This window comes from Chiloscyllium punctatum, chromosome X (genome assembly GCF_047496795.1).
Source record: "Chiloscyllium punctatum isolate Juve2018m chromosome X, sChiPun1.3, whole genome shotgun sequence".
NCBI lineage: Eukaryota > Metazoa > Chordata > Chondrichthyes > Orectolobiformes > Hemiscylliidae > Chiloscyllium > Chiloscyllium punctatum.
Genome location: NC_092791.1, coordinates 31,455,139 through 31,526,973, shown reverse-complemented (window position 1 = coordinate 31,526,973; position 71,835 = coordinate 31,455,139). Strand labels below are relative to the sequence as shown.

The 71,835-nt window shown below is 43.2% G+C and overlaps 3 protein-coding genes across 5 annotated transcripts in view; all 3 read right to left on the bottom strand.

The window, feature by feature from the left end:
• tsfm (Ts translation elongation factor, mitochondrial) overlaps nt 1–4,870 on the bottom strand; it is a 12,222-nt gene extending 7,352 nt beyond the window's left edge. The window contains exons 1-2 of the mRNA XM_072566939.1: nt 4,700–4,870; nt 590–745 (exon numbers count right to left, since the gene is read on the bottom strand). Coding sequence (XP_072423040.1) covers nt 590–745; nt 4,700–4,747 — 204 coding nt within the window. The 5' untranslated portion in view covers nt 4,748–4,870. The remainder of the gene's footprint in view (nt 1–589; nt 746–4,699) is intronic.
• A 5,364-nt stretch (nt 4,871–10,234) lies between these two features.
• On the bottom strand, nt 10,235–22,237 carry LOC140471088 (EEF1A lysine methyltransferase 3-like). Of its 2 annotated transcripts, none has more exons than XM_072566940.1 (4): nt 21,800–22,237; nt 20,410–20,715; nt 17,904–18,015; nt 10,235–12,469 (listed from the first exon to the last, which is right to left on the bottom strand). In XM_072566940.1, exons 1-4 carry the CDS (start codon nt 21,815–21,817, stop codon nt 12,063–12,065), a joined length of 843 nt encoding a protein of 280 aa, XP_072423041.1. In that variant the 5' UTR covers nt 21,818–22,237; the 3' UTR covers nt 10,235–12,062. The 2 variants fall into 2 exon arrangements, with proteins under 2 accessions (XP_072423041.1, XP_072423042.1); XM_072566941.1 differs by having other exon boundaries at nt 20,443–20,715.
• Nucleotides 22,238–46,432: 24,195 nt separating this feature from the next.
• cyp27b1 (cytochrome P450, family 27, subfamily B, polypeptide 1) lies at nt 46,433–69,015 on the bottom strand. Of its 2 annotated transcripts, XM_072567366.1 has the most exons (10): nt 68,995–69,015; nt 68,756–68,906; nt 66,931–67,121; nt 63,781–63,977; nt 52,283–52,483; nt 50,408–50,571; nt 49,780–49,946; nt 49,126–49,207; nt 47,734–47,931; nt 46,433–47,341 (listed from the first exon to the last, which is right to left on the bottom strand). In XM_072567366.1, exons 2-10 carry the CDS (start codon nt 68,891–68,893, stop codon nt 47,228–47,230), a joined length of 1,452 nt encoding a protein of 483 aa, XP_072423467.1. In that variant the 5' UTR covers nt 68,894–68,906; nt 68,995–69,015; the 3' UTR covers nt 46,433–47,227. The 2 variants fall into 2 exon arrangements, with proteins under 2 accessions (XP_072423467.1, XP_072423466.1); XM_072567365.1 differs by lacking the exon at nt 68,995–69,015 and having other exon boundaries at nt 68,756–68,947.
• Nucleotides 69,016–71,835: the final 2,820 nt, after the last annotated feature.

The following is a 71,835-nucleotide window of genomic DNA, read 5'->3' as shown; positions in this document are numbered from 1 at the left end:
ATATTTCTACGCTCAGAGTTTAGCGAATCTGTGGAATCCTTTACTGCAGAGTGCATGTAGAGGCTTTATTGTTAAGTATATTCAAGGCTGAGACAGACAGATTTTTAATCAGTAAAGGAATCAAGGGTTCAAGGGAACAGAGAGGGAAGTGAATCAGCCATGATCTCACTGGTGGAGCAGACTTGATGAGCTGAATGGCCTACTTCTGCTCCTACATCTGATGGTCTGATGTGATCTATAGCCCAAGGAAGTCCCAGTTTAGTTTCTGGTCTGTGTTCAGTTCGCTGCTATAATCAAGGCAACTGTGGAATGCTGCAACATCTCAGGAATAGCAAAGAGGTGACAAAAATAATTAGCTTGAATTTCCTACTCACTATCCCAAACAACTTGGTTTGCTCATGATATCCCCAAATTCAAACGGTCAGCTAAAGCATACAATCAAGCTGTGGATTTGAAGAATGCCCTCGAAGTAAGGTATCAAAAGGCTGCCTTTACCTATGAAACCATATCATACCATCAGGTTGGGGCTTGAAGGGAAAAATACATTGGGGTATCCAGCAGCAACTTTCACATTATAATTTCCACCTACCTGCTGAAGGTCACTGCTAAACTTCTCTAAGGCCTTCTTACAATTTGTAAACGAGTATCCTGTCTTCTTCCGGAGTTTCAGGAGGAGTTCTTTATCAGCTGCCATTAATCTAACCCCAGGACAGTGCAGAAACTGGGTTGACCTTGCAGAAAAAACCTAACAAAAGCAAACAGAACTCTTACAGAACTTTGTAACACAATCTACATGTTGACACATTAGTTCCACAATGTTGCTTTACTAAGATTCTATCAAAAGGTCACAATGCTATCTCCCTTGAGGTGCACTCTCAGGATTGCTCCAACCCAATACTTTGTGATGGAGGAATATAGTTTCTGTGTTTGCTCTTCACCATATAGCAAGCCTGTCAGTTCAGTCACATTACAGTGGGCAGCTATCATGGGAGGCCAGGCATTTCACCACAAGGAGAAATAACTTGCAAGGGCAATGGTTGTGTTCCAAAGGATGGAATTTAAATGGGGCCCTTTCACCTGTATGGGAGCTGGAAGGCACCATGCAAAAAAAGGAAAAGAACTGAGTCATAGCTGTCAAAATCCCATAGTCAGGCAGGCTGCAAATTTAGGAGGCGAAAGTGAGTATTGCAAATGCTTAGAGTCAACAGTATAGTGCTGGAAAAGCACAGCAGGTCAGGCAGCATCCAAGGAGCAGGAAAATCAATGTTTTGGTCAAAAGCTCCTAATCAGGAATGACAAATCTAGGTCACAACCGATCAGCATGTGAGTAAAGCTATATCATAGCTATGAGTTTTAGAACGTGCACACATTTCCTTGTTGACATTTGGATTTGCTTGAATGGAGTCTTTATAGGAAGTGGGGTGTGAGCATATAGAGTTAAGGTAACTGTGGGAATCAGTGGGTTTGTCGTGGATATTGCTGGCCAGCCTATCCCCAGAAATGGGAACAGAGATATCAAGGAAGGAAAGGACAGAGTCAGAAATGAACCAGGTGAAGATGAGAGCAAGGTGGAAACTGGAAGGAAAATTGATCAGATTTCCAATTCTGGGTAGGAGAGGGAAGCAGCACTGATTAATCAATGTACCGGGAAAGAATTGTACGGAGGGACCCAAGTAGGACTGGAACAAGGAATGTTCCATGTAACCTACAAAGAGGGACATGTGCAGGTACCCATGGCCACGCCTTTGATTTGAGGAAAGTGAGAGGAGTTAAAGGAAAAGTTGTTCAAAGTCAGGACGAGCTCAGCCAGGCGGAGGAGGGTGATGGTGAATGAGGATGGTTCAGGCCTACTTTTAAAAAATTTGTTCATGCGATGTGGGCATTGCTGGCTAGACCAGTATTTATTGTCCATCCCTAATTGACCAGAGGGCATTCAAGCATCAACCACACTGCTGTGGCACATGTAGACCAGACCAGGTAATGATAGCAGTTTCCTTGCCTAAAGGACATGAGTGAACCAGATGGGTTTTTCTGATAATTGACAATGGTTTCGTGGTCATCATTAGACTCTTAATTCCGGATTTTTATTGAATTCAAACTTCACCATGTACTGTGGTGGGATTTGAACTCTGGTCCTCTGTTACCTAGGTTTCTGAATTAATAGTTTAACGTTAATACCATGAGGCCAGTGCCTCACCCTTGAGAAAGAGACAGATAACCCTCAGACCATCCTGATGGGGGGATGGATGTGTAGAGGGATTGCATGTCCATGGTGAAGAGGAGGTGGCAGGTGCTAGAAAACTGGAAATTCTGAAACTGACCATAAGATGTCAGAAGAATTGCGATGTAAGTGGAAAGCGATTGGACAAGGGGAGAGAAAATAGAGTTAAGGTTGAAAGAAAATTGTAATCTCGGGATTGCTAGTGGTGCCACAGGCTAGTAAGTTGAAAGCCAGAAGGGGGCATGAAAAAGCCATAGCAGGTAGGATTAGGGAAAACCCTAAGGCATTCTACACTTACGTGAGGAACAAGAGGGATGGTCAGAGTGAGGGGTAGGGCCAATCAGGGATAATGTAGGGAACTTGCGCCTGGAGTTGGAGGGGGGGGGGGGGGGGGGGGGAGTCCTTAATGAATACTTTGCTTCAGTATTCACTACTGAGAGGGACCTTGTCGTTTGTGAGGACAGCGTGAAACAGACTGATATGTTCGAACAGGTTGATCTTGAGGAGGAGGATGTGCTGAAAATTTTGAAAAACATAAGGATGGATAAACCCCCTAGGCCAGATGGGATATAGAGCTGAAAATGTGTTGCTGGAAAAGCGCAGCAGGTCAGGCAGCATCCAAGGAACAGGAGAATCGACGTTTCGGGCATCAGCCCTTCTTCAGATGGGATATACCCAAGGTTACTACAGGAAGTGAGGGAAGAGATTGCTGTGCCTTTGGCGATGACCTTTGTGTCCTCAATCTCCGCTGGAGTAGTGCCAGATGACTGGAGGGTGGCAAATGTTATTCCCTTGTTCAAGAAAGGGAATAGGGATAATCCTGGGAATAACAAACCAGTCAGTCTTACATCTATGGTGGGCAAATTATTGGTGAGGTTTCTGTGAGACAGGATTTATGATAACTTGGAAAACCATAGCTTATTAGAGATAGTCAGCATGGCTTTGAGAGGGGCAGGTCATGCCTCACAAGCCTGATTGAATTCTTTGAGGATGTGACAAAACATATTGATGAAGGTAGAGCAGTGGAATGTGGTGTACGTGGATTTTAGCAAGGCATTTGATAAGGTTCCCCATAGTAGACTCATTCAGAAGGAAAAAAGACATGGGATTACAGGGAAATTTGGTTGTTTGGATACTGAATTAGCTGGCTCACAGAAGACAGAGGGTGGTAGTAGATGGAAAGTATTCAGCCTGGAGCTCGTTGACTAGTGGTGTTCTGCAGGGATCTGTTCTAGGACCTCTGCTCTTTGTGATTTTTATAAATGACTTGGATCAGGAAGTGGAACAGTGGGTTTGTAAGTTTGTCAATGACATGAAGGTTGGAGGAGTGGTGGATAGTGTGGAGGGCTGTTGTAGATTACAACAGGACATTAACGGGATGCAGAACTGAGCTGATAAGTGGCAGATGGAGTTCAAACTGGAAAAAAGTGTGAAGAGATTCATTTTGGAAGGTCGAATTTGAATGCAGAATACAGGGTTAAAGGCAGAATTTTTGGCAGTGTGGAGGAACAGAGGGATCTTGGGGTCCATGTCCATTGATCCCTCAAAGTTGCCACCCAAGTTGATAGGGTCGTTAAGAAGGCATATTTTCATTAGCAGGGGGATTGAGTTTAAGAGCTGCGAGGTTATGCTGCAGGTCTCTAGAGCCCTGGTTAGACCACACTTGAAATATTGTGTTCAGTTCTGGTTGCCTCATTATAGGAAAGATGTGGAAGTTTTAGAGAGGGTACAGAGGAGATTTACCAGGATGCTGCCTGGATTGGAGGGCATGTCTTATGAAGAAAGGTTGAGAGCACTGGAGCTTTTCTCAATGGAACGAAGGTGATTTAGTGGAGGTCTATAAGATGGTGACAGGGTGAATAGCCAGAGACTTTTTCCCAGGGCAGAAATGGCTATCACAAAGGTGCATAATTTTAAGGTGATTGGAGGAAGGTTATGGGGAGATGTCAGAGGTAGATTCTTCAAACTTGAGTGTGATGGGTGCATGGAATGCACTGCCAGCAGTGGCAGTAGAGTTAGATACATTAGGGACAATGAGTCCCATCCCCCTATTCTCCCAATAAAAGCCCTGCAATTTCCTCTTTTGTAGATCCAATTCTATTTTTAAAGTTACAACTGAAACCAGCTGCCCTTGTCTGGTAGATTATTCAAGTTATAATTGCTGTTTATTTTCTAATCCTATTGGATTTTTTATTGTCAATGATCTGACTATTCTACCATCTTCTATTTTTATGTCGAAATAATAAAGTGCATATCTAAATGATACAAACAAAATTTCAGTGGTCAGAGGTTAGTTGTACATGCTGCTCATATTCAAATATCTTGCTGTGAAGGTTCAACCTAACTTGCTGGTCGAGAGTGAGCTGGCTTCCAGCAAATTAGTTACCTCGCACAGCCTGCGGCCTTCGAAAGATTATCCATCGATACTTTAAAACGCGAAAAGCTTATCAAGATCAGAATCATTAGGATTTGCTTTACCTTGGAAATATCGATCCGAATGCTCCGCAGAACAGAGAAGGCGGCCATGATGCTGTGCTTTCTGAGAGGGTCAACGCTACAGACAAAGTGTTACCATACCATTCAGCGGAAAGCCTACACGAGCTAACTCCAACAGCACCCGTTTAGATGAATGAAGCAAGAAAAGGCTACTCTGAAGGTTGCTCTGCAGCTGAAAGTTTCGGTTGGCGCCTACTGGTGGCCGAAGCAGGAGACGATGATACACTAGATTTATTGTCTGCCCAACTGCTCAAGGAATATTTTTGAAAAGCAGAAACATTATTTAACTGAATGCATGATTCATGTTTCCAAATTAGACTAGGGGGTGGAATCATAGAAACATAGAAAGTAGAGCAGGAGTAAGCTGTACAGCCCTTCGACCCTGTTTCACCTTTTATTATGCTCGTGGCTGAGTCTCTACCTCAATAGCCTTTTCCAATTTTCCTCCCATATCCTTTGATCCATATAACCTTAGTGATGAATCCAACTCCTTAAAATCATGTTTTGGTCTTGACTGCTTTCTATGAAATTCCACACACTCTGGGTGAAGAAATCTCTCATCTCAGTTATAAATGATCTACCCTGTATTCTTAGTCTGTGACCCTTGGTTCTGGATTCCTGCATCTACCCTGTTTAATCCTGTTAAAAATTTTATAGGTTCCTATGAGCTCACCCAGCAGAGACGTCAGCCCATAGTCTAGGCTGACACCTCCAGGTGATGTCTTTGTAGTTATGTTCCTGGACTTGAACAGTGCTAGCAGATATTTTGTATTTTATCCTGGCCAACATGTCTTTTTCAACCAACACCACCAAAATTAACTGATCATGTATCCACTGTGAGAGCTTTCTGTGCATAAATTAGCTGTTGTGTGCTTACATCAATTAGCTTTGAAAGAAGGAAAGAAAATTGTAGGCAATAAAGTAATCTGTTACATATGATAACAATGTAAAAGAAGGCTCCCACTCCTATTTCTAACAATCCATGATAGACCAAATCTTCAATCTTCAGTGAGAGATAGTTTATTCATCTAGGCCTCCTCCAGTGGGCCCCATCATTGCAGATACTAGTCGTTGAGCAATTTGATTCACTCCACATGATATCAAGAAATGGATGGAGGGACTGGATACTGCAAGGGCTGTGGGCCCTGATAATAGTACTGAAGACTTGTGCTTCAGAATTTGTTACTCCCCTATCTAAGCTCTTCCAGTACAGTTACAACACTGGCATCTACCTGACAATGTGAAAAATTGCCCAGGTATGTCCTGTACACAAAAGGCAGACCAAATCCAACCCTGCCAATTATCACGACAACAGTCTACTCTCAATCATCAGTAAAGTGATGGAAGGTGTCATCAACAGTGCTATCAAGCACACCTGCTCAATCATACCCAGTTTGGGGTCCTCCAGGGCCACTCCAAAAGAGCTGAATTCCAGAGGTGAGGTGAGAGTCACAGCCATTGACACCAATGCTACATTCGACTGAGTGTGGCATCAAACAGCCCTAGCAAAATTCAAATCAATGGATATCAGGGGTAAACGCTCCGCTGGTTGGAGTCATACTTGACGTAGTTATACCTCATGGTAGTGTTCAAAACCCAACCACCTACACCTGCTTCATCAATGACTTTCCCTAAATCATAAGGTCAGAAGTGTGGATGTTCACCATGTTTGCACAACATTCAGCACTATTTGTGACTCCTCAGATATTGAAGCAGTCCATGTTCAAATGCAACAAATTCTGGACACTATCCAGCCTTGGGAATGATAGGTAGCAAGTAACACTTGCACTACGCAAATACCAGGCAATGACCATCACCAGTAAGAGACAATCTCATCACTGACCCTTTGCATTCAACAGTATTACCATCAATGAATATCCTTGGGGTTACCATTAACCAGATACTTGACTTGCCACATAATCACTGTGACTACAAGAGCACATCAGAAGCTAGGAATGCTGTGGGTAATTCATCTCCTGACTCTCCAAAGCCTGTCCACCATCAACAAGACACAAGAATACTCCCCACTTGCCTGGATGGGCACAGCTGTAACAAGACTCAAGAAGCTTGACACTATCCAGGACAAAGCAGCCTGCTTGACTGGCACCACATTCATAAACATCCATTCCCTTCACTACTGATGCTTAGTAGCAGCAGTGTGCACTACTTACAAGATGCTCTGCAGAAATTCACCAAAGATCCTTAGACAGTGCTTCCCAAACAGACGACCACAGCTACCTAGAAGGACAAGGGCAGCAGATACATGGAAATACCACCACTTGCAAGTTCCCCTCCAAGCCACTCACCATTCTGACTTGGAAATATATTACTGTTCCTTCAGTGTTGCTGGGTCAAAAACCTGTAATTCCCCCCACTAAGGGCATTGTGGGTCAAACCACAGATGGACTGCAGCAATTCAAGAAGGCAGCTCACCACCATCTTCTCAAGGACAACTAGGAACTGGTAATAAAAATGTTGGCCAGCCAATTTTGCCCATGTCCCATAAGTGAATAAAAGAAAGCAGGACTTCCTTGTGATCAATTTGGAATTTAGTCACACAGATCAGATGGTCCAGGGCTTGATCATGAGACCCAGATGTATTAGCTATTCTTGGAGAGGATTGGCAAAATGATTCTGAGTAGGAGTGAAAGGAACAGGGTGGTCCTTATGGGGGACTTTAACTTCTCCAACATTGACTGGAAATGCTATAACTCTAGTAGACAAACTAGTAGGAAGAGAGTTAGCAGTAAGAAATGAAGTCATGTTGAATATTTCACAGAGGACAGTATTTCACACATACACTGGGAGTTTTTTTTATAGATCTCTGCAAAGTTCTAGGGATGTGGAAGAGAAGATTAGCAAAATAATTATGGACAGGAGTGAAAGGAACAGGGTGGTCATTATGGGGGACTTTAACTTCCCAACACTGACTGGAAATGCCATAACTCTAGTACGTTGGATGGATCAGTTTTTGTCCAATGTGTGCTGGAGGGTTTCCTGACACAGTGTGTCGAAGTGCCGACAAGAAGGGAGGCCACACTGGATCTGGTACTTGGTAATGAACCAGGCCAGATGTTTGATTTAGTGATAGGGGAGCACTTTGGAGAGAGTGATCATAATTCAGTTATGTTTAGTTTAGCAATGGAAAAGGATAGGTACATGCCACAGGGCAAGAGTTATAGATGGGTGAAGGGCAATTAAAATGCGATTAGGCAAGACTTAGGAGGCACAGAATGGGGTAGCAAAATGAAATGTGCGGCTGGTTTAAGGAACAGGTATTGCGTGTCCTTGATAGGTATGTCCCTGTCAGGCAGGGAGGAAGTGATAAGGTGAGGGAATCATGGTTTACTAAAGGTATGTCTTGTTAAGCGGAAGAAGGAGGCTTATGTGACATTGAGATGAGATAGTTCAGATGAGGCAGAGAGTTACAGATTAGCTGGGAAGGATTTAAAGAAAGAGTTAAGAAGAGCGAGGGGACATGAGCAGTAAGTAGAATAAAGGAGAACGCTAAAGCTTTCTACAGGTATGTGAGGAATAAAAGGATGACTAGGGTAGGAATAGGGCCAGTCAAAGACAGAAGTGGGAAGTTGTGTGTGGACCCTGTGGAGATCAGAGAGGTACTAAATGAATATTTCTCATCGCTTTTCACTCAGGAAAAGGAGAATATTGTAGAGGTGAAGAATGAGATATGAGATATTAGACTAGAAAGAATCGAGGTTAGTAAGGAAGAGGTGTCATCAATTCTAAAAGGAATGAAAGTAGACAAGTCCCCAGGCCGACAGGATTTATCCAAGGATTCTCTGGGAAGCTAGGGAGGAGTTGGCGGAGCCTTTGGCTTTGATCTTTGAGTCATCATTGTCTACAGGTTTAGTACCAGAGGACTGGAGGATTGCAAATGTGGTGCCCTTGTTCAAGAAGGGCAATAGAGATGACCCAGGTAATTATAGACCAGTGAGCCTTATGTCTGTTGTAGGAAAAGTTTTGGAAAGGATTATGATAGGATTAATAATCATCAAGCAAGCAACAATTTGATTTCACATAATCAACATGGTTTCGTCAAGGGCAGGTCATGTTTCACAAACTTAATTGAGTTTTTTGAGAAGGTGACCAAGCATGTGGATGAGGGTAGGGAAGTTGACGTTGTGTACATGGACTTCAGTAAAGCCTTTGATAAGGTTCCACATGGTAGGCTGTTGGAGAAAATGCAGAGGCATGGTATTGAGGGTGATTTAGCAGTTTGGATTAGAAACTGGCATAAATAACTTAAGACGCAGGCATAGATGAATGGGTTAGTAAGTTTGCAGATGACACTAGAGTCGGTGGAGTAGTGGACAGTGTGGAAGAATGTTGCAGGTTGCAGGGGTACTTGGATAAACTGCAGAATCGGGCTAAGAGGTGGCAAATGGAGTTCAATGCAGCTAAATGTGAGGTGATTCATTTTGGGAAGAATAACAGGAAGGCAGAATATTGGGTCAATGGAAAGATTCTTGGTATGTGGATGTGCAGAGGATCTTGGAGTCCATGTACATAGATCCCCGAAAATTGCCACCCAGGTGGATAGTGCTGTTAAGAAGGCATACGACATGTTAGGTTTTGTTGGTAGAGGGATTGCGTTCCAGAGCCATAATGTTATGCTGCAACTATACAAAATGCTAGTGCGGCTGCACTTGGAATATTGTGTACCGTTCTGGTCCCACTATTACAGGAAGGATGTGGAAGCATTGGAAAAGGTGTAGAGGACAATTACTAGGATGTTGCCTGGTCTGGAGGGAAGGTCTTATGAGGAAAGGCTGAGAGACTTGGGTTTGTTCTCACTGGAGAGAAGAAAGCGAAGAGAGGATTTGATAGAGACATACAAGATGATCAGAGGATTAGATAGGGTAGGCAGTGAAATTCTGTTTCCTAGGATGATGACGTCAACTTGTACGAGGGGACATAACTACAAATCGAGGGGTGATAGATTTAAGACAAATGTCAGAGGCAGGTTCTTTACTCAGAGAGTGGTAAAGGCATGGAATACCCTGCTTGCCAATATAGTTAACTCAGCCACATTAGGGCGATTTAAACAATCCTTGGATAAGCACATGGATGATGATGGGATAGTGTAGGGGGATGAGCTTAGATTAGTTCACAGGTCGGCGCAACATCGAGGGCCAAAGGACCTGTTCTGCGCTGTATTGTTCTATGTTCTTACCTAAGATAGAATCAGCTCTACAATTTTCCTCACCACTTATTAACTAGAGAGGAAAGAAAAAAAATATCAGTATAGGATGCCTTCTACAGTCGAATGGTCTGTCTCATCTCACACATGAATGAATACTTGGGCAAGGTATCAGAGGTTTTCTGGTATCTGTTGAACCTCACTAAGCAAGAGATATTACATTTATAGCAACAGTGACTAGACTGCAAAAGTGCCTCTGAGTGAAACCCTTTGGGATATTCCAAGAATATGAAAGGTGCTGTAGAAATACATGTTTGTTCTTTCAATTTAACAAAATGACAACAAGATGTTTGAAATATTTTGTGTTTATGATTTTTTTTGCTTTTTACAGACTAAAAATACTGAACAAGTTTCAAAGCATAACTGGTTGGCTGTCTGTTTTTCTTTGGCCATTACAATACATTTTCTTGGATCGGGAGTTAAAGCAAAAATAATACAAAATGGTTAACATACAGAAACTTGGTAACTGCAGCTACACAAAATGCTGATACACAGTACAGAGAAAGAGGTATAGTTAGCTTGGAGGCACTTTGATATTCTGTTCATTTTTGAGGAACTACTTATGTTCAAGAAACAGCCCTGAAAATAATTTCCATAAACATGATCATAAATATAATTTTTTTTAATATAATTATTTTTGGTAGGTGTTAGTTGGATAGCACTGCATCACAAAGTTGGTCTTTCAACTAACTTTGTTTAAATCCAGCACAGAATGATGGAAGCAGTCCTTCCAATTGACTTTTGTGAAACGAATATTGTGGATCCAGTGAAAGCCGACAGTGTAAATTACATTGTAAAACTGAGAAAAAGTCAGGCTACTGGATTAAGGATGCTTGTGTGAAGCATGATTTAAGGCACAGTATTCAAAGGCATGCAAAGTCAACATCAGACAGTTAATCGATTCTCTGAAGGTGAGCTGCCAGTGAAGATCCAAGGCTCATAGCATGTTTTGGATAAAAATCAACCATTTAATACAAGTATGGAAAATATTCTCTTCTCCAGCATTGACATTCCTCACTGCAGCATAATTTCAACGTACATAATTTTGTTGTTTTCTGCATCCAAAATATATCTTCCTTCGATTAGAAAGATGGTAATGTACAGAATTATTATCAATGTTAGCTCTCAGATTGTTCTGAGAGTTTTCCAGGGAGTTCCTATTTTTACAATCTCAAGGTTACAACTTTACTTAAATGTTAAATACATAAAAAGAAATGTTCATACAGAGTCATCCTCGGCAGCAATGGAGATTTTGGGGGTGTGGGGTAGTGGGAGAGAGTGGGAGATGTCAGGTGAGTACAGCTTTGGGCTTCATTCTGTCCTCCACCCCTTTATCAAGCCACCTGCCGTACTTTTCCACAATATACTCTCGACACCTGAGCTATGCTACCCACATATTAATGCTGCCTACTTCATTGAGATTTTAGAGAGCATGCCTTCCACCTAATCTCCCAAACTGGCACCTTCACTACAGGCAGAGAAATGAGTTTTATGTTGATATATTTTGTGTGCTGCCAGCATTAGTCTCTGCTGAAGTGCACTGTGAGAGACAACTGAATAACTGGCAGCAGGCAGACAATACTGAATACTGTTGTTTCAGCCATCCGTGTTCATTCAGCTGGCCTTGTTACTCCACAAATTCACTCTCTCAGTAATGTCTTGCTGTTTAAATTAAACCATTATGTTTGTTAAAAAAACAGACACACATCTGACTACTCATTGAGTTATTACAGCAAGGTTCTCAGCCAAAGAGGCAGTTAAAACACTTTTATTAATTTCAATCGCCTTAGGCCAAGGATAGGGTCGGAGAAGGAGAAACAACCAGCCAGGGATGGTTGAACTGCATGGGCGTTGGTTGCAATACCCTTAACTCTTGTAGCTGATGTGAAGAGTAGCCACATGGCTAAGTTGCAATTGGAACAGATTATCAGTGAAATCCATTGAACTGCATCCTAGGAAATGCTACAAACTTCAAGAATTGAAACAGGTTTTCACAAAAGAGGTCAAAAGGAAATTAGAAACATCCTTATCACAAGATAGAAAATAATTCTTCAAACCAAGTGTTACAAGGGTCACCTACAGATGGTCTGCCTCATCTTGAGAGTAAACAACAGATTTTTCTTGCTATTCCTGCTCTCTGACTTTAGGTTCTTTTTTGGTTATTTTGTATAGGTTAATATTTTTCTCTTCATTCCTGTGAAGAAGTTGGCACTGAAAATGCTGGGGCAGGATCTCTTCATAGAAAGAGACAGTTGCATGCTCCCTCCGCATTTTGGAAGAGAGATAAATGGTGGCCCTCTGTGCACTAAGATGTCGCAAAGTATGGATGAGTGAAGTGTAGGTCTCAGGGAGATACACAATGTCAGAGCCCAGAACAAAGTCATAGTCGGTGGGAAAGTGACTATGGTTACTGCCCCAGGATAGGGCACGGACCCGGGAGCGATGAGCGCAGGAAGAGGGGATGTTGGCCAAGACATTGTTCTCTATTTGTTTCAAAGCTTGTGGTAGGTCTGTGATGGTTACATCTCCACCTGATAAGTAAAAGAAAAAAACATTTCTCCATTTGTAATTACTCCTGAGGTTTTTGAAATCAGCAGTTTTTAAAAGAGTCGCCAAACCTAAAAAACAGCTTGCAATGATGATATAGCATTTGTAACATAGTGGAGAAAGTGAGGACTGCAGATGCTGGAGATCAGAGTCGAGTGTGTGGTGCTGGAAAAGCACAGCAGGTTGGGCAGCATCAGAGGAGCAGGAGCATATGCCCAAAACATTTGACATTGAGCCACATAAGGAGAAAGTTGGAATTGGTGACCAAAAGGTTGATCAAAGAGAGAGAGGTTTACAGGATCCTAAGAGGAGGAAAGAGATGTAAAAAGATAGAGAATTTTAGGAAAAGGAATTCCAGAGCTAAGAATGCAGGCAGCATGAAGGCAATGGCAAAGTAATAAAAATCAGGGAGATACGAGGGGCCAAACCTGAGAGAAGAAAGGTGTCTGAAAGGATTGTAGGGCTGGAGGAGGTTATAGAGGTAGAAAATGGGGTGTGTTCAGGGAGTAATTTGAATGGAGAATAAGAATTCTCAAGAAATCCAGAAAGTTTATTTCTTCTGGCCCAACACACACTTCCTTTGCAGACACAAACCGCTCAGACAAATCTCGAAAGAGGTGACATAGATTTAACAATCAAAGCATAGAGACTTCCAGATTTAGACATGTTGAAGTTTAACCAGACAGTCTGTGCAGTCCATCAGCACAGAATATGGGTAAGTGTACCCCTGCCTCACTGGCATGGATCACCCTTTCAGAGTGCTGGCTTCTACGAGTTGAAGGGGAAAGAATCCCAGCTTCCAGTGACAGATCTATCTTTTCTCAAGTTTCATTAGTTTGGCTAGTCAATCGTCAGCAATGTCAGAGTACTACACACCTGTGTAGTTCAGGTGCTGGGTTAATAAAGAAGAGGATTAAGTTGGTTGTAGGCTCCTACTGTGAACTGTACCAACCTGGAGCCATTACACCACAGGAAGGCATCTGTCATTGGTTAGTCAGCATTTTCATCTCCACAGTGGCTGGAGAAGGGCAGGGTGGCAGAGGAAAGAAACCCGGTCTGGTTCAGAGATGGGACTGCGCAGCACAGGTACCAACACACACAAACATGTCGATAGAGCTTAGTGCCTTAATCAACAAAACCATCAGGAGGGATGACAATAACACGTAGATTATTGGAGGGGAACTGTTTAGCAAGCAAACATTTCCTTTATCATAGTCCCCTCTTCCAGCAACACAAAGCATGTCATTATTAAAAAAGCAAATGCTGAGAATCTTAAATAAAACAGAGAATGCTGAAACTACTCAACAGGTATTCAACATCCTTTGTGGAGAAAGAAACAGTCCAAAGATTGTTGACCTACAACATTAGCTCTCTTACTCCCTCCACAGAAGCTGCCAGCTCTACAGATTTCTTCCAGCACTCTTGGTTTATATTCCGTACACCTTGCTTTCTGGTTTTCCTGATGATTATGTCTGCAGTAAGTGTGTTTGGTTGTGAATCCTATTAGATTGCATGGATCAGTTGGAGCAGTAGTTAGAGGCAATGAGGAATTTACAGGAGCTGGGGGGTGTGATGGATGGCAGTTATAGAAAGGGGGAAAACCACAGATATAGTCAGGTAGATGGGTTACTACCAGGAAAGGTAAGAGAGGTAGGCAGATAGTGCAGGAATCTGCTGTGGCTATCTCAAACAAGTACGCTATTTTGGAAAATGTAAGGGGCGATGGACTCAGGGGAATATAACACAAACAGCCAAGCTTCTGGTACAGAGAATGGCTCTAATGTAGTAAGGGGTACGTCACGTTCCAAGTGATCGATTGTGATAGTCAGAGGCACAGACTGACATTTCTGTGGCCAGCAGCAAAAAATTAGAATGGTATGTTGCCTCCCTGGTGCTGGGATCAAGGATATCTCTGAAAGAGTGCAGAATATTCTCAAAGGGGAGTGGGACCAACAGGACACCATTGTACACATTGGAATGAATGACTTGGAAAGGGAAAAGGATTAGATTCCTAAGAGAGAATAGAGAAGGTTAGGCAGGAATTTAAAAAGGAAGTCCTCAAGGGTAGTAATATCTGGATTACACCCGGTGCTATGAGCTAGTCAGGGTAGGAATAGGAGGATAGAGCAGATAAGTGCGCAGCTGAGGAGCTGGTGCAGGGGAGACAGGTTCACATTTATGGATTACTGGAAGCTTGTCTAGGGTAGAAGTGACCTGTATAAGAAAGAAGAATTGCACCGGAATTGGAAGGGGACTAATATACTGGCAGGGAGATTTCCTAGAGCTGCTTGGGAGGATTTAAACTCGTAAGGTGGCGGTGGCGGTGGGGGTGGGGGGGGGGGGGGGGGGGGGGGAGGTGGTACTCGGAGATAGTGAGGAAAGAGATTAGTCCGAGATTGGTACAGTTGGGAAAAGGAGCAAGTCAAACAGTCAGGGCAGGAAGGAACAAAGCAGAGAATAAAGTAGGGCTGATAAATTAAACTGCATTTACTTCAATGCAAGAGGCCTTAAAAGGGAAGGTAGATGGACTCAGAGTATGGTTAGGAACGTGGGTCTGGGATAGCAAAGCAATTACAGAAACATGGCTCAGAGATGGACAGGACTGGCAGCTTAATGTTCCAGGATACAAATGCTACAGGAAGGATAGAAAGGGGGGCAAGAGAGGAGGGGGTTTGGCGTTTTTGATAAGGGATAACATCACGGCTGTACTTAGGGAGAATATTCCTGGGGATACATCCAGGGAAGTTATTTGGGTGAAACTGAGAAATAAGAAAGGGATGATCACCTTGTTGGGACTGTGCTAGAGACCCCCTAATAGTCAGCAGGAAATGGAGAAGCAAAATTTGTAAGAGATCTAAGTTATCTATAAGAATAATAGGATGGTTATAGTAGGAGATTTTAAACTTTCCAAACAGACTGTGACTGCCATAGTGTTAAGGGTTTAGATGGAGAGGAATTTATTCAGTGTGTACAAGAACATGTTCTGATTTAGTATATGTATGTACCTACTACAGAAGGTGCAAAACATGACCTACTCTTAGGAAATAAGGCAGGGCAGATGACTGAGGTGTCAGAGGGGGAGCACTTTGGGGCCAGTGACCATAATTCTCTTTGTTTTAAAATAGTGATGGAAAAGAATAGACAGGATCTAAAAGTTAAAGTTCAAGTTGGAGGAAGGTATTAGGCAAGAACTTTCAAAAGTTGATTGGGTGCGGATGTTCAGAGGTAAAGGGACGGCTGGAAAACGGGAAGCCTTCAAAAAAAAAAAGAGATAACGAGAGTCCAGAGAAAGTATTTTCCTGTTAGGGTGAAAGGAAAGGCTGGTAGTTGTAGGGAATACTGGATGACTAGAGAAATTGAGGGTGTGGTCAAGAAAAAGAAGGAAGCATATGTCAGGTATAGACAGCAGAGATTGAGTGAATCCTTAGAAGAGTAAAAAGGCAGGAGGAATATACTTAGGAGAGAAATCAGGAGGGCAAAAAGGGGACATGAGACAGCTTTAGCAAATAGGGTTAAGGAGAATCCAAAAGGGATTTTATAAATACATTAAGGACAAAAGGGTAACTAGGGAGAGAATAGGACCCCTCAAAGTTCAGCAAGGCAGCCATTGTGTGGAACTGCAGGAGATGGGAAAGATACTAAACAAGTATTTTACATCAGTGTTTACTATGCAGCAGGACAAGAAAGATGTAGAATGTGGGGAAATATATGGTGACATCTTCAAAAATGTCCATATTACAGAGGAAGTGGTACTGGATGTCTTGAAATGCATTAAAAAAGTGGATAAATCCCAGGAGCTGATCAGGTATAACCAGAACTCTGTGGGAAGCTAGAGAAGTGACTGCTGGGCCCCTTGCTGAGATATTTGTATCATTGATAGTTACAGGAGAGGTGCCAGAAGACTGGAGTTTGGCTAACGTGGTGCCACAATTTAAGAAAGGTGGTAAGGAAAAACCAGGGAACAATAGACCAGCGAGCCTGACATCAGTGGTGGGCAAGTTGTTGGAGAGAATCTGGAGGGACAGGATGTACATGTATTTGGAAGGGCAAGGATTGATTAGGGATAGTCAACTTGGCTTTGTGCGTGGGAAATCATGTCTTGCGAACTTGATTGAGTTTTTTTGAAGAAGTAACTGAGAGGATTGATGAGGGCAGTGCAGTGCACGTGATCTATATGGACTTCAGTAATGCGTTCGACAAGGTTCCTCATGGTAGACTGGTTAGCAAAGTTAGATCACCTGGAATACAGGGAGAAGTAGTCATTTAGATACAGAACTGACTCGAAGGTAGAAGACAGAGGGTGGTGGTGGCGGGTTGTTTTTCCAGACTGGAGGCCTGTGACCAGTGGAGTGCCACAAGGATCAGTGCTGGGTCCACTACATTTCGTCATTTATATAAATGATTTGGATGTGAACATAGGAGGTTTAGTTAGTAAGTTTACAGATGACACCAAAATTGGAGGTCTAGTGGATAGTGAAGAAGGTTACCTAGAATACAACAGGATCTTGAGCAGATGGGCCAAGGAGTGGCAGACGGAGCTTAATGCAGATAAATGTGAGGTGCTGCATTTTGGAAAGACAAATCAGGGCAGGACTTATACATTTAATGGTAAGGTCCTGGGGTGTATTGCTGAACAAAGACATTGGTGTGCAGGGTCATAGTTCCTTGAAAGAGGGGGGTCTTTCAAGTAGTATAGTGAGGAAGGTGTTTAGTATGCTTTCCTTATCTATACAGTACATTAGTTAGGCCACTTTTGGGACAGTGTGTGCAATTCTGGTCTCCCGGCTATAGGAAGGATGTTGTGAAACTTGAAAGGTTTCAGAAAAGATTTGCAAGGATGTTGCCAGGTTTGGAGGGTTTGAGCTTTATGGAGAGGCTGAATAGGCTAGGGCTGTTTTTCCCTGGAGCATTGGAATCTGAGGGGGTAACCTTATAGAGGTTTATAAAATCATGAGGGGCATGGATAGGGTACATAGACAAGGTCTTTTCCCTGGGTTGGGGGAGTCCAGAACTAAAAGGCATAAGTTTAGGGGAAAGATTTAACAGGGATCTAAGGGACAACTTTTTCACACAGAGGGTGGTACGTGTGTGGAATGAGCTGCCAGAGGAAGTGGTGGAGGCTGGTACAATTACAGCATTTAAATGGGTACATGAATAGGAAGGGTTTAGAGGGATATGGGGCAAGTGCTGGCAAAGTGCTAGATTAGGTTAGGATATCTGGTCAGATGGACGAGTTTGACCGAAGGGTCTGTTTCCGTGCTGGACACCTCTATGACTCTATGTATAAATTAAGAGCCGGAGTTGGCTACTCAGCTCCTCCCGTCTGCTCCATCACTTGATGAGATCATGACTAATCTGATTGTGATGCCAAATCCCCATTAATTGTTTGCCCCAGATAAAATTTGACTTTAAACTTACCCAAGAGAACAGCAAGAATCCCCACAATTCCAGTGCCTGCACCCAGTTCAATCACCTTCCTCCCACAGAAACTCATCTTCTGTTTCTCAAAGTACTGACAAAGAGCCAGACCCTGAAAACATCACACATTTATATTAGAACAAGTTAATTTCGAGGGTGACATGAAGCATTGAAGTACCAATAGATAGTGCCAGAAAACAAGAGAAAGAACAAAAGAATTTGCATTTATGTCGCATGTTTACAACATCAGCACGTCCTAAAGTGCTTTGCAGCTAAGTAAACACTTTTGAAATGCAGTCACAGTGTGATGTAGGAAATGTAGTAGTCAATGTGCACACAGCAAGCTTCCACAAACAGCAATCTGATAAGAGAAACATCAGAAAACAGGAGCATGAGGAGACCATTTGGCCCTTCGAGCCTGCTCCGCCATTCATAACAATCATGGCTGATCATCCAACTCAATAGCTTAATCCTGCTTTCTCCCCATAACCTTTGATCCCATTCACACCAAGTGCTATATCTAGCCACCTCTTGAATACATTCAATGTTTTGGCATCAACTATTTCCTGTGGCAATGAATTCCACAGGCTGACTCACCATTCTCTGGGTGAAGAAATGTCTTCTCATCCCCATCCTAAATGGTCCACCTGGAATCCTCAGAGTGTGACCCCTGGTTCTGGACACACCCACCATCAGGAACATCCTCCCTGCATCAACCCTGTCTAGTCCTGTTAGAATTTTATAAGTCTCTGTGAGATCCTCCCTCATTCTTCTGAACTCCAGCGAAAACAATCCTAACTTAGTCAGTCAGTCAGTCAATCTCTCCTCTTACATCAGTCCTGCCATCCCCAGAATCAACTTTCACTGCACTCCCTTGAGAGCAAGACCATCCTTCCTCAGAAGAAAACCAAACCTGCACACAATATTCAAGGTGTGGCCTCACCAAGGGCCTGGAGAACTAAAACACATTCCTGTTCCTGTATTCAAAACTTGTTGCAATGAAGGCCAACATACCATTTCCCTTCTTTACCACCTGCTGCAACTGCATGCTTACCTTCAGCAACTGGTGCTCAAGGACTAATAAATCAGAGTATCTGATCATTAAGTGTTGGCTGAAGGCTAACTGTTGAGGCCACTTTTAGAATACTGCGTTCAATAATGGTCTCCCTGCTAAAGGAAAGATATTGCTAAACTTGAAAGGGTTCAGAAAAGATTTACAAGGATATAACCACGACTGGAGGGTTTGAGTTATAAGGAGAGGCTGGGGCTGTTTTCCCTGAAGTGTCAGAGGCAGAGGAGTGACCTTATAGAGATTTATAAAATCATGAGGGGCATGGATAGGATAAATAAACAAGGTCTTTTTCTCAAGGTAGGAGAGTCTAAAACTAGAGGGCACAGGTGATGGGGGAATAGATTTAAAAGGGACCTGAGGGGCAACTTGTTCATGTAGAGGGTGGTCCGTGTATGGAATGAAATTGCCAGAGGAAGTGGTGGAGGCTGGTACAATTGCAGTATTTAAAAGGCATCTGGATGGATATATGAATAGGAAGGGTTTAGAGGGACTAGATCAGTTGAGGATATCTGGTCGGCATGGCCAAGTTGGACTGAAGAGCCTGTTTCCATGCTGTACAACTCTCTGACTTTTAAGTATTGGCCTGGACACTGGGGATGATTCCCTTGCTCTTCTTCAAAACAGTGTCATGGAACCTTTTGCATTCATCTAGAGAGGGTCAGACTTGGTTTAACGCCTCATTCAAAAGGCAGCCCCTTTGAAAGTGCACTACTATACTGCAATTGTCAGCCTCAACTTTATGCTGAAGTTTTTGAAGTAAAACCTTGAATCTTCTGATAGAGGCAAGAATGCTTCCACTGAGTCACTGCGGATACCTACATTCAAACAGCTCCATATAATGAGAAGGAGTGATTGGTGGGGAACAGAAGTAACCAGACTGATTTCCCACTGGTCAGTTCAGTGCAGAATTGATTGAAGTCAGGTAAGAAAAGAACTTTTACTTTTATATAACCTTGTCGTGATTTCAGGACGTCGCAAAGTGTTTCACAGTCAACAATTTACCTTGAAACATATTCCGATGTACGAAAATTTGGCAGCCAATTTGTGTATAGGAAAGTCTCAAAGACCAAATCGATGAATGGGTGCATTGGAAGGGGGGAAAAAGGGAGACATTTTGGCCCTATATTAGTAGAACCCTCCCCATCGCCAATCTTTATTGGCTAGTGGTGTGGAATCCCCTTTATCCATCTGAGCAGGCAAACAGGGCCTCAGTTGGACGTCTTTTCTGAAAGATTGCACCTCCAATAGTTCTGCACTGCAAGGAAATGCAAGGCTAGACTACGACTGTGTGCCAAAGTCCGAGATTGGAGCTTGAAACCATACCTTTCCCACTTAAAATATCAATGGGGCAGATAAGTAAATGAGATGTAACTTGCTTAATTTTCCTCTATACAAAATATATGGACAAAGTACAGGCAATAAATGCTAGCCTACCAGCAATGTCCATGTTTCACAAGCAAGACTTACGGCATCCCACACGAGAGCAGCAACTCCCAGACTGGCGCTGAAGTTCTGGGTGATCTTTAAAACATGCCCACAAAATTTGTAACTGCTCTCTTCTGTGTAATAATTTGAAAAAAGACCATCATCCTTGGGGAAAACAGAGCACAAATGCTCTTCCACCTGGGTTTGCATCATCTTCCCTAGCCGAATGATCTTTCGCTGATCGATGAATACTTTTCGGGCTCCCTTGCCTCCACACCAATTGCAGGATGAATTAGTTCCAAGTTGTGTTTCATTCTGTGAGATGTAAAACAGGGAAAATATGAACATGTCACAATTCACTTTGGAAGAGGGACAAATTTTAAAATATTCAACCTGATCCTATGTATAACACAATGAGGTTTGATGGGGATATCTGTGTTTCATTGCTACATTACTGGTGTGTTTCAGGCTACTATTTGGGTAAGCAAGAAAACAACTAAACAAGCTGATCCTGAAACATTTAGAATTTCAATAAGTCCTATGGATCAGTAGCTGCATGTAAATTTCTAGCTCTTCCCAGGGTGAGGCCAGGAGATTAAGTCAAAACTACCTTTTTTTTAAGAATCAGGAGATCTTGAAGTATAACAGATTCACACTAACTGCAAGATTTTGTTAGCAAGTTTGCAGGATAGCTCTTCAAAAGCTCAAACTATTGCTTTAATATACTATTCATGTTTTGATTTAGAATATCAAAATATGGATGTGCTGGTCTTGGAGGGGGGGGTCCAGAGGAAATTTATAAAAATAATCCCAAGAATGAAGGGTTTATCATATGAGGAGCACTTGAGGACAAAGGGTCTGTACTCGATGGAGTTTAGAAGTGTAAGGGGGATCTGGTTGAACCTTAAAGAATTTGGAGAGACCTGGAAAGAGTGGACATGAAGATAATGTTTCCACAAGGACCCAAGGGTGCAGCCTTAGCATGAAGGGATGGCCCTTTAGAATTGAAGTGAGGAAAACTTTCAGCCAGAGGGTAGCAAATCTGTGGAACTCATTACTGTGAAGGCCAAGTCATTGCATTAATGACAGGGAGAGATAGGTACTTGATTAGTGAGGGGTCAAGGGTTACTGGTAGAAGGCAGAAGAATGGGGTTGAGAAACATACTAGCCATGATCAAATGGCAGAGCAGACTCAATGGGCCAAATGACCCAATTCTATATTTTATGGTCTTACTCAGATTGTTGAAACAGACTGTCAAAGCTTTTTATCTTGTACTCATCAGAACATAATTGTAATCTCAAATTGGAACAACAATTTATACAACATGAGAAGATGGTACCAATTGGTTGGAAAGTGTACTACGATTGATAAGGGTATTCAGAAACACACAAGTCTTACAATATAGAAGGAGGCCATTGAGCCTGCACCAGCTCTTCAAACAAGCATCATTACCAAATACCAATCTCCTGCTTTTTACTTATATATTTGTATGTTACTTTTAGCTAGATACTGATCCAATACCCTTTTGAACGCCTTAGCTGAACCAGCTTTTACATTTCTAGGCTGTGGAGAATACCCCAGGTAACAATTAACTACAACCGTTCCCTCATGCTATATAAACTTTTCTTCCCCTTGAAGTTTGATATTCTTGTCATTTCGTCCTAACAAGTGCAAGACGGGAAACCTCAACAGAACGCCTCTTTATTTCACCAATGCTCAAGTTATCTAATACCAAGCAACAAATTAATATGCTTAAATACGTTCTGGAACACTTCTACCACAAATCTCTAAACACAATAATTTGTAACTCTACGATTAAACCGCATCCAACATGATGCTAAAACATTCCGCCGAACCTTACACACTGAAGCCCGCTGTGGGCGAGTTTACCTCCGATTGATCCGTTCAAGAAACTGTATGAGGGCAGATGCCGTTTCTGATTGGTTAATCTGGCTGCCAGTCACCCGCCACTGAAGAAGTGCGGCTTGCCTTCCAATCCTTTTGGCCAATCCCAGGTGCGTATGTAAATTTGTTGGGTTGGTTTTGGTATTTAAAGTGAACCTCAGTTCGTGAAACGCTGATTCGCTGGTGACAAACCTAGCCAACGGAAACGCGATAGGACCAAACTTCTCTGCTAAGAGCTTTTCGAAATCGCATCACGTGAAGATGCAATGTAAACAGCTCCTACTTTTGGCTGAAGCCAGCTACCGACATGGCAAGAAAATAGTCTCTCAAAATATGACGGTTAGCTCATACATCTTCCTGGCGTTTATGGATGTAGTCTTCAGATGATTTGGAGAAGGGTCAGAGGGTACAGATAATTGGTTCGTGCACTCCCTAAACCTTTGCCTCCTCACTTCAGATGCCCCTTAAAACTTATCTCTTTGATCGACCTTTTGGACACCTGTCATAATAACTCCTTCTTAGCTGATGATGTGAGGTCAGTACTATATGATTCTCTGAATCTTTTGAGATTATTGGGGACACTGATCTAACATTTTGGGGAAAAGGAGACAAATCTGCAAGTATTAATAAAGGAGAGAAGACCCAGGTGGGAATGGGAGTTATGTACAGGCCTCCGAGCAGTCGTCAGGATGTGGGTAAGAAAGTAAATCAGGCGATAGAAAAGGCATGTAAGGCACTATTACATTAATCATGGGGGATTTCAATATGTAGGTGGTTTGGGAAAATCAGATTGGTAGTGGACCCCAAGAAAAGGAATTTCTGGAATGTCGACGAGACTTTTTTTGGAGCAGCTTGTGGTAGAGCCCACTAAGAAACGGGGAGAAAGTGAGGACTGTAGATGCTGGAGATCGGAATCGAGAGAGTATGGTGCTGGAAAAGCACAGCAGGTCAGGCAGCATCTGAGGAACAAGAGGATCAACAATTTGGGCATAAATCCTTCATCCAGAATGAGGCTGGGGTTGGGGATGGGGGGTAGCTGAGAGATAAGTTAGGGGGAAGGGAGCTGAGAATGCGATAGGTAGACGAAGCTTGGGCAGACGGTGATAGGATGGAGCGAGTAGATGGGAAAGGTGATGGACAAGTCAAGAGGGCAGTGCCGAGTTGGAGGCTTGGGACTGGGATAATGTGGGGAAAGGGGAAATGAGGAAACTGGTGAAATCCATGTTGATCCTGTGTGGTTGCAAGGTTCCAAGGCGGATATGAAGTGTTCTTCCTCCAGGCATCGGGTGGTAAGGATTTGGTGATGGAGGAGGCCCAGAGCCTGCGTGTCCTTGGCAGAGTGGGAGGGGGAATTGAAGTGTTCAGCCACAGGGCGGTGAGGTTGGTTAGTGTGTATGTCCCAGAGATGTTCTGTGAAACAATCCGTGGGTTGGCGTCCTGTCTCCCCAATGTAGTGGAGACTACATTGGATGCAACGGATACAGTAGATCACCTTCCACCCCACCAACCTCCATATACATCACATCATCCTCCGCCACTACCGCCACCTACAAATGGACCCCACCACCAGATATATATTTCCCTCCCCACTCCTATCAGTGTTCCGGAGAGACCATTCCCTCCGCAACTCCCTCATCTGATCCACGCCCATGCCCACACCCCACACCCGGCACCATTCCCTGGTACCGCAAGAAGTGCAAAACATGTGCCTACACCTCACCCCTCATCTCTGTCCAAGGCCCCAAAGGATCCTTCCACATCCGACAGAAATTTACTTGTACCTCCACCAATGTCATCTACTGTATCCGTTACACCTGATGTGGTCTCTTGGCCTGTCCAAGTCCTTCTGCAGTCTCCGCATTTCCTCCATACAATCCATCTCTCTACCTATCTTTGTGTCACTTGCAAATTTGATGAAGATGCCCTCATTCTTTCACCTAGATTGTTAATGTATAATGTGAATAGTTATGGCCCCAGCACTGACCTCTGCGGAACTCTACAGGTCACCAGCTGAAAAAGACACCTTTATCTTCCCCTCTGCCTTTTGCCAGTCAGCCAATCCTCTATCCATGCCACTACTTTGCCCTAATACCATGGGCGCTTATCTTATTCTACAGTCTCCCATATGGCACCTTGTCAAAGGCCTTCTGGAATCCCAATAGATCACGTCCACTGGCTCTCCTTTGTCTCACTTGCTTATTTCCTCCTCAAATAATTCAAATAGAATTGTCAGGCATGATCATTCCTTGATGAAGCCATGCTGATTCAGCCCTATTTTACCATATACTTTGTATTTCACAATCTCATCCTTAATAATGGACTCTAAATTCCTACCAATAACAGAGGTCAGGCTAACCAGCCTACAATTTTCTGTCTTCTGCTTCCCTCTCTTGTTAAACAGGGGTTGTACATTAGCCATTTTCCAGTCCTCTGGTACCCTCCTTTACTCCAGTGATTCCTGACAGATCACCACAAATGCCTCCACAATCTCTTCAGCTGGCTCCTTCAGAACTCTGGGATATCATCCATCTGATCTGGGTGATTTATCCACTTTCAGACCTTTCGGCTTCCCTAGCACCTCTTTAGTGATGGCCACTCCACGAATTTCTGCCTCCTGACCCTCTTGAAGTTCTAGTATGCTACTGGTGTCTTCCACTGTGAAAATGAATGCAAAGTATCTATTCAATTTCTCTGCCATTTCTTTGTTCCTTATTACTATTTCTCCATCCTCATTTTCCAGTTGTCCAATGTCCACTCTTGCCTCTTTCTTATCTTTTACATACCTTTTAAAAACTCCTACAATCTTCTTTTATAATACTAGCTAGCTTAACGTCACATTTTCATCTTCTCCCTCCTTATTGCTTTTTAATTGTCCTCTGCTGGTTTTTAAAGATTTCACAATCCTCTGGCTTCACACTAATCTTCACCACGTTGTTTGTATTTTTCTTTTGCTTTTACGCTGTTCCTGACTTCCCTTGTCAGCCATGTCCTTCCTTCGCCTCCCGTTAGTAGGTTTCTTCTTCCTTGGGGTGAGTTTCTACTGTACCTCCCAAATTATCCCCAGAAATGCATGCCATTGCTGCTCCACTGTCTTCCCTCCTGGGCTCCTTCATAATCACCTCTAGCCAGCTCCTCCCCCATGCCTTTACTCAATTATAATACGAATATATCTGATTCCAACTTCTGCCTCTCAAACTGCAGCATGAATTCTACCATATTATGGTCACTGCCCACAAAGGGTTCCTTCACCTTAAGCTCCTTAATCCAGTCTGCCTCATTGCACATCACTAAATCCAGAATTGCCTGTTTCTTAGTGGGTGTGGTGCTAGAAAAGCACAGCAGGTCAGTAGTGATTAGTTTTGGGTTCCATATCTGACGAAGGATGTACTGGCATTGGAGGGAATCCAGAGGAGATTTATGAAAATGATCCTGGGGATGAAGGCCATGTCATATGAGGAGTGGTTGAGGGCTCTGCATCTTTACTTGATAGGGTTTAGAAGGATGGGGGAATGGGATCTGATTGAATACAGAAAGGATGTTTCCACGAGTAGGAGAGACTGGGACCCAAGGACACAGCCTCAGATTGAAGGGACGCCTTTTTAGAACTGAGATGAGGAAGAATTTCTTCAATCAAAGGGTGTGAATCTATGCAACGAATTGCCAGAGAGGGCTGTGAAGGCCAAGTCATTGAGTGCATTTAAGACAGCTAGCTAGGTCCATGATTAAGAGGATCAAGGGTTATGGGGAGAAGGCAGGAGAATGGGATTGAGAAATATATCAGTCATGATTGAATGGTGGAGCAGATTTGATGGGCCCAATGGCCTAATTCTGCTGCTATATTTTATGGTCTTAATAACTTGGAACTCACTTGTAATCAGGATGATATGAGTGGAGGCATTGAATAATTTCAAAAGGAAAGTGGATAAGCGCTTAAAGCAAATAAACTTGCAGGACTACAGGGACAGAGCAGGGGAATGGGTTTGACTGGATTGTTCCACAGAGAGAGCTAAATGGTCTCCTCCTGTGCTGTAAATGACACTGCAACATCGTGTGGCTTATGTCAAAATCTAAATAAATTGCATCCTTGCCTTGGGATGTTTTAACTTTGGTATTGACTCTGTATGAATGCAGGTTGTCATAGAGAATGTGGACACAATTCTGCTATCCATTTTAAAGTCATACCTTTTGGTTCTGATTTTATCAATATACAGTTTGCTTTTTGAGTGAGTTTCAATCTTGCCCCAATCAACATCTAGTTAATATTCCAATATAAATTGCTGTGTCAAAGTTGACAATGGAATGTTACCATGAAGGTTGTGGGGTGCCGGGGTGATGCCATTATACAGATTAAGATTAAACATCCTGTTGAGTAACTTCCCAAACAAAATATGATGGGTAATTGACCTGAGGAAAAATACCCATCACGATGGTGTCATGCTGTCTTGCATGCTGCGTGCACTCACCGTAATGGATAGCTGCCAGTACGGGCGAGGACTCAAGTGAACCCATTGTACTCGGAAATGTCGGTTTATTTAACACATAAACTGTATTTATATAGGGAACTAATAAGAATATCACTTCCAAGAATATTCTTCAATTAAACATGGTAATGTAAATAATAAATATTAAGATAACTCCTTTCTGTTCCCTGGTAATGAAGGGCTATTCTTTCACCCCTCCTTGTTCTGGTTGACCAAGCTTCCTGATGTCTTGCACCCAGTCTTATCTTATATTGCCAGGTTCTCACTTTACAATTATTCAGTGCTCAACGCTCAAATGGTAGAGTAGACTTGAGAGGCTGAATGGTCTGCCCAGTTCCAGTCTTATAAACTCTACTAATTTGTAATCATGGAGTTTCGTGACTGATACTGACACCTTATTCTAAACTGTTCAAAATTACCCAAGACCTAATGATAAGATCCCCATGTATTCATTTAATTTGATTGCTGGCTGCTTTCTGTTACTTCAGTCCTTTCTCCTCTCTGCTCTATCAGAGTTCTCACTGTAACTCTCTGATATATCCACATCCCATGTTGGATTCCAGCCCATAATGTCTTGCCAGCCTGTCTGAACTCAGCATGAATTGACTCTGCTATGTCTCCACTGAGTTCTTTTTGAAGAGCTGTCACTATTACACTGGTAGCATGGGATGAAGTAAGACAGTGGGACAGTTTGCGTCGTTTGCAGTTTGAGAGATGTGCTGTTCTCAATTGGGTTAAGTTTCTTTTCGTGTACAGTGAGACTGATTACATTTACTGCTCCTGAGGGACAATGTTCACTTGTATCTTCTGGCCATGGACTTCCCTCTCAGTTCCCCTGCCACGTAGACAGTTCTTGCTTCACTTTGCTGCTGGCCATCTGAAATCAACTGAGCTGTACCTTGGCAAAGCCAAACAAGCAGAAACACAATAATGCTGACTTGCTGGATGTTGATTAGCTCACCCAGAATGTCATGTTTTTTTTGGCTTTCAAAACTGCATGATAAAGTATGGAGTTTAAACGGTGTCCCGTGTTCAGTGAACTGTACAGTCTGAAATGTGTTATTATTGGTCAGTGGTTCAGCCACGTTGACAGCAAGGTAAAGGCCTGGCAAGATCTTACTTTGAGTATGGCCTGTAAAATCCAGATGCACCAGAATTAAAATTTCCAGCTCTTTCACACTGTGCTGTGGTACTAAAGATGGAATCTTTAGTCATGAAGTTCTTTGAAATGGTCATGGCATTAATCAACTCCAGTCTGCCCACTACTCTTGACCCACTCCAATTTGCCTATCAGACCAACAGATCCATGTCAGATGCCATATCACTTGCCCTTCACTCCTCCCTAGAACATCTTGACACCAAGAACAGCTGCGTAAGAATCCTACTCATTGACTACAGTTCAGCCTTCAACACTATTATCCCCTCAAGACCGATCACTAAACTTAGTGATCTCAGACTAAGCCTCACTCTCTGCAACTGGATCCTCAGTTTCCTGACCCACAGGCCACAATCAGTGAAGATTGGGGATAATATTTCATCCTCACTAACACTCAACACTGGAGCCCCCCAGGGGTGTGTATAAACCCCCTACTGTACTCTATGTTTACCCATGACTGCATCGCCAAATACCTGACTAATGCCATTTACAGGTTTGCTGATAACACCACCATAGTTTGTCAAATGTCAGATTGTGATGAAACAGACTACAGACGGGAGGTGGAAGACCTGGAAAAATGGTGCATTGAGAACAACTTAGCTCTCAATGCCAGCAAAACCAAGGAACCCATTATTGACTTTCAGCAGGATGTTATTCATACCCCTCTACACAGAGGTGGAATGAGTGGCGAGTGTCAAGCTCTTGGGGGTGGTCATCCACAACAAGCTTTCTTGGACTCTTCATGTGGACGCACTGGTTACAAAGGCCCAACAACGTCTTCTTCCTCAGGCAGCTGAGGAAATTTGGCATGACGGTGAATACCCTTGCCAACTTTTATAGTTGTGCCATCGAGAGCATTCTGTCTGGATGTGTCACTACCCAGTATGGCAACTGTACCATTCAAGATCGGAGATGGTTACAGAGAGTGGTGAACTCTGCCCGGACAATCACAAAGGCCAACCTCCCATCGATAGAATCCATCTACCAGGCCCCGCTGTCAAGGAAAGGCCGCCAACATTCTCAAAGATCCATCCCACCCTGGCAATGTTTTTCTACAACCTCTACCATCAGGGAGAAGGTACAGAAGCCTGAACACACGCACCAGCCGGTTTTGAAAGTTTCTGCCCTACTGTTGTTAGAATACTGAATGGACTTAGAAACTCTTAAACACTCACCTGTACCTGTGTTTTGTTTTTGCCGCTATTTGCCTATTATTTACTTGTCTATGCTACTTAACTCTGTGATCTGCCTGTATTGCTCGCAAGACAAAGCTTTTCACTGTGTCTCGGTACATGTGACAATAAATTCAATTCAATTTCAATCTAGGCTTCAGGACATGGTTTGTTCTGAGTCAGCTGATCTCAGCTGGGGCTTCAGCATTAGCTTCAATATTTCTGACCTAGAAAGAGATTAAAACAAAAATTCTCCTGGGTTTAATGTCTCATCCAAGAGACAGCATTCCTGACACTGTTGTACTCCTTCAATGTTGCACTGAGAATGGCAGCCTAGATATGTGCTCAAGTCCTGGTTTGGGATCATAACCCACACCTTCTGACATATAGACAAGAGTGCTGCCCACTGAGCAACAGCTGAAGAAGTATTTTCTCAAAAAATAATTGTGGTTCAACCTGAATCACATATTTGCTTGTACTAAAGCAAAATATTAAGATTTGCGGACTTCACAAGTGTAAGGCAGGATGTGACAAGGCTACAAACAGTATACAGAGAGATATTGATAAGTAAGTAGGCAAAAAGTTGTCAAGAGGAATATAATGTGGAAAATGTGAAGTTGTGAGTTTTTGGAAGGGAACAAAAGAATGGAATATTATTTAAATGGAGGAAAACTACAGACAGCTGCAACAGAAAGGGATTGGAGGTACTTGTCCATGAAACCCAGAAAGCTAGCACACATGCAGCAGGTAAGACTATAAGACCATAAGATAAAGGAGCAGAAATTCGGCCATTCAGCCCATCAAGTCTGCTCCACCATTCAATCATGGCAGATAAGTTTCTGAACCCCATTCTCCCTCTAACCCTTGATCCCCTTGATATTCAAGAACCTATCTATCTCAGTCTTAAATATACTCAATGACCTGGCCTTCTATGGCAATGACTTTCATCAATTCACCACTCTCTGGCTGAAGAAGTTTCTCCTTAAAGTTTCTCTGTTTTAAATGTCTTCCATATACTCTAAGGCTGTGCAATCAGGTCCTCGACTCTCCTACCAATGGAACTATCTCCCCAACATTCACTCTGTCCAGGCCATTCAGTATTCTGTAAGTTTCAATTGGATCCCCCTCATACAGTCATAGAGATGTACAGCATGGAAACAGACCCTTGGGTCCATCTTGTCCATGCCAACTAGATATCCTAACCTAATTTAGTCCCATTTGCCAGCACTTGGCCCATATCCCTCTAAAATCTTCCTATTTGTATACCCATCCAGATGCCTTTTAAATGCTGTAATTGTACCAGCCTCCACCACTTCCTCTGGCAGCTCATTCCACACAAGCACCACCCTCTCTGTGAAAAAGTTGCCCCTTGGGTCCCTTTTATATCTTTCTCCTCTCACCTTAAACCTATGCCCTCTAGTTCTGGACTCTCTCAACCCAGGGAAAAGACCTTGTCTATTTACCCTATCCATGCCCTTCATGATTTTATAAACCTCTATCAGGTCACCCTTCAGCTTCCAACACTCGAGGGAAAATGGCCTCACACTATTCAGCCTCTCCCTATAGCTGAAATCCTCCAACCCTGGCAACATGCTTGTAAATTCTTTCTGAACCCTTTCAAGTCTCACAACATCCTTCCAATAGGAAGGAGACCAGAATTGCACACAATATTCCAAAAGTGGCCAAACCAATGTCCTGTACAGCCACAATGTGACCTCCTAACTCCTGTACTCTATACTCTGACCAATAAAGGAAAGCATTCCAAATGCCTTCTTCACTATCCTATCTATCTGTGACTCTACTTTCAAGGAAGTATGAACCTGCACTCTAAGATCTCTTTGTTCAGTAACACTCCCCAGGACCTTACCATGAGGTGTATAAGTCCTGCTAAGATTTGCTTTTCCAAAATGTAGCACCTCGCATTTGTCTGAATTAAACTTCATCTGCCACTCGGCCCAATGGTCCATCTGATCAACATCCAGTTGTAATGTGAGGTAACTTCTTCGCTGTCCACGACACCTCCAATTTTGGGGTGTCATCTGCAAACTTACTAACTATGTTCACATCCAAATTATTTATATAAATGACAAAAAGCAGTGGACCCAGCACCAATCCTTGTGGCACTCCACTGGTCTCAGGCTTCCAGTCTGAAAAGCAACCTTCCACCACCACCCTCTGTCTTCTACCTTTGAGCTAGTTCTGTATCCAAATGGCTGGTTCCGTTAGGATTCCATCCTTCTAAACTCCATCGAGTATGGACCCCAGGTCCTCAAACGTTCCGCGCATGTTAAGCTTTTCATTCCTGAAACCAGTTTTGTGAACTTCCTCTGAACACACTCAAGGGCCAGTACATCCTTCCTGAGATATGGGACCCAAAACTGCACACAATACTCCAAATGTGGTCTGACCAGAGCTTTATAGAGCTTCAGAAGTATATCCCTACTTTTATATTCAAGCTCTCTCAAAATAAATGCCATCATTGCATTTGTCTTCCTAACTACTGACTCAACCTGCATGTTTACCTTGAGAGGATCCTGGACTAGAACTCCCAAATTTCTTTGCGCTTAAGACTTCTGAATTTTCTCCCCATTTAGGAAATAGTCCATGCCTCTTTTCTTCCTACCAAAGTGCACGACCTCACACTTTCCCACACTATACTTCATCTGCCACTTCTTTACCCACTCTCCTAATCTGTCCAAATCCTTCTGCAGCCTCCCTGCCTCCTCAATGCTACTCGTACCTCGACCTATCATTGTATCATCTGCAAACTTAGCCAGCATGCCCTCAGTTCCTTCATCCAGATCATTAATTTATGAAGTGAAAAGTTGTGGTCCCAACACTGAGCCTTGCAGAACACCATTTGTCAGCGGCTGCCATCCCTTTTATCCCCACTCCCTGCTTTCTGCCAGACAGCCAAGCTTCTATCCATGCGAGCACCTTGCCTCTGACACCAAGGGCCCTTATCTTACCCAGTAGCCTCCTGTGCGGCATGTGGTCAAAGGCCTTCTTAAAGTCTGGGTAGATAATGTGCATTGGCTCTCCTTGGTTTAACCTGCTTGTTACTTCATCAAAGAATTCTAGCAGATTTGTCAGTCATGATCTCCCCTTGATGAAACCAGGCTGACTTAGCCCTATTTTACCATACGCTTCCAAGCATTCAGAAATCTCATCCTTCACAATGGATTCCAGGATCTTACCCATGACTGAGGTTAGGCTAATTGGTCCGTAGTTTTCCATCTTTTATCTTACTCCCTTTTTAAACAGGGATGACACATTAACGATTTTCCAGTCCTCTGGTACCTTCCCTGATTGTAGCGATTCCTGAAAGATCACCACTAACGCCTCCACTATCGCTTCATCTTTGCCCCTTAGTACTCTGGGGTGTAGTCCATCTGGTTCAGGAGATTTATCCACCTTCAGGCCATTCAGTATTTCTCGCACCTTCTCCTTGGTGATGGCCACCATACTCAGCTGTGTCCCCTCACTACCTTGAATTTTTTGGGATATTACTCATGTCTTCCACCATGAAGACTGACCCAAAGTAATTATTCAGTTCCTCAGCCATTTCCTTGTTCCCCACTACTATCTCTCCAGTGTCATTTTCCAGCAGCCCAGTGTCCACTTTTGCTACTCTTTTGCCCTTTATATATCCAAAGAAACTCGTACAGTCTTCCTTTATATTACTGGCTCGCTTATCCTCATATTTAATCTTCTCCCTCCTTATTTTTTTTAATCGTTGCCCTCTGTTGGTCTTTGTAAGCTTCTCAATCCTCTAGTTTCCCACTGTTCTTCCCCACTCTTTTCTCTTTTGCTTTTATACTACCCCTGACTTCCCCAGTCAGCCATGGTTGCCTCACCCTCCCTGTACCATGCTTCCTTTTTCTCGGGATGAATCTCTGTGTCTCCTGAATTACTCCCAGAAACTCCAGCCATTGCTGTTCCATTGTCTTTCCTGCTGGGCTCTCCTCCCAATCGATTCTCCCCAGCTCCTCCCTCATACCTCTGTAGTTGCCTTTATTCAGCTATAATACGGTTACCTCTGATTCTATCTTCTCCCTCTCAAACTGCAGAGTAAATTCAATCATATTATGATCACTGCCTCCTAAGGGTTCCTTCACCTTAAGCTTCCTTATCAAGTCTGCCTCGTTGCACAACACTAAATCCAGTATTGCTTGTTCCCTAGCTGCTCTAAACAGCCATCTCGTAGACATTCCACAAATTCCTTTTCTTGCAATCCACTACCAACCTGATTTTCCCGGTCCACCTGCATATTGAAATCCCCCAAGATCACTGTAACTTTGCCTTTCCTACACACCCTTTCTATCTTCTGGTTTATCTTGCGCTCTAGCTCCTGACTACTGTTTGGACATAACTCCAACTATGGCTTTTTTACCTTTGGCTGTTCAATTCTACCCACACAGATTCTATACCAGCTGACCCAAATTAGTTTCTTACTATTGATTTAATTTCATTTCTTATGAATAAGGTAACCCCATCCTCTCTGCCCACCTGCCTATCTTTTACTTTACACAGAGGGTGGTAGATGCCTGGAACACATTGCCAGCAGAGGTAGTAGAGGCAGGCATGGTAGATTTATTTAAGGTGTGTCTGGACAGATGCATGAGCAGGCGGGGAGCAGAGGGATACAGATGCCTAGGAATTAGGCGATGGGTTTAGACAGTGGATTTGGATCGGCTCAGGCTCGGAGGACCTAAGGGTCTGTTCCTGGGCTGTAAATATTCTTTGTTCTTTGTATATCCTTGAATATTCAGCTCACAATCCTGATCCCCTTGCAGCCATGTCTCCGTGATTCCCACCATGTCATACATGCCAATTTCAATCTGCGCCACAAGCTCACTTATCTTATTCGTTAGACTGCGTGCATTCAGATAAAATTAACACCTTCAGTCCTGTATTAACAGTCCTTCTCATGGTCATTCGTTTGTCCACTGCGCTTCAAGTTTGATTGCTAACCCTTTCCATACACTCTGCCCTATTTGTGTCTGTACTGGAGATTTTAATCACCTCTCCTGAGTCTGCACTCTTACCTCCTCCTTTAATTCGGATTTTCTAATTTCCCCTCCCCCACCCCTTTCATTTAAAGCCCTGTGTACAGCCCAAGTTATGCAATTTGCTCGGACTCTAGTCCTAGCACAGTTCAGATGAAGACAATCCCATTGGAACAGATCCCTTCTTCCCTGGTACTGGTGCCAATGTCCCTTTAATTCAAATGCATTTCTCTCACACCAATCTTTGAGCCACACATTTACCTGCTTAATGTTATTGACCCTGTGCTAATTAGCTCATTGGTCAGGTAGTAATCCAGTGGTTATTATCTTTTTTGGTTCTGCTTTTTAATTTAGCTCCTAGCTATTCGTATTCCCTTGGCAGAACCTCTGCCCTAATTTTAGCTATGTCATTGGCACCTATGTGGACCACAACCACTGGATCTTTACCCTCCTACTCCAAGTTCCTCCAGGCCCAGATGAGAAATCCTGAACCCAAGTACCAGACAGGCGACACAACTTTCAGGACTCTTGATCCTGATCACAGAGTACAGTGTCTATGCCTCTAACTATATTATCCCAATTACAACAACATTTCTCTTTTGTCCATCCACTTGAGTGGCTCCCTGCATCACGGTGTTGTGGTCACTCAGCTCATTCTCCCTGCAGTCCCCATTCCTGTTCACACAGGGAGTAAAACTCGTGAACCTGTTGGACAAGGGCAGGAGCAGAACAAGGACAGGGACTGAGGGTCCTGCAACTCTATCTACTGGATCCCTCGCCCTGCCTCATTCACATCCACACTGTCCTGTCCCTGACCAGTGGCCGAATTCGAGTTAGTTAGTCTAAGGGGTGTGACTGTCTCCTGGAACACAGCATCCAGGTAACTTGCCTCCTCCCTGATGTGTCGCAGTGTTTGAAGCTCAGACTCCAGCTCATCGACTCTGAGCCAGAGTACATCCAGCAACCAACATTTACTACAGGCATAGTCACTGGGAACCACAATGGGGTCCACCACCTCTCATATTGTGTAGAAACAACACATCATCTGACCCTCCATCCTTATTTTGTTTAATTAATTTTGAATTTTTAAAAAATGTTTCACTTTTTTAAAATCTCTGCTTATTTAATTGGAGGCGGTTCAGTGAAGGTTCAGTAGGAAAATCCCTGGTATGGAGGGATTATCTTATGAGCAAAGGCTAAACTCAGTAGAGTTTAGAAGAATGTGAGGTGATCGTATTGAGCCACATTGGATTCTTAGAGGGCTTGACAGGGTAAATGCTGTAAGGATGTTTCACCTCATGGGAGAGTCTAGGACCAGAGGGCACAGTCTCAGAATAAAGGGGCACCAATTTAAAATAGGGGTGAGGAGGAATTTCTTCTGTCACAGGGTTGAGAATCTTTGGAACTGCTTGCCCTAGGGAGCTGTGGGGGCAGAGTCCTTGTGTATATTTCAGACTGAGATAGATAGATCCTTTTTCAGTTGGAGAGTGAAGAGAAAGGGCAGGAAAGTGGACGTGAGGAGTGTTGGATCTGCCATGATCCTATTGAATGACCTACTCCTGTTCCTATTTCTTAAGGTCTTATAATCTTATTTTTGAAGATTTCTAAATGTCCTTCGTACTCAGTTTCCAGTCAGCCGGTACCTCTCCCCCCTACCCCCATGTACAGAGTTATAGAAGATGACCATCTTGTCTGTCAGTGAAATTCTCCTCAGCTTCATCAGCCAGAGGACTGTTGATTCATTACAGTCAGCAATAAAGTATTCCATCCAGCCACAGAGAGTGAACTGAACTGATACTTCTTTTCTTTATTGCAGGAAACGTTTGGACAGAATGTCACTGCCAGAAATAAAATACTTTGATTTTAAAATTCTCACTCCTATTTTCAAATCCTCCCATGGCCTCACCCCTCCCCATCTCTGTAACCTTCTCCAGCTCCACAACCCTCTGAAATCTCTGTGCTTATCCAACTGGGCCTTTTGCAGGTCCTTTGTTCCCCTATTCATGGACATACCTTCAGCTGCCTGCGCTGCAAGCTCTGTGATTCCCTCCCTAAACCTCTTAGACACTCTCTCTTTCCCCCTTTACAACTCTGCTTAAAATTGATCTCTTTGACCATAGCTTTGGATGTCATATCCTCGATTGTGGCTCGGTATCAAATTCAGTTTGTTAATCATCCAAAGAAGTGTCTTAAGGCATTTTACTATGTTAAAGGTCCTATATAAATGCAGGTGTTGATGATATAGAATGTAATTGTCTTTACAGATAACACTTGGTCCACCTGATCATCTAGATTATTTTCAATCATGAATTTTCCAGTGTAGTTTTTCTCTTGGTGTTGACTTTTTTCTCTGTTTTATTGCACCTCCCAGTTGATTTCATTTCTGGTGAGGTTTTGGGAGTAGGAGAGAACGGTGGTTTGGTGATGGTCCTTTCCTGCCTGTTGATTTTCGTGTGATTGCAGCTGTGGGTGAGTGTCAGTTGCAGTGGAAACAAATGATTCAAAGCAGCTGTGGATTGAAGGAGGTTTCAGTCCAATTCAAACCCTGGATCACTGGCAGTTGAGTTGATCCCATTACACCATTGCATAGTGCATTCCATAATGGAGTTATTAAACTGTGAACCAATACACAGCCAAAGGGAATGAACCCCACACCTCCAATTCTTAGTTAATCATTATATTTTTAAAAAATTGTGAATTCTGTACAGGTACAGGGGGAAGTCATGCTGGGGAATGAAAACTTCAAATTCCATTTTGATTTAGTCCTTTACCGGTCTCCTTCCCACTCCCTCACCTTTGGATGGCATTGTCTGTAATGGTCTTTGCATGTAAATGTCTAATTGGCTACACGGGTGGTTGCTGGTGTCTGTTAGTCGTTTAAAAACAAAAGATCTCACAGTGATTTGGTGATGGGGCAAAAACCGTTCAGTTGTGTGTGATAACACTTTTGGATATGAAAAAAAAAGCTGTCCACAACATGCTTCAAGATTTCATACAGTGTGGATCAAATGAAGGTTAAAGCTTCCTTTACTGAGCCTTAATTCAAATTAATTGCAATTTCAATAAATTTTGGGTTTTCCCCATCTTGACTTCTCTCATGACACCTCAGATAAGACTACTAGTTTAACACAAACAAGGGGCAGTTTGATGCTGTGGAGCCAATCGTCTCTGAGCGTTCATTGGCAGTGCCCAAGGCTCGTTTCATACATTGTCAGAGAGAGAGTGGTCCTATTCATGTTGATGGGACTCAAACCCTGATTCCAGAACTAATCCCCTGTCTGACCCCGGTATTCCCTTTTAACTGCATCCCACCTTCCTCTGTTTTTGCTAGGAATTGATTGCAATGTTTTAAAAGTTTGTTTGGTTTTTGAACCACAAACAGTGCTCTCATCTTTAAGCTTTACATTTTGTCACCCATTTCTAGTTGCCTTCAAAATGCAGTGAGCCATCTAATTAAACCACTACAGGCCTGGTAGCAATTGAGTGGCTTGGTAGGCCAGGTTTGCTGGGTTGGGTAATCTCAGTATCCTTGAGCTTGAGTAAGAGTTTTGCCTGTGCTCCTTATTGGCCTTGAGAAAGTGGTGATTTGCATTGACATGAGCAACATGAAAACATGGCTACCTGGAGTGATATACAGGAGGATAGTATATAATTGTAATCCAATTATTGAAATAATGTCACAGAGGCTGGTATGCTGTCACCAAGTCACCTTTTATTTACACATGCATGGCACTTGACATACCGCTGTCAGAGTGAACAGAACCTCTGACTCTCCTGTTTATATCTGTCAGCCAGGGTTCCCTGGTTGGGGCTGTTAATATGATCAAATCAGGGAACTTTTATTCTGAGAGGTCCACTTGGCTGACCTTGTTACAATCACTAAAGCTATATCTTCAGGAGTGGGAATCAACTGAAAGAGTGACTACATCCAGACCAAATGCAGTGAATGGTGTTTTAGTACGAACATCATTGTTTTCTACCACTGCTGACTTTCCTGATATTTCTGCTCCTGCATCTTGTAAGGAAACTTTGATGCAAGTACACTTCAGTGCAGGGGATGGTGGCTTGTTGGTAAATGTTACTGCATTAGTAATGCAGGAGCCTCAAACCATGCTTTGGTTTCATGGGTTCAAATCCAACCATGGCAGATGAGGGGATTTAAATTTAGTTAATAAATCTGGAAATAAAGACCTACTCTCAATAATAATGACCATAAGAACTACCGGGATGTCACTAAAGGTTCATCTAATTCATTAAGTTCATCTAGTTCAAGGCAGAGAGTTGGGATAAAAGGTTCTTTTTTGTAATGGCAGCTAGTGACAAGTGGTGTCCTGCAGGGATCAGTGTTGGGGCCTCAGCAGTTCACTTTATATATAAATGATCTGGATGAAGAGACTGGGGGCATTTTGGTGAAGTTCGCCAATGATATGAGGATAGGTGGACAGGCAGGTAGTTCTGAGGAGGTGGGGAGGCTGCAGAAAGATTTAGAGAGTTTAGGAGAATGGTCTAAGAAATGGATGATGAAATTCAATGGGAGCAAATGCGAGGTCTTGCACTTTGGAAAAAGAACACAGACACGGACTATTTTATAAACCGTGAGAAAATTCATAAAGCTAAAGTACAAAGGGATCTGGGAGTGCTAGTTCAGGATTCTCTAAAGGTTAACTTGCAGGTTGAATCCGTGATTAAGAAAGCAAATGTAATGTTGTCATTTATTTCAAGAGGGTTGAAATGTAAATGCAGTGATGTGCTACTGAGATTTAATATAAAGCTCTGGTTAGGCCCCATTTAGAATATTGTGTCCAGTTTTGGGCCCCTCACCTCAGGAAGGACATACTGGCACTGAAGCATGTCCAGCGGAGATTCACAAGGATGATCCCTGGAATGGTAGGCCTAACATAGGATGAACGGCTGAGGATCCTAGGATTGTATTTGTTACAGTTCAGAAGGTTGAGGGGAGATCTAATAGAAACTTACAAGATAATGCCTGGCTTAGAAAGGGTGGATGCTGGGAAATTGTTTCCGTCAGATACTAGGACTTGTGGGCACAGCCTTAGAATTAGAGGGCGTCAATTTAGAACAGAAATGAGACATTTCTTCAGCCAGAGAGTGGTGGGCCTGTGGAATTCACTGCCACGGAACGCAGTGGAGGCCGGGACATTAAATGTCTTCAAGGCAGAAATTGATAAATTCTTAATCTCACAAGGAATTAAGGGATACGGGTGCGTGGGTAAGTGGCGTTGAAATGCCCATCAGCCATGATTGAATGGTGGAGTGGACTCAATGGGCCAAGTAATAACAGCTGTACATCCACTTGAAGGCATCTTACTGAGGGGTCACACCAACTTTCAAGCCTTAGAATTAGAGTGTTATAGAGTAGTAGATGTCCACAGCACAGAAAAAGCCCTTTGAGTTTACACTGGTCAAAAACAAGCACCCAGCTGTTCTTGAAATGGGGTCACAGTGGAAGCACATTTGGACTGCAGGATGTACTGCAGGAATTCACCAAAGTTCCTTCAACAGCCAAACCCATGACCTCTAACATCTCAAAGATCAAGGGCAGCAGATGCATGGGAATACCACTACTTGAAAGTTCCCCTCCAAGCCCCACAGCATCCTGTCTTGGAAATATATCACCATTCCTTCAGTGTTGCCAGGTCAAAACCCTGGAACCCCTTCCCTAACAGCATATGTTACATAGCATGGATTGCAGCGGGTAGAGGGCAGCTTCGCACCATGTTTTCAAGGCAGTTAGGGATGGACAATAAATTGCTGGCTGAGCTGATGAAGGTAAAACTCGTGAATGGTTAAAGAAAAAGCTGACTGACATACACTGGCCTCACTCTGGACTGAGGCCGTTTGGCTTGCGTGGTTTTCTTATGGATGAAAATCTTATGGATTTACTGGAATTCTATAAAGACATTATGAGCATGGTGGATAACGGGAACCTAGTAGATGTGATGTATCTGGATTTCCAAAAGGCATTCAACAAAATGCCGCACAAAGGCTGCTGCATAACTTAAAGATGCATGGTGTTATGCACAATGTATTAGCATGGATAGAGGATTGGTTAACTAACAGGAAGCGAAGAGTGAGGATAAATTAGTGCTTTTCTGGTTGACAATCAGTAACGAATGATGTGCCTCAAGCTTCAGTGTTGGGACCACAATTGTTTACAATTTACATAGATAATTTGGAGTTGGGGACCACGTGTAGTGTGTCAACGTTTGCGGATGACACTAAGATGAGTGGTAGAGTGAAGTGTGCAGAAGACTCTGAAGGTTTGCAGAAGGATATAGGTAGTTTAAGTGAGTGGGCACAGGTCTGGCAGATGGAGTACAATGTTGATAAATGTGAAGTCATCCATTTTGGTCGGAATAACAGTAAAATGGATTATTATTTGGATGGTAAGAAATTGCAGCGTGCTGCTGTGCAGAGGGAGCTGGGTGTCCTTGTACATGGATCACAGAGGGTTGGTCTGTAGGTGCAACAGGTAATTAGGAAGGCAAATGGAATTTTGTCTTTTCATTGCTAACGGGATTGAGTTTAAAAGCAGGGAGGTTATGTTACAGCTGTATAGCTGGTGAGACCACACCTGGAGTACTGTGTGCAGTTTTGGTCTCCTTCCTGGAGAAAGGATGTACAGGCACTGGAGGGGGTGCAGGGAGGATGTTTCCACCGGTGGGTGAACTAGAACAAGAGGGCATAGCCTTAAAATCAGGGAGAGCAGATTTCAGACTGAATTGAGAAGGAACTTCTTCATTCAGAGGGTTGTGAATCTGTGGAATTCCCTGCTCAGTGAAGTAGTTGAGGCTTCCTCATTGGATGTTTTTAAAGCTAAGATAGATAATATTTTGAACAGTAAAGGAATTAAAGGTCAAGGTGAGAGTGTGGGTAAGTGGAGCTGAATCCACAAAAAAAAGAGCCATGATTTTATTGAATGGCATAGCGGGCTCAAAGGGCCAGATGGCCTACTCCTGCTTCTGGTTCTTATGTTCTGAAACAGGCATAACATTAAACAAAAAAAAAGCTTCAGTCCATGTGTCATTGGGAAAACAGACAGAAAGAGCTTTTAGCTACCTGTTTCTGCACATAACACAACACGTTGCAACAGCAATGCTTAATTTCTGTAATCATTACACTATATTTGCCTGTGAACACGAGCCTTACGAATGAGTTGAACCTTTGTCCCATCCAGCTGTGGCCCTGACCCAAATTTCTGGGTCAATAGCCCCATAAAGGTTCGGGAAGCATTAAAGAGCATGGTTTGTGAATTGGAGCTGGTAACATGTGCAGACAACAGTCAAGCCTACTGCTGTAACTCTTTCTCGCAAAGGCCATACAATGATTGATGGTTCTGCTACGAGCTAACAGAATATCTATCAGTCAGTGCTGAATGCTACCCAAATTCTATTTATTTCTCCTTCCTCTCTACATAAGAAATCTTCTTCCTTTCTGTAGTGAAATCATTGATCCCTTGCTCTGCCTCAGTAGGTACCTTGCTCACTTCACTCCCACGACAGAGTCAGAAGGTTTAGAATTTAAGTTTCACTCCAGAGACTTGAGCACATAATCCAGGTTGACATTCCAATGCAATAATGAAGCAGCGCCCACAGTCACTGAATCAGTGCCAAGAGAGTACTGCACTGTCAGAGGGTTGGTCCCAAGGGGGACTGATCCCCACTGTCAGTGGATCAGTCCCAACAGTACTGCACAGTTGGAGAGGCGGGACTGAGGGAGTATTACACTGTTAGAGGGTCAAAACTGATGCGTTGTTCATAAGGCAGCACTAAAGGACATTGCAGTGTCAGAGGATCATTACTGACGGAGTGCTGCAGTGCCAGGCAAACATCTGTCCTCTCAGTTTTTTAAAAAATTCATTCACAGGACATGAGGATCACAGACTGGGCCAACACTTATTGCCCATCCCTCATTACCCTTGAGTCTATCCTTGCTTCTTGAATTGCTGCAGGACTTGTGCCTTTAAGGAAAAAAATTCCAGAATTTTGACCTGATGAATGGTGAGCGGTTTGGAGAGGAACTTGCAAGCGGTGGTGTTCCCACATATCCTAGAGGGGAGTGGTTGTGGGTTTGGAAGATGCTGTCTAAGCAGCCTTGTAAATTTCAGCACTGCATCTTATAAATGCCACACAATGCTGCTGCTATGCATCAATGGTGAAGGGACTAAGTGTTTGTGGATGAGGCACCAATGAAGTGGACTGCTTTGTCCTGGATGGTGTCAAGCTTCTTGAGTATTGTTGGAGCTGCACTCATTCAGGCAAGTGGGTGGAATTCCATCACATTTCTGACTTGTGCTTTGTAGTTGGTGGACAGGCTTTTTGGGGGGGGGGTCAGGAGTTGAAGTACTTGCTGCTGTATTCCTTATCTCTGACCAGCACTTGTGGCTATGGTATTTATATGCCTAGTCCAGTTCAGTTTCACGTCAATTGCAAGTTGAATGCAAAAAATCCATTGGACACTTTTGAAAGAAGAGCAAGGGTGTTCTCCCCAGCGTCCTGGTCAATATTTATCTCTTAATCTCCAGTCATTTTCTCCTAGTTGTTTGTAAGGTTTGTTGTGCAAATAATTGGCAACAACATCTTCTAGATTACAACAGTGACTACATTTCAAACAAAGAAATCAGCATTGGCTATACATCACTTTGGGACATCCTGAAGTTGTTAATGGCAGTGTATAAGTGCTTTATTTAATTTGACAGACACAAGTTGCATTCTGCACTATGCCAAAGTAAACATTGGCAGGAATTCATCACTGGAGAGCTGTAGGTAGATCCTCTCCTTAATAAAAGCAAAATACTGCAGATGCTGAAGATTTGAAATAAAAACAGGAAGTGCTGGAGAAACTCAGCAGGTCTAGCAGCATCTGTGGAAAGGGAAATAAAACTAATGTTTCAACTCCAATGACTCTTCTTTGGGACCCATCTGATCTTCTCCTTACCTCACATGCCCCCACACTCAGTATCCAGCAGGAATGGACAAATAGTGACGAGGAGCAAGAAATAGGTCTGCAGAAACTGATTGAAATGCCCCTAAACATTACCTCAGTGAAGTTTGGCAAACACAGGCCAGTGTCTGACAGAAATTGTGATAGGCACAACAAAAACATACCTGCTGAGTGTAATAAATGGCTAGAAGGTTTCTTGTATTAGAATTAGAATTAGAATCCCTAGTGTGAAAACAAGCCCTTGGGCCCAATAAGACCACACCGATCTTCCGAAGAGTAACCCACCCAGGCCCATTCCCCTACACTATTACTCTATATTTCCCCTGACTAATGCACCTAACCTACACACCCCTGAACACTTCAGTCTGTAAAAAGGAATAAAATGTAACAAGTTTTGGGAGTCTTACACTGTACGTCTGATATTATTTAACAGCTTACTTCACCAGCTATAAAGATGAGCATTCATTTTTACTGTTTTTAAATGTTGCTGTGATCTGTTTTATTTTGAAACAAGTAGTACTTTTGTTACAATGTGGGGACAGTGGCATGGTGGCTGTGTCACCAGACTAGCAGTCCAAAAATCAGGATTAATAATCTGGAGATGTGAGTTTAAATCTTATCACTGTGGAACTTAAGTTCAATTAATTAAATAGGCCTGGGGTAAAAAGCTAGTTTCAATGACTTACAAAACAACCAGCCTGTTTAATTCACAATGATCTATGCTTGTGTTTTTTGGTTCAAGGGATAAAAAGCTGGGATGGGGGCATCATAGGCTAGGACAGCATCTATTATCCATCCCAAATTGCCCAGAGAATAGTTAAGAGTCACCATCGTTGCTGTGAGTCTGGAGTCACGTGTAGGCCAGAACAACACATTTGCTTCTCTAAAAGAATATTCTGAACCAGATGTGTTTTTATGAGAATTGACAATAGTTACCTGGTTGCCATTAGCTTCTAATTCCAGATTTTTATTGTATTCAAGTTTCACTTTCTGCCATGGTACACCCATGTCCTGGCAATGAATATGGGTTCTGGATTATTAGTCTGGTTACATTACTATTATACCACCAATTTCCTTGCGTCTGCGTGTGTGTGGAGGGTTCATTGTAATCTGACATCCTTAACTGGTCTGATCTATAGTGTACAACTGGATAATCTCACTCTAAACAGATGAAAAATTCAAAAATCAAAATTATAAAGTATTTTAAATTATCAATACAATGTACACATGGCTAAAAGAATTTCAGATCGATGCACACATTTACACTGAAGGTCAAACAAAGGCACACAAAACAATTGTGTATATTGATACTAGTGTGTCACAAATAAAATGAGGATAAATCATCAAAATTCCCTTTCAAAGAAGACAAAACTAAGACTTAAAACCTTTTTGAAATTGTTGCCCAGATTTGGATGGAATTGGTTCGTGATCAGGATACCAGGTGACATGATGATGATGATGACATATTTCAGGAAGAGTGGGTGGTATTGTTGTCTGTTGGACTATGTTTCAGTCACTGGTTGAAGTGCTGTAACAAATCATTTTGGAACGTCTAAAAAAAGAACTATTTGTTGGCAAGGTTTGTGAAGGTTTGTAGCTCAGGTTGAGGTTTAGGGTGTAGGTTTGCTCGCTGAGCTGTCGGTTTGATATCCAGACGTTTCATTACCTGGCTAGGTAACATCATCAGTGGTGACCTCCAAATGAAGCGAAGCTGTTGTCTCCTGCTTTCTATTTATATCTTTCTCCTGGATGGGGGTTCCTGGGATTTGTGGTGATGTCATTTCCTGTTCGTTTTCTGAGAGGTTGATAGATGGCATCTGGATCTATGTGCTTGTTTATGGCGTTGTGGTTGGAGTACCAGGAATTCTCTGGCATGTCTTTGCTTAGCCTGTCCCAGGATAGATGTGTTGTCCCAGTCGAAATTGTGTTTTTTTTTTCATCCGTGTGTAGGGCTATGAGGGAGAGGGGGGCGTGTTTTTTTGTGGCTAGCTGGTGTTCATGTATCCTGGTGTTCATGTATCATGTATTTGGTCAGTGTTTGTCGGTTTTCTGTATACGCAGGTTTGTAATTCTCCCTTGTCCTTTCTTTCTACTGTGATGTCCAGAAATGCGAAAACATCATGAAGCTAGTGGACCTGTGCCTCACCACCCACTTCACTTTCAACAACATAGTCTACAAACAAACCAACGGCACACCCATGGGATCTCCGCTATCAGGATTCATAGCAGAAGTGGTCATGCAAAGACTAGAACAAACAGCCCTACCAACCATCAAACCAAAAATCTGGGTCCGCTACATAGATGACACCTTTGTCATCATAAAACGAAACAAGATAAAAGAGACATTTAACATTATCAACAACACCCTCACAGGCATAAAGTTCACCAAGGAGGAAGAAACTGACAACAAACTCGCATTTCTGGACATCACAGTAGAAAGAAAGGACAAAGGAGAATTACAAACCTGCGTATACAGAAAACCGACAAACACTGACCAAATACTTAACTACACCAGCAACCATCCCAACACACATAAACAAAGCTGTATCAGAACACTATTCCAACGAGCCACCACACACTGCAGCACAGACGAACTTCGGAAAACAGAGGAGAACCACCTAGACAACGTATTCAAGAAGAACGGATACTCAAAACATACAGTGTGCAGATTCCTCAAGAACAAACCACATCAAGCAGACCAAACACAGCCAGAAACCCTTACCACCTTACCATACATCAAAGAAGTTTCAGAAATAACAGCCAGACTACTGAGACCCCTCGGAATCCTGGTAGCACATAAACCCACCAACACTCTCAAACAAAAACTAAAAAACTTAAAAGACCCAGGACATCCCATGGACAAAACCAACGTCATCTACAAAATTCCATGCAAGGACTGCCACAAACACTACGTAGGACAAACAGGAAGAAAGTTAGCCACCAGGATAAATGAACACCAGCTAGCCACAAAAAGACACGACCCCCCCCTCTCCCTCATAGCTCTACACATGGATGAAAAAAAACCCACCATTTCGACTGGGACAACACATCTATCCTGGGACAGACTAAGCAAAGACATGCCAGAGAATTCCTAGAGGCCTGGCACTCCAACCACAACGCCATAAACAAGCACATAGATCTAGATGCCATCTATCAACCCCTCAGAAAACGAACAGGAAATGACATCACCACAAATCCCAGGAACCCCATCCAGGAGAAAGATATAAATAGAAAGCAGGAGACAACAGCTTCGCTTCACTTGGAGGTCGCCACTGATGATGTTACCTAGCCAGGTAATGAAACGTCTGGATATCAAACCTACAGCTCAGCGAGCAAACCTACACCCCAGAACTATTTGTACTCAATAAATCCAGTGGTGTTATTCACCTTCCTGTTTTCAAATAAATTTCCGGCAACCATAGTCTACCACCACTGCCCTCTCAAGGTCATCACCCCAGCCACTACTAAGTCCCTGAATTCAGGTTGTTCTATTTACTAGCAATATGGTGGGATTAATTTTTAAAACTGTTGCTTTCATTATTTTAGGTCAATAATTTTCAATTGCGGAATGTGTTCAGCGCAAGTTAAATTATTTGTACAACTACCCTGAAAGTGGGGGGCCACACCACCCAGCCAGAGGGGCATATTTTTTTAAAAATCAGTTTATCCCCTTGCCAATGCAACCCAATAATAAAAGCTAACGTGTAAGGTGAACTAAAATCTTGTCAACCTGGTCTGCCCTTCATAGCTCAGGCAAAAATATTGTCGCATATTTTTTGAAGTTTGAGAGTTTTGTCTTTCCAAAGATGGCTTCCAAGTGAAATGGTCCCCAGATTTCAACATAGTTGATTGCGAAACATCTTGAACTTTTTCTAAGACATGGTAAGATAATAATGAATATATGACATGCAGTGTTTTCTCCAATTACCATGAGCATTTAGACCTGGTGGCCTCAGCTGTAGGGTTGCACTGGTCATATTCATGGGTTCAGCACTGAACAAGCAGCAATAGCTTCTACACCACTGGACTGGCAGTGGCCCACTCATGATTCCCCATCAAAAATTGTGGCTAAATGATATAATCTGATTTGGCAAGTCTTTTTTCTTAGTTTTAACTATGAAAGCGTCCTGTGGACACGGTCATCTGTCAATAAATTGTAGATTGATTTCCTGCTCTGGCACCAGCAGAGTTCGAGTCATTGGTTTTACGATGCCACCCTTAAACTCTGGTCTCACCTCAAAGTGGATTAGAATCTGAAAAAAGAAGACAAAATGCACCACCATGAAAAATTGTGAATGCTGGCAGATAATTGGAGATGCCAAGACTGAGATTGGTGATTTTTTTCTTTAGGTAAGCAAGGAATATGGAGCAAAGGCAAGTAAATCAAGTTGAGTTAGGTCGAGACCATCCATCACCTAGCTGAGTTGTGGAGCAGGCTGAAGGAGCTGAATGACCACCGAGGGTTATCGATAAAACCATCATCTAGAAATAATTTAACAAGTTAGCAGCTAATGCAAATCTTACAGATACTACTGAGTCAGCTAGTGCTATTAACTATTCCACTTGCAACTATTAAGTATCATGGCCAGAAAACAATAAACCCATTTTCTACTGTGCCCAGCAAAGCCTAAATTCTCCAACTTACTCGAGCCAGTGCTAGGTAGATCTCTAACTCTGCAATTCTTCTTCCAATGCAGCTCCTCTTCCCAAATCCAAATGGGATGGATGCATAGGGATGAAAACTCTGATCCTTGTGAAGCCATCGTTTGGGCTGAAAGCAGTCAGGATTGGGGAAAACCTCCTTATCTCGTGAGGTTGCATAGTGGCACAGCGTAATCAGAGTCTGTTTCAAAGAGTGAAGACCATTCAGAATCATCAAGGCACCGTCAGAACAATGATCACCTGTCAAAACACATGGCCACCACAAGTGTGCAGCAGTATTTCCATGCTGTATACCTCAAATAGACACAAGTGGTGGGTCACATCTTCAAGATCCGTGAAAGAACAAAACTTTGTTGGATGCTTGTGAAAGACTTTTTAAAAATGAACCTGCAACCTAAAGGTGTTGGCTATGGTTGAATTTGCTGCTCAGTATAAGAATTACTTGTGAAATCTCATTTAATTTGCTATTTTATACAGACAGTCCTCATTTTAAGCTGCCTTATTCTGTGTTGGTCTGCTTTCACCTCACCAATACGATGAGTATGCTTCATATCAGGACTGCTGCTTCAGTGTTGTTTTACACAAGGTCAAATGTAGGATTACATAATGTAATAAGTGCCATTTTAGACCAGGCTCTCCTACTCCCTGGCTGTCTTCCACATTTCATCTCTCTCCTACTGACAGTCCCTCTCATTCCCTTCCTCCATCTCTACACCCCTATCTTAAGCCCTCACTCACAGCAAGGGTTCAGGAGAGGGAAGCAGTGATCTGGAAGATTGGCAGGTGGGAGAGAGAAGTCAAGAGCAGGAGGGGCAGGTGGGTAAATTGGTAATGGGATGCAAATAGAAAAAAATGAGCTTTTTTTGTATTTTAAGACTTATTTTTTTTTAAAAGTTACTTCATTTACGAATTTAGGAATTCAAGAATTTATTTCAACTTTCACTTTGTTTTTTTTTCTGACGAGAAAGGTCCTATAGGACTTAACTGCAACTTTTACATTGGTAAAATCTGATTCACTTGACGTTATTGCAGTTTTTAGGAATGGTGCAACAAAATTAAGTGACGATTTACTGCACTATTTCATGTCATCATTGAGATCTTAAAGGGATTTGATAAGTAAACAATTATTACATTTAAGATTATGAAAGAGATTAGTAGGGTAGATACTGAAATGTTTTCACTTGATTGGGAGAGTCCAAATCAAATTGGGCATAAAATGTAACCTAATTGCTAATAAATCCAATAGAGAGAGGGAGGGAAAAGTTTTGGGAGGAAATTCCAGGGTTTAGGGAGGAAATTCCAGTGCTTTGGCAGATGGGACTCCCTTTACCCTCTGGATTATAAAACAAATCTTACAAATCTCTATGCTGCTTACGTTTTTGGGAATAATATATTCTCCAATTTGGATATCTTTATCTGGAATCACACGAGCGTTACCTGGGATTACAGGATAAAGCCTAAAAAAGGTGGAAAAATAACACATTACATGCATGGTTTAGTCAGAATTCCCTCATGTAGTCCTGATGTCATTGGCTATTTTTCTCACCTGTGTGTTTTGCTTCTTATGATGGATGTCTGCGCATGAGTTGAATACTTGATCTGCTTTTGACCAGTGTTGGCATCAGGCACTGCTCACTTGAAGAACAGTTCCCTTTATCTACACCATTGATGCACCTCTGCTCCAACCTCAGGACAGTGCCCTGATTGCCATTTGCCCACTGCCCATACGGGCCATGCCAAAAGGTAGTAACATTTCTCAAAAGCTCCCAACAAATACAAGCTCATTCTCTCCAGATGAAAGGTAAATGAGCTTTCATTGTTTCCCATTGGGTGCTGACTGCCATTAATTTTTGATAAGTTGCCATTCCTTCATTAAAGGAAAATAAAAAAGTTTGCATTTGGTTTTCAGATCAGAATTTGTGCAGACACAAATTCTTGGGTGCAACAGTAGAAATGCCAGACAGAGGATGAACCATATCAAGGAGACACCCACATTGACAAGGTAACAAAATGTATTCTTTAACCTCACCTTAGTACTTCCTTCACAACAGCTTTCATGAGGGACATCTTTGCCACATCATTGGCTGAGGGGATGGGCTTATCTCCAACTATCTCTTTGATTTCTTGGAGTAGGTCTGTCTGAACATCTGGGTGCCTGGACAACTCATATAGTGTCCATGACATTGTGCTGGAAATCTACAGGAAAGACAGAGAGAGAGGAAGAGAGAGAGAGAGAGAGAGGGAGGGAATATGAAGTAATGTGAAACTGGTGCTGAAAGGAAGATGAACCATCTAGTGTAGCAATGAATGATGCAGGTAAGAATATCAACTCTCAGTGTCTGCTTTTAGTTCTCAAATAGTATTAGAAATGTGCTAAATATCCTTAGGCTTACATAAGAAACTATTTACCAATCTCTCCACCCCCCCCCCCCCCCCACCTCGCTCAAATGATTGGCAGAGGACAGGATTTGGGTGTGATATTTCTGTAGTGGAATAACCTGCCATCACTGACATTGACAGAATAATATTTGTTCAGGTGGACAATGAGCATTTCATCCAATCCAGCAGGTTCCCAGTTGGTGAGCTCTGATAAAATTACCCCTGATGAGTTTTACAGAGTTTGAACACCACAAGAACGAATATTGATAAGCACTTACCGTGTCTACACCAGCGAGTAACAATTCTGTGACATTGCCATAAATAGCTTTCTTGGGGAGATTCTGTGAGGACAGAAAGTAGGTCAGGTATTTCCCCTCAATTGGCTCCCTTTTCGCTACTTTCTGTTGAATTTCAGCCATCCTTCGGTCTATGTGTCCTTTAGCTGCAAAATAGTTGCAACATGTGGATAAGGCTATGGAGAACAGCACTTTATCGAACTAGCACTGACCAGTGAATCTCTACTGGAAGAGCAACCCGGAGGAACACAACGCTGCTCCTGGCACAATCTAATGTTCGAGCAATGAGAGGTACAGATACAGTTGATGGTAGTTGTCTTTTTCCTTAAAATGGGGTATTTCAAGACTAGGGGGCACATATTTAAGGTGAGAAGAGAGGTGAGAAGAGAGATTTAAAGGAGACATAAGGGGCAATTTTTTTTTTACATAGAGGTGAGTCGAATGTGGAATGAACTTCCTGAGGAAGTGGTGGATGCGGGTACAATTACAATGTCTAAAAGACATTTGGATGCATACACGAATAGGAAAGGTTTGGAGGGATATGGACCAGGAGCAGCCAGGTGGGACTAGTTCAATTTAGGATTATGTTCAGCATGACTTGGACGTGCCAGTGTTGGAGTGGGGTTATATTCAGCATGGACTGGTTGGCCCGAAGGATCTGTTTCTGTGCTGGGTAACTCTGTGACTCCATAAGTGGAATTGTACGTAAACCCTTCCAGAGGAAGTGTCTGATTTTGGTATAGCAGAGTGGTGTTATTTTCAAACCTAATCCCTTCTCACATGAAAAAAAGCATAGGACCTTCTAATCTCATTCGGAGGGAATAACAGGACCAGGAAACCCAACACCAGCATATTAGCACCAGATTTTGCTTGGTTTTCAGGTGATTGGTAAAAGATCTTGGGGGAGGGAGATGAGTTTTTTTTTTAAAACACTGAGCTTTTGTAATCTCCTCTAGTGTAAATTGTATGTTTATTACTCTGCTTCACCATTTTCCTTTGTGCCTGCTGCTATGGAACTGACATGACCTCCCCTGCCCTTTTTCTCTCTCACTCTATCTAACATCTTCATTGCCCAAGGCTTGGTAAATCAAAGTTTGTGCCAATAACATCACTCCCGGTTAAGACAAGGAGGCAGGCTTCAAGAACTTTCTCAGCTGATAAAAGGATTGAACCCATGCTTTTGGCGTTATTTCGCACTATGCTCTTGCTAACTGACCCCTTCCCACTCCCAATTGTAAAGAGCTAATTATAGCTTTCATACTGTATTCACATTCACTGGAGGAGGAAAAGTAATTGAGGGGTTCCCCTGATTAGGCAGCATCAGAGACTCCCAACCATCTGTAACACGTGACACAGTCCGAGACTTTCTACTTCCAGTTACTTTGGAGACAGTGCTTGCAGGGACTTTTTCTTTTAAAAAAGAACAGGAAACGATCACTGGGTCATGCCACAGACCACATGCTGCTTCCATTATGAGTACCTGTCTGCCAAGACTGTCAAGGGCACCATCACCCTGAGCTATGGGAGCCTGCCAGGCTGCCACTGGAGCCATTTAGATGTATAAAAACAGGACACAGACACTGAGGTAGGTTTTTATTTTTAGTTGGGCAGCGAATGATAGGCACTGGATTCAAAATGGTGTTAGCTTTAAAACAGGCAGTTTCCTTACCCTTTCACTTATTCCTTTTATATTCTCTCTTTTCAAGTACTGACCGAATTTAATGTGAGTTAATTTTTCAGTCTGATGCTTGTGTTGAAGCACGATCAACGTCCCTCCTACATCCTTGCCTGCTTCCTCATCTCCAGTTGAACTGTGTACCAACTCCATTGCTACCTCAACAAAACATCTTAAATTACCAAAAGAAAACATGTAATCCCAGCAGGCAATGAATTTGCACCAGGGTTTTGGGTAGATTTTACGTAGAAACTTTGGCATCGCCATGGTGAGGAGTGTCATTTGAAACATGGTGTTAATCGACTGGATAAAATCTTCTGTTTCCATGGGAACATCAGACTTGAGGCAGCCAATCCGTGTCTCAAACAGCACTGAAGAGATACCTGAAAAAGTAGCAAAATTGAACAGAGATTACTACTTTGAAAGTTAAAAACTAGCTCGTAATCTCAATATTATTTTATTGTAGATATAATCCTCAGTAACCTGTAAGCTCTCCCAAAACTCCCACATCTGACAAGAAGAGCATATCACTGTACTAAAGGCCATTTTTGCTCCTTCACAATCTACAGACCCAGAAAATAGCACTGTCTTATTCCTCTACAAAACACTGCTAAATTAATAGTTATGGCTTATATTTTAAGTTTAATCAAGGGATATATCTCAATAAAACATATAATCAAAAAAGAACCCACTCTACTCACTACTGCAGACTTAATTTAGATAAATGTGAGGTGCTGCATTTTGGAAAAGCAAATCTTAGCAGGACTTATATACTTAATGGTAAGGTCCTGGGAGGTTGCTGAACAAGAGACCTTGGAGCGTAGGTCCGTAGCTCCTTGAAAGTGGAGTCACAGGTAGATAGGATAGTGAATAAGGCGTTTGGTATAGAACATAGAACATAGAAAAATACAGCGCAGTACAGGCCCTTTGGCCCTCGATGTTGCGCCGACTGAAGCCTACCTAACCTACACTAGCCCAATAACCTCCATATGCTTATCCAATGCCCGCTTAAATGATCATAAAGAGGGAGAGTCCACCACTGATACTGGCAGGGCATTCCATGAACTCACAACCCGCTGAGTAAAGAATCTACCCCTAACATCTGTCCTATACCAACCTCCCCTTAATTTAAAGCTGTGTCCCCTAGTAACAGCTGACTCCATACGCGGAAAAAGGTCCTCATTGTCAACCCTATCTAAACCCCTAATCATCTTGTACACCTCTATCAAATTGCCCCTAAACCTTCTTTTCTCCAATGAGAACAGCCCCAAGTGCCTCAGCCTTTCCTCATACAATCTTCCTACCATGCCAGGCAACATCCTGGTAAACCTCCTCTGCACCTGTTCCAGTGCCTCCACATCCTTCCTATAGTATGGCGACCAGAACTGTACACAATACTCCAGATAAGGCCGCACCAGAGTCTGATACAACTGCAACATGACCTCAGGACTCCGGAACTCAATTCCTCTACCAATAAAGCCCAGTACGCCATATGCCTTCTTCACAGCACTATTTACCTGGGTGGCAACTTTCAGAGATCTGTGTACATGGACACCAAGATCCCTCTGCTCATCGACACTACCAAGTAGCCTACCATTAGCCCAGTAATCCATCTTCTTATTACTCCTACCAAAGTGAATGACTTCACACTTAGCTACATTGAACTCCATTTGCCACCTTTCTGCCCAGCTCTGCAACTTATCTATATCCCGCTGTAACCTGCCACATCCTTCTTCGCTGTCCACCACTCCACCGACTTTTGTATCATCCGCAAACTTGCTCACCCAGCCTTCAAGCCCCTCCTCCAGGTCATTTATAAAACAGATCCTTGTGGAACACCGCTAATAACTGCACTCCAAGATGAACCTTTACCATCAACTACTACCCTCTGTCTCCTTCCAGCCAGCCAATTCCTAATCCAAATCTCCAACTCACCCTCAATGCCATACCTCCGTATTTTTTGCAGTAGCCTACCATGGGGTACCTTATCGAACGCCTTGCTAAAATCCATATACACCACATCTACTGCTATACCCTCGTCCACTTCCTTGGTCACCTTCTCGAAGAACTCAATAAGGTTTGTGAGGCATGACCTGCCCTTCACAAAACCATGCTGACTATCCTTGATCACATTATTCCTATCCAGATGTTCATAAATCCTATCCCTTACAATTCTCTCTAAGACTTTGCCCACAACAGAAGTGAGACTCACTGGCCTATAGTTACTAGGGCTGTCCCTACTCCCCTTCTTGAACAAGGGGACCACATTTGCTACCCTCCAGTCTTCTGGCACTATTCCTGTAGACAACGACGACATAAAAATCAAGGCCAATGGCTCCGCTATCTCCTCCCTTGCCTCCCATAGGATCCTAGGATAAATGCCATCAGGCCCAGGGGACTTATTTATTTTCACCCTTTCCAGTATTCCCTGGACCTCTTCCCTACATACCTCAAGCCATCCATTCTAATCACTTGTGACTCAATATTCACATCAGCAACAATGTCCTGTTCCTGAGTAAATACTGACGAAAAGTATTGATTTAGTGTCTCTCCAATCTCCTCTGCCTCCACGCACAACTTCCCACTACTATCCTTGACTGGACCGATACCTACCCTAGCCATCCTTTTATTCCTAACATACCTATAGAAAGCCTTAGGGTTTTCCCTAATCCTACCAACCAAGGACTGCACGCTTTTATAGAGAAAAAAAAACCTTCCCAGGTAAGCTAGCGCAACACCAGCTTCCGGGTCTGCTAGGCACTTAAAAAAAACTTTAAATTTTAACCGTTAAAAAAAACAATAACTGGACTATACCGCGACTTAAAATAAACACCATCAGGCAGCCGTTACCTGCTCCGTCGAGAAAGTATGCTTTCCTTTATTGGTCAGAGTATTGAGTACATGAGATGAGAGGTCATGTTGTGGCTGTACAGGACATTGGTTAGGCCACTGTTGGAATATTGTGTGCAATTCTGGTCTCCTTCCTATCGGAAAGATGTTGTGAAACTTGAAAGGGTTCACAAAAGATTTACAAGGATGTTACCAGGGTTGGAGGATTTGAGCTACAGGGAGAGGCTGAACAGGCTGGGGCTGTTGTGCCTGGAGCGTCTGAGGCTGAGGGGTGACCTTATAGAGGTTTACAAAATCATGAGGGGCATGGATAGGATAAATAGACAAAGTCTTTTCTCTGGGATGGGGGAGTCTAGAACTAGAGGGCATAGGTTTAGGGTGAGAGGGGACAGATATAAAAGAGACCTACGGGGCAACGTTTTCACACAGAGGGTGGTGTGTGTATAGAATGAGCTGCCAGAGGAAGTGGTGAAGGCTGGTACAATTGTAACATTTAAAAGGCATCTGGATGGGTATATGAATAGGAAGGGTTTGGAGGGATATGGGCCGAGTGCTGGCAGGTGGGACTAGATTGGGTTGGGATATCTGGGTCGGCATGGACGGGTAGGACCGAAGGGTCGGTTTCCGTGCTGTGCATCTCTATGACTCTATTATTTGGGGCTGATATGTTTAAAACATTATTCTGTTCATCCTGGGACCTGAACTTAGCCACAACTGAGAGAAGGCCTTTGTATTTTGTTCCACTTTCAGGAATGTGAATTTCCTGAGCTGTTCCCTGCTGCTTCAGCCCATTAATTCTTGGGTCCACAGGCCAACTCAACATTTCAACAAATTAATGTTTTATCCCACACCCATGCTGACCTCCGTGTCCTTGTTCTCCATCACTATTTCAGTAAACCGAAGAACAATAGAAAAGTTATAGCACAGAAAGAGGCTATTCAGTCAGCATCTATGCCAGCTGAATAAACTAGCTGCCCATCCTAATCAAACTTTTCAGCCCCTGGTCTTTAGCCTAGCTGGTTACAGCATTTCAGGTGCAGATCCCGGTTCCTTTTAAATGAGCAGAATCTAACTGACTTTTTGCCTCAACCACCAGACTAGCAAATTTGAGACAGTGACCATGCTCTGGGTGAAAATGTTTTTCCTTGTGTCCTACTAATTCTTTTACCAATCATTGTAAATCTGTATTCCATGGCAATTGACCTCTCTGCTAGGAGAAACAGGTCTTCCCTGTTCAATGTATCCAAGCCCCTCATTATTTTGTACATTTTAAGCCACTCCTCAGCCTACTCTTCTAAGAAAAACAAACCTCACCTCTCTAATCTTTCTTCATACCTACAATTTTCAAAACCAGGCGACTTTCTTGTAAATCTCCTCTGCACTCTCTCCAGAGCAATAATAACCTTCCAGAACTGTTCACAAAACTCCAGTTGTGGCCTAACCAGTGTTTTATAATACTCCAGCATTACATCCCTGCTGTTATATTTGATACCTTGCCCAGTGCAGGAAAACATCCAACATGCCTTCTTTACCACTTTATTTACCTGGCCTGCCAATTCCTTTAGCCCTCTCAATACCTACCTGTTTATTATGTATTCCTTTCCTTTGTGTATCTCCCCTAATGCATTAACTCACACTTCTCTGGATTGAATATCATTTGCCACTTTTCCTCACACTCAACTATTGATATCTTTCTGCAATTGACAGCGATCTTCTCGACTACTATCAACTACCCAGCCAACTTGTATTGTCTACAAATTTCCCAATCATGCCTCCCACATTTAAGTCTTAATCACGAACACACATCACAATCAGCAAGGGACCCAGCACTGATCCCTATGAAACATGACTGAAAAACACTTATCATTCACAAAAATAGCTGTTGACTGTGTCCTTTGTTTCCTGTCACTGAGCTAATTTTGAATCCAACTTGCCATTTTCCCTGTATCCCATGGGCTTTAATTTCTCTGAACAGGGCGCAAGGCAGGAATTTGTCAAATGCCTTACTAAATTCCATACAGACAGCATCCATCACACTACCCTCATCAATCCTCCTTGTTGCTGTCTCAAAAAATTCAATTAAGTTAGTAAGACATGACCTTCCCTTAAATTCATGCTGACTATCGCTGATCAATCCACACCTTCAAGGTAACAGTTAATCCTTTCTCTCAATATTGATTCTAGTAATTTGCCCACTACTCACATCAGACTGACAGGCCTACAAGTATTTGGCATAAACCTCATAAGCCTTTTGAATACTGGTACAATATTTACAAGCCACCACTCCTTTGCTGCCTCACCTGTATACGATGAAGATTGGAAAATGATTTTCAAAGCATCTGCTATTTTCTCCCTGGCTTCCAATAAACAGTTCAGGATTGAATTTATCTGGTCCTGGTGATTTATCCATCTTTAAGGAGGTCAGATCTTTTAGTACTTTTCATTGTGCTTATTTTATCCAATATTTCACACCCCTCCTCTTTAACTAGATTTTCTGTATCATCCCTCTCCTTTGTGAAGACAGAGACAAAATACTCATTTAGAACCCTCCCCACATCTTCTGCAGCTATGCACAAGTTACCATATACATCTCTGATACGGTCAACCCTTTCCTTAGTTGTTCCATTGCTCATCATGTACTGATCAAACATCTTTGGGTTGTCCTTAATTTTAACAGCCTTTTTTTTCGTATCATTGCTTTCCTAATTTCCTTTTTCATTTCCCACCAGTACTTTCAATACTTACTAAGCTTCCTTCAGCATTACTTTATTTGATGTTGTCTTAAGCTCTATTTGTCTCCTTTACCTTACCCTGCACGATTCCAGATGACCGAGGGTTCCAGATTTGGCTGTACTACCCTTTTTGTTTGTGGGGACATGTCTACACTGTACCCAAAAAATCTTGCTTATAAATGCGTCCCACTGATTTGCGACTGACTCTCCTTCAAATAGTTGTAATCAGTCCACTTTTCGCTGATCATCTCAGCTTTGTAAAATTTGTCTTCCCCCAATTTAGAACTTTTACTGCTGCTCCATCTCTGTCCCTCTCCATAATGATGCTCGATCCAACTGCATTATGGTCACCCACTGCTACTTCAACCACTTGGCCAACTTAGTTTCCTAACACTAGATTTAAAATTGTGACCTCTCTCATTGGGCTTTATTACATGCTGACTAAACAAAAAATCTCTTGAATGCGGTTGAAGTATTTTGTCCCCTCTGTGCATTTCATGCTGTTCATATCCCAGTTGATATTTTGGTAGTTAAAGTTCCACACTATTATTGCCCGACTGTTTTTTACACTCAAATTACCAACATAATTTTCTGATGAACTTTCCTGATGAAGGGCTTTTGTCCGAAACGTCGATTTTTCCTGCTCCTCAGATGCTGCCTGCTCTGCTGTGCTTTTCCAACACCACTCTAATCTCCAGCATCTGCAGTCCCCACTTCTGCCTTACCTACATATTTGGTAGAAACAAGGAATTCAGATGCTGCAATCCAGAGTCTAGATTAGAGTGGTGCTGGAAAAGCACAGCAGGTCAGGCAGCATCCGAAGAGCAGGAAAATCGACGTATCAGGCAAAAGCCCTTCATCAGGAATAGAGGCAGGGTGCCTGCAGAGTGGAGAGATAAATGAGAGGGGGGTGGGGGTGGGGAGAAAGTAGTATAGAGTACAATAGGTGAATGGGGGTGGGGATGAATGTGATAGGTCAGAGAGGAGGGTGGAGCGGATAGGTGGGAAGGGAGATTGGCAGGTAGGACAAGTCATGGGGACAGTGCTGAGCTGGAAGGTTGGAGCTGGGGTGAGGTGGGGGAAGAGGAAATGAGGAAACTGGTGAAATCCACATTGATGCCGTGGGGTTGAAGTGTTCCGAGGCAAAAGATGAGGCGTTCTTCCTCAGGCGTTAGGTGGTGAGGGAGTAGCGGTGGAGGAGGCCCAGGACCTCCATGTCCTCGGCAGAGTGGGAGGGGGAGTTGAAATGTTGGGCCACAGTGCGGTGGGGTTGATTGGTGCGGGTGTCCCAGAGATGTTCCCTAAAGCACTCTGCTACGAGGCATCCAGTTTCCCCAATGTAGAGGAGACCGCATTGAGAGCAACAGATACAATAAATGATATTGGTGGATGTGCAGGTAAAACTTTGATGGATGTGGAAGGCGGGTGCCAAGGTGGGAGGGTGGGTTGTAGGGGGGCGAGGACCTGACCAGGTAGTCACTGAGGGAACGGTCTTTGAGCAAAGCGGAAATGGGTGGGGAGGGAAATATATCCCTGGTGGTGGGGTCTGTTTGGAGGTGGTAGAAATGTCGTCGGATGATGTGATTGATGCGAAGGTTGGTAGGGTGGAAGGTGAGCACCAGGGGGTGCTCTGTCCTTGTTACGGTTGGAGGGGTGGGGTTGGAGGGCGGAGGTGTGGGATGTGGGCGAGATGCGTTGGAGGGCATCTTTAACCACGTGGCAAGATAAATTGCGGTCTCTAAAGAAGGAGGCCATCTGATGTGTTCTGTGGTGAAAATGGTCCTCCTGGGAGCAGATACGGCAGAGGCGGAGGAATTGGGAATACGGGATGGCATTTTTGCAAGAGATAGGGTGGGAAGAGGTGTAATCCAGGTAGCTGTGGGAGTCGGTGGGTTTGTAAAAAATGTCAGTGTCAAGTCGGTCATCATTAATGGAGATGGAGAGGTCCAGGAAGGGGAGCGAGGTATCAGAGATAGTCCAGGTAAATTTAAGGTCAGGGTGGAATGTGTTGGTGGAGTTGATGACTTGCTCAACCTCCTCGCGGGAGCACGAGGTGGTACCAATGCAGTCATCAATGTAGCGGTGGAAGAGGTGGGGAGTGGTGCCAGTGTAGCTATGGAAGATGGACTGTTCTACGTAGCCAACAAAGTGACAGGCATAGCTGGGGCCCATATGGGTGCCCCTTTGGACTGGAGGAAGTGGGAGGATTCGAAGGAGAAATTGTTAAGGGTGAGGACCAGTTCAGCCAAACGAATGAGAGTGTCAGTGGAAGGGTACTGTTGGGGATGTTGGGAGAGGAAGAAACGGAGTGCTTGGACGTCCTGGTCATGGCGGATGGAGGTGTACAGGGATTGGTTATCCATGGTGAAGATAAGGCGTTGGGGGCTGGGGAAACGGAAGTCTTGGAGGAGGTGGAGGGCGTGGGTGGTGTCTCAAATGTATGTGGGGAGTTCCTGGACCGGGGGGGGGATAGGACAGTGTCGAGGTACATGGAGATGAGTTCGGTGGGGCAGGAGCATGCTGAGACAATGGGTCGGCCAGGGTGGTCAGGCTTGTGGATCTTGGGAAGGAGGTAGAATCGGACAGTGCGGGGTTCCCAGACAATGAGGTTGGAAGCTGTGGGTGGGAGATCTCCTGAGGAGATGAGGTTCTGTGTGGTCTGGGAGTTGACGGTTTGGTGATGGGGGGTGGGGTCATGGTCGAGAGGGCAGTAGGAGGAGGTGTCTTCGAGTTGGCGTCTGGCTTCCGCGGTGTTGAGGTCAATGCACTAAACTACCGCTGCACCCCCTTTATCTGCTGGCTTGATGGTGAGGTTGGGACTGGAGCAGAGGGAGTGGAGGGCTGCGCGTTGTGAGGGAGAGGGGTTGGAGTGGGGGTGGGGTAGACAAGTTGAGGCAGTTAATATCTCAGCGGCAGTTGGAAATGAAGAGATCGAGGGGAGGTAATAGGCCAGCGCGGGGTGTCCAGGTGGATGCAGTGTGTTGGAGGCGGGCAAAGGGGTCCTCGGAAGGTGGGCGGGAGTCCTGACTGTAAAAGTAAGCACAGAGGCGGACACGGCAGAAAAAGTGTTCTATGTCACGCTGTGTATTAAATTCATTGATGCGTGGATGGAGGGGGATAAAGGTGAGGCCTTTGCTGAGGACTGATCGTTTGTCCTCAGTGAGGGGGAGGTCAGGGGGAATGGTGAAAACTCGGCAGGGCTGGGAGCTAGGACCTGGTGTAGGTGTGGAGCTGGGAGTGGGGGCGGAGCCTGTAACGAGTGGGTGTGGTGGTAGGGGGAATGGGGGTAGAGTCATGAGCAGGGGTGGTGTTCCCCTCAGGGTTCTGGGGGGCAGGGATGGTGACAGTGGGATCTGTGGGGGGCGGGTCAGCAGAATGCAGGTGAGTGGCATTGGTGGGGGCGGACATCGTGGAGAACATGGCAGTGGGAGGGGTGACACATATTTGCTGTTCTAACTCTCCCCTAGTATTTGGGAGCCTATAGTACACATCTAACAGCATGTGCCCTTTTTGTGTTTCTGAACTCAACCCACACAGCCTCATTTGATGTTTCATTTAATATATCAACCCTTCATTCATCTGGAATTAATTCTTTAATCGAAAATTTTACAGCTCACCTTTTGTATCCCCGTTCTCTATCCTGTCTGAAAACTCTAAATCCAGGGATTTGAGCAGCCATTATTGCCTCTTTTATGCAGGTTCCATTATGTGATATCATGTTATGCATGCTCTCAGTTCATTTGCTTTATTCACTATACTCTTCACATGTACAGAGATACTGTGTATCTTTTAATGCTGCCAAGTCTCTGTGTTGTACATTGTTTAACCTCTGCCTTCTCATCTCTCAGGCACTTTAATGCTTTTGGGACTCCATAATAAGATCATCACCTCTGCCTCTATTTGTTAGGTGCCATTGATGATTCTGCTCATGTAATTTATACCATCTTCATCCCAAACTTTTGTCAATTTACTTCATTCACTATCACCCCATTTTGCCTCTCACCATCGTCCCTTGTCATTTAATGTTTTGACTTTCCGCTGTCCAATAAAACTTCCCTTTTTTTCTTTCTACCTATTCTCCATCATTCGCTGCCTTTCTGCTTGCTTAAAAATATTTTACATGATAATGACCAGATGATCAGTTTCAGTAATGTTAGTTCAGGTACAAGAGGTGTGATTAGAGTCATAGAGATGTACAGCATTTATGTAAATGACAAAAAGTAGAGGACCCAGCACCGATCCTTGTTTTCCTACAATTCCTAAGATGTAGTTCATTGACAAGGACTGATTAGGGATAATCAACATGGTTTTGTGCATGGGAAATCATGTCTCACAAACTTGATTGAGTTTTTTGAGGAAGTAACAAAGAGGATTGATGAGGGCAGAGCAGTAGATGTGATCTATATGGACTTCAGTAAGGTGTTCGACAAGGTTCCCTATGGGAGACTGATTAGCAAGGTTAGATCTCATGGAATGCAGGGAGAACTAGCCATTTGGATACAGAACTGGCTCAAAGGTAGAAGACAGAGGGTGGTGGTGGAGGGTTGCTTTTCAGACTGGGGTCCTGTGACCAGTGGAGTGCCTAAGGATCGGTGCTGGGTCCTCTACTTTTTGTCATATACATAAATGATTTGGATGTGAGCATAAGAGGTACAGTTAGTAAGTTTGCAGATGACACCAAAATTGGAAGTGTAGTGGACAGCGAAGAGGGTTACCTCAGATTACAAGAACCTTTACCAGATAGACCGACCAATGGGCTGAGAAATGGCAAATGGAGTTTAATTCAGATAAATGCGAGGTGCTGCATTTTGGGAAAGCAAATCTTAGCAGGACTTACACACTTAATGGTGAGGTTCCAGGGAGTGTTGCTAAACAAAGAGACCTTGGAGTGCAGGTTCATAGCTCCTTGAAAGTGGAGTTGCAGGTAGATAGGATAGTGAAGGCAGGATTTGGTATGCTTTCCTTTATTGGTCAGATCAGAATATTGAGTACAGGAGTTGGGATGTCATGTTGCAGTTGTACAGGACATTGATTAGGCCACTGTTGGAATATTGCGTACAATTCTGGTCTCCTTCCTATCGGAAAGATGTTGTGAAACTTGAAAGTGTTCAGAAAAGATTTACAAGGATGTTGCCAGGGTTGGAGGATTTGAGCTATAGGGAGAGGCTGAACAGGCTGGGGCTGTTTTCCCTGGAGTGTCGGAGGCTGAGGGGTGACCTTATAGAGGTTTACAAAATTATGAGGGGCATGGATAGGGTAAATAGGCAAAGTCTTTTCCCTGGGGTCGGGGAGTCCAGAACTAGAGGGCATAGGTTTAGGGTGAGAGGGTAAAGACATAAAAGAGACCTAAGGGGCAACATTTTCACACAGAGGGTGGTACGTGTATGGAATGAGCTGCCAGAGGAAGTGATGGAGGCTGGTACATTTGCAACATTTAAGAGGCATTTGGATGGATATATGAATAGGAAGGGTTTGGAGGGATATGGGCCGGGTGCTGGCAGGTGGGACTAGATTGGGTTGGGATATCTGGTTGGCATGGACAGGTTGGACCGAAGGGTCTGTTTCCATGCTGTACATCTCTATGACTGTATGACTAGAACACCTAGTTATTGTCAAATGAACAGGAGTTTCTGTCAGAGGAAATGATAACGTAACAGCTGATGGAAAGCCCACAGGATTGGGAGCATTGCTGTTTTCTACTCTGTCCAGATGTATTCTCCAGTGAATTAATTGAGAACCATATTAATGGGTGTAAAAGGACATATGGGTCTATTGAGAGGATTGAGCGGCACGGTGACTTGGTGGTTAACACTGCTGCCTCACAGCGCCAGGGACCCAGGTTCAATTTCAGCTCTGGAAGACTGTGTAGAGTTTACACATTCTCCCTATATCTGCATGGGATTCTGTCAGGAGCTCTGGTTTCCTCCCACAGTTCAAAGATGTGCAAGTTAGGTGGATTGGCCATGGAATATGTAGGGTGGGATGCTGTTTGTAGGGGCACTGTAGATTTGATGGGCTGAATGGCCTGCTTCCACACTAGGGATTCAGTGATTTCCACCCTTTTGTCCTTTTCCCCCTCTTTCTATAAGTAGCCTGACCTTCTAATCCAAACTTGTAAAACTCTTCTGCCAGATCCTTCACCAGGACCTGGTCATTCTTGGTCTGTTGGTGCCGGAGCCTGTGGATCAGGTCAGTGACGACTTCATTAAGGACACCACCGTATGCCTCCACTTCCTTTGGTTTCAACAGGTGTTTGCTGAGCATGCTGCGGAGTCTCTGCCACTCCTCTCCTTCCCTGCAAGAAAGAAAGCCCTTAACACCGCAGAATTAACAGCAATGCCCAAACAACTCACTGTTCACAAGGTCAGAAGGTCTCAAAGTGTCTTTATATACATTAACTATCACTATCTTTTGCAGGGTAAGAGATCACTGACAGTTTGATAGAGTCAGGTCAACAGGAGAGAGGCCATTTGACTCATTCCACCTGTGCTAATGCTAACTTTTCAAATGAGCCTGTCTAATCTAATTCCTTTTTCCCTGCTCTTCCACTGCATTGTTTTTATGTTCTTCCTTTCAAATACTTATCTAATTCACTTTGAAGTGGTATTAAAATAGGAAAGGAAAAGAACTGCATTTTTTTACATTCCCTCTCACAACCTCCAGGCATGCTTTACAGTCAGTTAAGTATTTTTGAAGTTGCTGTTGTTATGGAAGACAGCTTGTAACTAATTTGCATCCAAGTAACTCTCACAAACAGCAGTGTGATAATGATCAAATCATCTAATTTAGTGATGATGGTTGAAGGATACATGTTGGCCAGGATACTGAGGAGAATTCCCCTGCTGTTCTTGAAAATGGGGGCCGTGGGATTTTATTAACCTTCCTGCGAGGGTCAGTTGGATTTTGGTTCAATGTCGCATGTAAAAGGCAAATTAACTGATGCTGGGTTACATGCAAAGGGAGCAGGCATTGGAGGTGGGACAATAACAAGTGTTATCAATGATCTGATCTCTTCCCAAGTTGAGCACTGCTCCCTGTTGGAAGAGTGAGGTTGGTTAATTGGTCATTTATCCTGCAGGTCTATCCCTTATGATAAAGCATTCAATATACAACTAATATGGGGTTCTTGTGGTGCAGTGGCAGTGTCCTTACCTCTGGACCAGGACTTCCGGGTTAAAGTACCGCCTGCTCAAAAGGTGGGTAATAATATCTCTGAACAGGTGCTTAGAAAATATCTGTACAACTGACAGCCTCTGTGGAAAAAATGTCTTTGATACTAACCCAACATTTATCTGGTGATGACAGCAGTAAAACAAAGTTTGATGTCAAGTTAAAATCCTGATGTAAAACTTGCCCATCCTCTATTCCTTTCTCCCTTATACAATTAGCCACCTTCACCTTAAATGCAGCTGTGCAATTCAGTTCAATTATTTCTTATGACAGCAATTTTGACATTCCTATCACTGTCTAGGAAAAGACATTTCTCTTGGATTCCCCCAATATTTATTCATGACGATCTCATATTTGTGATCCCTGGTCTGGCCTTCACCACAGGTGGTGGCTTTTTTCTCGCTTGTCTACAATCAGTCTTTTCACCACCTGATTCCCCAAAAGCATGTCCACTATCTACAAGGTGCAGGTCATGAGCATGACGGAATACCTCCCACTTGCATAGATGGGTGTAGCTCCAACAGCACTCTCAAGAAGCTTAACACGTGACAAAGCAGCCCCCTTGATTGGACCACATCCACAAATATTCACTCCCTCCATCACCGACGCTCAATAGCAGCAGTGTGTATCACCTGGAAGATGTACTGCTGCAACTCACCAAGGCTTTTTTGACACTGTCTTTCAAACCCACTACCTCCACAATCGAAAACAAAAGCAGCAGATGCATGGGAACACCAATATCTGCAAATTCCCCTCCTAATGCGACACATCATCCTGACTTGGAAATATATCACTATTCCTTCAGTGTCACTGGGTCAAAATCCTGGAACGCCTTCTCTCACAGTATGACATCCCATGGACTACAGCAGTTCAATAAGGCAGTTAACTGAAGAAGGGCTCATGCCCAAAACGTCGATTCTCCTGCTCCTTGGATGCTGCCTGCCCTGCTGCGCTTTTCCAGCAACACATTTTCAGCTCTGATCTCCAGCGTCTGCAGTCCTCACTTTCTCCTAGTTAACGATCATGTTCTTGAAAGCAATTAGTAATGAGCAATAAATGCTGTCCCACCCAGCAATGTTTTCATCCTGCAAATTAATCTTTTATAAAGTGATTGCTGATTTTTCCTGTTGAGGGAAGTGGAACCTGTATTTTGGAGCTATGCTGCAAGTGCAGAGCTCAATTTGGAAGCCTTATTATTCGGCCCTTAAACCTATCGACTGAGGGGCAGAATCAGCAGGCATGCGAGTTATTCATTCTTTTTGCCTATAACTGCATCCATTGTGCTTCTGTTTTTACCATAAAGCTTTTGGCAAAGGACTGAAAGCAACACACAAATTAATCACGACTAAGGAAGAAAATCACCAACTGTCTCTGGGTCATGTGATTGTCAATAGATCCATGGAAGTGTTAAAAATCTGCAGGACTGGCCAGGAATCAGCAGCCGTAGTGACTCTATATGATCACTATCACCCATGTATTCCGCAGTATTCCTTTCCCAAGGACTAAGTACTGTAGATGTGTGGGAGCCAGTGAACCTTGGTTTTGATTGATCAAGAGATTATTATTTCAGTAGCTCTTACACTCTCAGTGTTGTACAGTCAAGATTTAAAGGGTCAAATTGGCTTCCTCATGTTCCTATGTTGAAGTCAATCAGCTTTGATCAATGGCGAGCAATGTCTTCCTACCATCATTTGCATTTAAACTATAGTGACTATCATGTAGGTCAATGTGGCAGTCATTTATGCACAGCAAGATCCCACAACACAGAAGGATAAGCAGTGATGTCTGTTCAATATGGAATGTTGGCCAGGATACCATGAAAATTCCTTCTTGTTCTTCAAATTGTGCCAGGAAATCTGAACCAATGAAACATACTTCTGTGAAGCAACCTGAGATGTTAAATTAAAACACTATATAATTAATAGTTGTTATTGTTCTATTTAATGTCTCATCCAAGTAGTTGAAAAGTCACATTCTCCAGCTAACAGTTGCATTTGATGGCTGTTTCACAAGAAAACTACACACACAAGTTTCGTTTGCGCCTGCTGTAACCTCAGAGTTGATTTGGTTCTACTCACGCTGTGAGGAGCCCATAAGCATGTCCTCTATATTGTCTGTAATCTTTCCAAGATGATAAATCAGAACGGATTGGAAGGGTCCCTTCCTGCCGCAAGACTTGTTCGATTAATGATGGATCTGCAATATGTACTGTCAGGATAGGCCCGAAATGTGCCTTCCACACAGGGCCATACTTTGCCTTCCCCTCCAGCTAACAAGCAAAAACATAAAGCAGGTGAAGACATTGGCAATATAATCCTTTCACCCTTCAGATCCCAGTTCAATGAGAGTCAGCAGGTCAAGGGGCATTGATGGAAGTATCAAATATTAATATTTTTAAAAGCAAAATACTGTGGATGCTGGAGATCTGAAATATAATGAAGTTTTTTTCCTGGAGCATTGGCGGCTGAGGGGTGACCTTATAGAGGTTTATAAAATCACGAGGGGCATTGATAGGGTGAATAGGTCTTTTTCCCCAGGGCAGGGGTGTCCAAAACTAGAGGGCGTAGGTTTAAGGTGAGAGGGGAAAGCCATAAAAGGGATCTAAGGGGCGCCTTTTTCATGCAGAAGGTGGTGTGTGTATGGATTGAGCTGCCAGAGGAAGTTGTGGAGGCTGGTATAATCACAACATTTAAAAGGCATCTGGATGGGTAAATAGGAAGGGTTTAGAGGGATGTGGGCCAAATGCTGGCAAATGGGACGAGATTAATTTAGGATATCTGGTTGGTCTGGATGAGTTGGACCGAAGGGTCTGTTTCCCTGCTGTTCAACTCAATGACTGTATGCTGGAGAAACTCAGCAGGTCTGGCAGCATCTGGGGTTAGAGAATCAGAGTTAATATTATGAGTCTGATATGACTCATTTCCAGAACTGGAAGGAGCTGGAAAATTGTGTTTCCTTTTATTCTGTTGAGAAAAGGAGAGGAGGAACAAATGGAACACAGTGTTCCACTCAGTGGCCAGAACAAGAGGCAAACAAAGTGTTAATAATAGTAGAGGAGCAACATAGGTGGGGAATAGATATTAATGCTAGATGTTAATAGCAGAAAATAGATTGCTATTCTGAGAGCAAATCCATGCAAACAAGACACTTGTTCATGAGAAATAGGTGTAATCAAAGTGGAGGACGTGTTCATGCTCAAGTTGAGGGGGTGGGGAAGTGAGAACAAGGGGAATCCTACCATTATTCTGGAGGAGGAGAAGGAGTGAGGGCAAAGTGTGCAAACTGGAGCAGACAAGGCTGAGGGCCCTGTTAACAACAGTGGGTAGAATCCTCCGTTGAGGAAAGAGGAGGGGAAGTTGGAATCTCCCCTGCACAGAATGACATGTAAATTCAGTTTCTTTTGATTATTTTTGGAAAGTAAATGACAATGGACTGTAATGATTGATATTCAAACATATTTTACTTCAAAAATTGTACCATTATTAAAACAGCAGATGATAATGAAGAAAAACATTTTTAAATGCACTGTAAAGTTTGCTAAGATTACTAATATTAAATTTCTGCCTCTATTTAACTTTTTAAAAGGAAATCATATACAGGAATTCTCATCCTTTACACAAGTGTGCAGGTTAGGTGGTTTGGCTGTGCTAAATTGCCCATAGTGTCCAGGTAGTTGCAGGCTGGATGGATTAGCCATGGGAAATGCAGGGTTACAGGAAAAGGATAAGGGATTGGGCCTGGGTGAGATGCTCTTCAGAGGTTGGTATGGACTCGATGGGCCAAATGGCCTGCTTCCGCATTGTAAGGATTCTATGAAATTCCAATGTTCATAGTATGACTATTCAGTGCTGGCACTACAATTAGATTCCAGATTTTCAAATGACTTATTGCAGAATTTCATACCTGTAGCTCATGTAACCTGGCCAGTCCTTTCTTGAAAAACAGATCATGTGCAAACCGCACAGCACTAGGACCCGGCATCTCAGACATAGTTCTCAAGCTCTCTGTCTCTTGTTTCTTGGACAAGGCCGATTTCATCATTTCGGAAACGTATCTGCAATACACAGGGAATCGGTTGACCATCTTTAGGACCAATGACATTTGTAATCGTTCTGGAAATAAAGCAGTGCAATCCTCCTCACCTTCATTCAGATGCTCTTTATATGGCTACAGCACTGACTGCTCAACCAAGCTTGGAGGCGGGAAAACGTCCTTGACTGACAGAGTATATGACCAGTAGGAGATCGAGATGGATATAAATGACCCAACCAACCAATCAGGAGTGACAAACAAGTTTGGTCGATCGGATGCTTTTGCCAGCTATTTAAAAGGACAATCCCAATTTCAGGGTGAAGTAGTGATTGAGACCTGTGTACAAAGCGATTGGGATCAAGGAAATGTATATAAGAGACAAAATACCAGAGGAAAAAGAAAACATGAGATGTGTACAATTTCGTTTATTTTAAATTTAAGAATAAAAGATTTCCTAACTTGAAAACAAATAGCACCCGAAAGGAGTTTTCACAAGTTATGGGGAGAAGGTGTGAACGGAAAGTGTGCTAACCTTTCGGAGTTGGCAAAGCAACAAGCAGGACTCACAAATCTAAAATGATGTTACGCTGCTTGACCCTCAATATGCATCATGAAGCTTGTTAGCTCTGTGTTAAACTTCTAGCCAGTTCATCGAGAGTTTTCGACTTCGCCAGACTTTGTAACCGTGAAAACATGACCAAGCGTTGACCATGAACCATTACCGGAGCAACTGAATTGGGAAATTAGTGTGTCAAAGAGGGAAAACTGTCGGACACCATTCCAGACTGCCATAATGCAGATATTTGGCCAGATGCTCGCTAGTCTGATGGGGACCTGGCCTTCCCTGCGACTAAATTAAGAGTCCAACCATATTCGTGACTGTAAAGGCAGAAAGAAGCGTTAAGCTGGTCGAATTTCAAGAAATCGCAAAGTAGAATAACAGCTTTAATTCTGGAATCGATCATAAGGCAGACAAGGAAAGATGTGAGCTGGATCATTAGAGGAAAATGTGAAGGGCACTTAGAGACCTCAAAACAGTCAATACGGAGTGTATATCCGAGTGACCGTCTTATCTATCAGTGTTTTGGACTTTTTCATCTTGCAGTGGTTTGCTCCTGGTCACAGTCGGTATTCAGTTGGACAGGGTGCACAGAAGCATTAACAGCGCTCGGGCAATGTGACAAATGGAAAACTACAACTTGAATTCATTCGATTGCATAGGGTCTTGCAACATGCAGTGGGATAATGTCCCATGAAAGTAGTACACAGATTTCAACAGAATCCTTTCACCCTGTACCCAGTTTCCAAATCAGTAAATTATGATATCAGTGTTTTTTTTCCAAATTATCCCACCTCTTCAAAGTGGCCAGTCCAGAGTTCAAATTTCATTTTCGGCGTCTGGAGGGGGGAAAGAGGAACACCTCTTGCAGCCTTCCACCATAAATACGGATGGCGTGCAGTGCAAAAACTGGCTTTTGTGGAGTAAAGGTAGAAAAGGGGGCTTCAGCTGCTCGGGCTGCAGGAGAGGTTGAATTCTGTGCAAACCGATTGCTAGAAATCTTTCCGTTTTCTCACTCCGCGCTATTTAGCAGAGCTAGAGGACAGTCACGAGGCTGAAAATGGAATACTGTATATGGAAATAATACCGCTTACATTTATGTAGCACCTTTAAACTAATGGTTATGGTGGATTGGCCGCTCTAAATTGCCCATAGTGTCCAGAGATGTGTAGGCGAGGTGGGTAAGCCATTGGAAATGCAGGGTTACAGGGATGGAGTGTGTCTGGATGGGATGCTCTTAGGAGCAGCGATTGTGAACTCAATGGGCCGAATCGCCTGTTTCCAAACTGTAGGGATTCTGTTCTAATGGAATATTCCAAGTTGTTTCACATGCAGATATAAAAGAAAAGCTAGTTTGGAAAATAATGGCCAGTTTCAACAATGGGAAGCCGGGGACAGTGAAAGAGGAAGAATTGTTGTGGTCACTAGGAGATTAATGCATCTATCAAACATTACTTTGCTATGTGAAAACACTATAAGAAAGACATGTATTTTTGGAACCCCTTTAATAACCTCAGGACATTTCAAAGTACTTTAGAACTAATGAAACACTTATGAAGTGTAATCACTGTTGTAACACAGGAACAGTGGTCAATGTCCACAATAAGCTCCAACATGAATATGATCATGAACTGGAGAATCTCTTTTCAGTGATTTTGATTGAGAGAGATAAATATTGGCTAGGACACCTGGGATAACTCCACCATCATTTAAACAGTGCCATCTGACCTTTTCTATCCACCTAAAAGGGTAGACAGGGCCCTGGTTTCACACTTCATCTCAAAGTCAGTCCAGTGCTCCTTTCGAGCATCACTTTGGATTTTGTGTTCAGATCTCTGGGGTACAACCTGAATCCATGACTGTCTAATTCCGAGATGAGGGTGTTAGCCCCCCCCCCCCGAGCCACAGTTCAGTTTCTAGGCTTATGTTACATCCTACAAGTCACATCTTGAAGACAGACGTTTTTCAAAAAACTTTTAGCTGTAAGTATAGAAATATCGTCTCAGCACTGATGTGTGAAATTTATTTCATGTACACACGGTGAAGCTTTGGTGGGTAAAAATGTAATTATCAATTGTCATAAGAATTTGAAGGCATCAGAAATGGAGCAGGAGATTCACAATTTTCTGGGAAAAAAGATGTGGGCATTGCTGGCTGGGTTAGCATTTATTCCCTTTCCAGCTGCCCTTGAGAAAATGGTGGTGAACTGCCTTCCTGAACTGCTATAGTCTATTTGGTCTAAGTGCACCCACAATGCTGTTAGGGAGGGAGTTCCAGGATTTTGACTCAGCAACAGTGAGGGAATGGTGATATACTTCCAAGTCAGGGTGTGCAGGTGGTAGTGTTCCCATGTAGCGGCTATCTTTGTCCTTCTAAATGATCGAGCTCATTG

Coding starts and splice junctions, on each gene's coding strand:
- LOC140471088 (XM_072566940.1), bottom strand. Junction 18,016..20,409: donor GTGAAACATGGACATTGCTG/GTAGGCTAGCAT, acceptor TGATGTTTTCAG/GGTCTGGCTCTTTGTCAGTA. Junction 12,470..17,903: donor GATTCTTGCTGTTCTCTTGG/GTAAGTTTAAAG, acceptor TTTACTTATCAG/GTGGAGATGTAACCATCACA.
- cyp27b1 (XM_072567365.1), bottom strand. CDS start 68,935: ATGGTCAACCGATTCCCTGTGTATTGCAGATACGTTTCCGAAATGATG. Junction 50,572..52,282: donor GGATTACATGTTTTCTTTTG/GTAATTTAAGAT, acceptor ACTATTTTGCAG/CTAAAGGACACATAGACCGA. Junction 47,932..49,125: donor AATATATTATTCCCAAAAAC/GTAAGCAGCATA, acceptor TCTTTGAAACAG/ACTCTGATTACGCTGTGCCA.